At 46.9% G+C, this 72,089-nt stretch overlaps 1 protein-coding gene across 1 annotated transcript; it reads right to left on the bottom strand.

Moving 5' to 3' along the window:
- Positions 1-35,170: 35,170 nt before the first annotated feature.
- On the bottom strand, positions 35,171-51,240 carry LOC123188987 (probable UDP-N-acetylglucosamine--peptide N-acetylglucosaminyltransferase SEC). The gene is made up of 28 exons (XM_044601301.1): positions 50,876-51,240; positions 48,934-49,079; positions 48,672-48,770; positions 48,524-48,574; positions 44,882-44,998; positions 44,750-44,806; positions 44,552-44,671; positions 42,486-42,548; positions 42,322-42,400; positions 39,633-39,742; positions 39,487-39,540; positions 39,347-39,414; positions 39,163-39,265; positions 38,732-38,934; positions 38,527-38,623; positions 38,146-38,217; positions 37,961-38,037; positions 37,748-37,864; positions 37,588-37,672; positions 37,346-37,513; positions 36,963-37,073; positions 36,774-36,860; positions 36,571-36,698; positions 36,380-36,462; positions 36,164-36,269; positions 35,901-36,047; positions 35,692-35,812; positions 35,171-35,604 (listed from the first exon to the last, which is right to left on the bottom strand). Exons 1-28 carry the CDS (start codon positions 51,051-51,053, stop codon positions 35,491-35,493), a joined length of 2,961 nt encoding a protein of 986 aa, XP_044457236.1. The 5' UTR covers positions 51,054-51,240; the 3' UTR covers positions 35,171-35,490.
- Positions 51,241-72,089: the final 20,849 nt, after the last annotated feature.

Below are 72,089 nucleotides of genomic sequence, written 5' to 3'. Positions count from 1 at the left end.
TAAGGCATTCTCTATGCAAAGCAGACATATAAAAGTAAACTACTTGTTACTTACCCGAATCCGGAGCTCTCCAGGGGCATTCGCAGATCTTCCCCGCAGCGTATCCGATGCCGCCGCATTCTACCGAGCCGAGGAAGGCAGCTCGACGGAGAAGGTGTTCTGGTCTCAGTACGCTGAGGCCGGACACCCTGTGCCCTTGAGCGACCAGCTGAAGCAGCTGGTCGAGCTCCACAAGGCGGCCGAACAGGCCCTGAAGGGCTTCATAGTTCGGCTGTGGCCTGGAGAGGCCCTGCCTGGGAGCTACTTCGGACTGGTGCGGCGGCTGGTGGAGGCTTGTCCAAGGCTCGAGGTCATCAAGCGCTCCGTCTGCATCGAAGGTGCCCGTAGGGCCCTTGCCCGTGCAAAGGTGCACTGGGGTAAGCTGGACGGTGAGAAGCTTGTGAGGGACGGGCCGCCGCCGGGGAAGGAGCATCGCAAGCCCGAGAACTATTACAAGGATGTTCTGGCTGGTGCCCGCCTTATGGCGGATGAATGTACCAAGGATGTAATTTTTGAATGAACTCGCTCGTGTTATCCTGTGCGCTGAAAACTTGTTCATATGCGCTAAGCAATGCTTGTTGAATTTAAAATATTACTTTCTGTGCGGCCGTTTATCAAAAAATTGAGAGATGGCCAGTCGTCGGCTTCTGCCCCCATGCCACTAGTGCTGGGGTGTTCGGGATAAACCTGAGCGCTCTTTTTCCCATGATTGGGTCCGTCGAGGGAGGCGCTCAGCACAACGAACAAGGCAATCGGACTATAATGCTTGAACACTCTCACTTAGCCATAGAACTCTATAATTTTAAATTTCGGCGAAGCCCCTAGTATTCGGAAGACCGAGTTCGGGGCGCTATCCACGCCTTGGCCGGACAAAGCCGGTTCCTCGCTCGAAGCGGCATAAGTCTTTAAGGACTCGAAAAACCTCTCGAACAGCGACCGGTCTCTCGCCTCATCATGACAGTCAGTTTTAGCTTTCTCTACTGAGGTGCTCAGCCCAGCTCAACTGGGGCACAATCGCAGTAGTTCTCCTAGTGCTACCTTAGCCGATATAGCGGAACGTAAGGCACCAAAACATAGGAGCCGGGCAAACCCAACTATTGACCCAAATCATGATTCGGAGCCGATGCATATAGTGCTATAAGTTCGGGGTGCCGCACTTGTGAAAGTGTACGGACTTCTCACGCCATATTGATGGGTACTGAAGCCCCTGGCGTATTTTGCCGTACCACAGTGTACGGATGCAACATGTTATTAATAAACATATATATAAAAGAGGATAATGCAAAAAATAGACAAAAAGCTATGCATTGTTTATAGAAAGGCTGCTATGAAAGCGGAACGATACAAATAGTGCGATAAGCAAAAGAAATTGGACTATTTAACATGTCCTGGCCAGGGGCAGGCCGCGGAATTGTATTAAAAAACAGGTATACTGCTCGCAATAGAGACCACCTGGGAGTTCCATAATGCGGCGTGGCTTGTCTGCTTTCCTGGATCTTGCATCGTTTGTGCGGCAGTTGAATTGCCGAACGGGTCATCCGAAGTATGGAGTCCTGAGAGTAAGAGAAAAAAAAAAAGGAATCCGGCAGCCCCTGGTGCGGTTTAAGCCGTATTTCGGGCGTGCCGTGATAGTGCCCCTTCCCCTGTGCCCATGGTATTTCAAGAGCGTAGTTATGTACGCGAAGCACTGGTTTCGCTATATCGCGAGGGCTAGGGTTGGGGCCGCATTGCTACGCTAGCTCAGAACGTGCCAGGCGGTCTTGTTGTAGGGTACTCCGGGCGCGCTTGACAGTGTCCGGCTTTTTGAAGGCCGAACTGGAGAACTGCCTAGAGAGGCTGCTTTGTACTTCTGCTGCGAGCGCTGCCGTGTGCTCCTCCGTTCGGAGGGAGCGTTCAGTGTTCCCATTGACCGTGATTACTCCTCTAGGGCCTGGCATCTTGAGCTTGAGGTATGCATAGTGCGGTACCGCGTTGAATTTTGCGAATGCGGTTCGCCCGAGCAGTGCGTGATAGCCACTACGGAACGGGACTATGTCGAAGATTAACTCCTCGCTTCGGAAGTTATCCGGAGATCCGAAGACCACTTCCAGTGTGACTGAGCCTGTACAGTTGGCTTCTACACCTGGTATGACGCCTTTAAAGGTCGTTTTGGTGGGCTTGATCCTCGAGGGATCTATGCCCATTTTTCGCACTGTATCCTGGTAAAGCAGGTTCAGGCTGCTGCCGCCGTCCATGAGGACTCTTGTGAGATGAAATCCGTCAATGATTGGGTCTAGAACCAATGCGGCGAAGCCGCCGTGACGGATGCTAGTGGGGTGGTCCCTTCGATCAAAGGTGATCGGGCAGGAGGACCATGGGTTGAACTTTGGGGCGACTGGCTCCATCGCATATACGTCCCGTAACACACGCTTCCGCTCCCTCTTGGGGATGTGGGTTGCGTATATCATGTTCACCGTCCGCACTTGCGGGGGAAATCCCTTCTGTCCACTGTTGTTCGGCGGCCTGGGCTCCTCCTCGTTGTCGCTATACATCCCCTTGTCTTTGTTTTCGGCTCTTAACTTGCCTGCCTGCTTGAACACCCAACAATCCCTGTTGGTGTGATTGGCTGGCTTTTCGGGGGTGCCATGTATCTGGCACAAGCGGTCGAGTATTCGGTCCAAACTGGACGGGCCCTGAGTATTTCTTTTGAATGGCTTTTTCCGTTGACCGGATTTGTAGCCTCGGAATCCGGCATTAACTGCCGTATCCTCGTTGTTGTCGCTGTTAACGCGGCGCTTTTGTTTGTTCCGACGCGACCTGTCACTTTTGTCCTTGGTATTCGAATTACCAGGGTTCTTGGTTAAGTTGTTGCTGCGAGCTAGCCAGCTGTCTTCTCCCGCGCAAAAGCGGGTCATGAGTGTCGTGAGGGCTGCCATAGATTTCGGCTTTTCCTATCCCAGGTGCCGGGCAAGCCACTCATCACGGATATTATGCTTGAAGGCCGCTAAGGCCTCTGCGTCCGGACAGTCGACTATCTGGTTTTCTTTGTTAGGAACCGTGTCCAGAATTGCCTGGCCGATTCCTCTGGCTGCTGAATTATGTGGCTTAGGTCATCGGCGTCCGGTGGTCGCACATAAGTGCCCTGGAAGTTGTCAAGGAATGCGGCTTCCAGGTCCTCCCAAGAACCGATTGAGTCTGCTGGCAAGCTGTTAAGCCAATGCCGGGCCGGTCCCTTAAGTTTGAGTGGGAGGTATTTGATGGCGTGTAGATCATCACCGCGGGCCATGTGGATATGAAGGAGATAATCCTCGATCCATACCGCAGGATCTGTTGTGCCATCGTACGATTCGATGTTTACGGCTTTGAAGCCCTCAGGGATTTTATGATCCATTACTTCATCTGTGAAGCATAGTGGGTGTGCGGCGCCTCTGTATTGGGCTATATCACGACGCAGCTCGAAGGAGCTTTGTCTGTTGAGTTCGGCCCGGCCGGATTTATTGCATCCGGAGTGACGATCACCGTCACGTGCCGTGGGGCGCCTGCGCGATCCATAGATCGATCTTGTTTGCCTTGCCTTGTCCTCCAGTATGTCGCGCAGGTCGGGCGCATTTTCCCGTGCCTTAGTATGCTTAACGCGGCGTCGGGGCATGACTTGAGTGGAGGTCCAAGAGGCCTCTCTGTCGCGGCCATGAGGTGGCCGGTCGGCCGTGTCATGCGCTGGTGATGTAGGTGCTTCCTCCTCTAGTCGGGGTAGCAGCCTGCGCTTTGGGTAACTCTTGGAGGGGCGTTCGAGTTCATACTCTTCGGCCGCAAGGACTTCAGTCCATCTGTCAGCTAGCAAATCCTGATCAGCTCTAAGTTGTTGCTGCTTTTTCTTGAGGCTGCTTGTCGTGGCCATAAGCCTGCGTTTAAAATGCTCTTGTTCGGCGAGATCCTCTGGCACAACGAACTCGTCGTCATCAAGGCTTGCCTCGTCTTTAGAGGGAGGCATATAATTATCGTCCTCAACCTCTTGGTCCGCCGCCCTCTCGTGAGGGCTGGCTTCTCTGTCCTCCTGTGCTGAATCTTGCTGGAGGGGGTGTTCTTCGGCGCTATCCGGAGTAGTATTATCTCCCGTGCCGGAATCACCATTTTTTGCTTTGGTGGGATTTAGAGCGGCGCTGCTGACGCCGACGCTTGGGCTGTTTCTTAGAGTTATCGTCCCCCGCTGTTCCATCGCCATCTCCATCCTTTGGAGTGTCCACCATATATATGTCATATGACGAGGTGGCCTTCCAGCGCCCTACAGGTGCTGGTTCTTGTTCGTCTCCTGCATCGTCGTCCATGCCGTCGATGTCTTCGGAGTCGAAGTCAAGCATGTCGGTTAAGTCGTCGACAGTGGCTACGAAGTGGGTGGTGGGTGGGTTTTGAATTTCTTCATCGTCCGTATCCCAACCTTGCTAACCGTAGTCCGGCCAGGGCTCTCCTGATAAAGAGAGACTTTAGAGAATTCAGGATGTCGCCGAAGGGCGAGTGCTGAAAGATGTCTGCGGCAGTGAACTCCATTATCGGCGCCCAATCAGATTCGATAGGTAGGGGCACGGGGGCTCGAAGTTCGAAGAGGAATCCGGCTCCTCGGAGTCACGGGCCATGCGGGGTGCGGGGCTGGAGTTCGGCTCGATCGCCTCTGAGATCACAGCCCCTGAGGCAGCGTCCAACCGCTGATCCTCGATCGGCGCAGTAGGCTCCGAATCAATGGTCGGAACCGATGCGTGTGCGGCCTCCAAGCGCTGTTCGGCGGCAGAGCTATATCATGCCCATCGAGACAGTGCGGCGCGCTTGGCTGTGGCTCGAATCCGTCAAAGATCAAGTCCCGGCGGATGTCAGCCGTGTAGTTTAGGCTTCCAAACCTGACCTGATGGCCAGGGGCGTAGCTTTCGACCTACTCAAGGTGGCCAAGCGAATTGGCCCGCAGTGCGAAGCCGCCGGAGACGAAGATCTGTCTGGGGAGAAAAGTCTCACCCTGGACTGCATCGTTGTTGATGATCGAAGGAGCCATCGGGCCTAAAGGCGACGACACAGAGGAACTCTCAATGAAAGCACCAATGTCGGTGTCAAAACCGGCGGATCTCGGGTAGGGGGTCCCGAACTGTGCGTCTAGGCCAGATGGTAACAGGAGGCAAGGAACACGATGTTTTACCTAGGTTCGGGCCCTCTTGATGGAGGTAAAACCCTACATCTTGCTTGATTAATATTGATGATATGGGTAGTACAAGAGTAGATCTACCACGAGATCAAGGAGGCTAAACCCTAGAAGCTAGCCTATGGTATGATTGTTGTATGATGAAGTTGTCCTACGGACTAAAACCCTCCAGTTTATATAGACACCGGAGAGGGTTAGGGTTACACAAAGTCAGTTACAATGGTAGGAGATCTTGAATATCCGCATCGCCGAGCTTGCCTTCCACGCCAAGGAAAGTCCCATCCGGACACGGGACGAAGTCTTCAATCTTGTATCTTCATAGTCCTGGAGTCCGGCTGAAGGTATAGTCCGGCTACCTGAACACCCCCTAAGCCAGGACTCCCTCAGATGGTTTTACTCATAGAATGTCTCATCCGAGTGTGCCCTCAGAACGAGATATGTGCAGCTCCTATCGGGATTTGTCGGCACATTCAGGCGGTTTTGCTGGTTTAGTTTTGCCATTGTCGAGATGTCTTGTAACCGGGATTCCGAGTCTGATCAGGTTGTCTTGGGAGAAGGAATATCCTTCGTTGACCATGAGAGCATGTGATGGGCTAAGTTGGGACTCCCCTGCAGGGATTTGAACTTTCGAAAGTCGTGCCCGTGGTTATGGGCAGATGGGAATTTTTAATGTCCGGTTGTAGATAACCAGAAACTTAAACTTAATTAAAATGAATCAACAGCGTGTGTAGCCGTGATGGTCTCTTTTCGGCGGAGTCCGGGAAGAGAACACGATCTCGTGTTATGCTTGAACGTAGGTTGTTCTAGGATCACTTCTTGATCATATTTTCTCGACCGTGCCTTGCCTTCTCTTCTCGCTCTCATTTGCGTATGTTAGCCACCATGTATATGCTAGTGCTTGCTGCAGCTCCACCTCATACCTTTTACCCTACCTATAAGCTTAAATAGTCTTGATCGCGAGGGTGTGAGATTGCTGCGTCCCCGTGACTCACAGATTACATCAAAACCAGATGCAGGGACCGATGATACCGTTCCAGGAGATGCGACTGAGCTCAAGTGGGAGTTCGATGAGGACTCGAGACGATACTACGTTTCCTTTCCAGACGATCAGTAGTGGTGCCCAATTGGGGCGATTGAGGACATTATGCATATGGGGTTGTCTTTATTTTGGTTCCGTAGTCGGACCTTGATTGTATCTAGATGATTGTAATGCTATATTTATGCTATTTGTGTGACGTGGCGATTGTAAGCCAACTATGTACCTCTTTCCTTATTCAGTACATGGGATGTGCAAAGATTACCCCTCTTGCGACATTGCCTACAATGCGGTTATGCCTCTAAGTCATGCCCCGACACGTGGGAGATATAGCCGCATCGTGGGTGTTACAAGTTGGTAATCAGAGCCTTCCCCGACTTAGGAGCCCCCTGATTGATCGAATCGTTGGTGTTTTTTAGTCTAGAAAAATGTTTTGAGTCTTTTAGGATTATATATATCAGAGAGTAGGATTCTTTTTACTCCTCAGTCCCTTCATCGCTCTGGTGAGGCATCCTGACGTAGAGTTTTGACTCTTCTCTTCTCAAATTTCACTAAAAAACATTTAGGATCACGCGGGTATCTTGGAATCGTTCCGATGGTTTTGTGACGAGAACATTGTTCTTGGTGCCTCCTGACATTTAGGGGTTGTGGCAGTGTCCCGGGGAGTTGAGCTCCGAGGTGTTGTCGTCACAATTTTATCATTGCAATTCTGGAATACCTGAGTTTCGCCGACATCGAAAATCTCTTTTATGCAGTTGTTGGTGAGATAACCTAGACGCCACCCAGTACTGGGGCGGGAGTTCGGGAGTATTGCCATAACTCATATAACGGATGCTTTTCGAAGGTTGAAGTAAATGATTTCCGAAGGTTTCTTGGTTATGTGTTGAAGGATGTATCAGCTGGATGTAGGATTTGCTAGCTTTGGGTGAGATATTATGCTTCCCCTATATGCCCAACACCTGATAGCATAACCGGAAAGGTTGAGGAGTTTCATAGGTGGGAATTCATGTAGCTCTAGTATTTCTTCCGCGGATATTTGGTTTGTGATTGGGTAATCCTTACCAAGTATTTGTTCATGTCCGTACCTTGTTGCTTTATTCATCTACCTCTATCTAAGTGGCTTCTCAATTTATGGAAGTGTGACCATTTAATTTGGAATGCATTCGTTCATTCTTGTTCGAATGTTAAGACTATATGTTGCAATTTCAATCCATTTGATTCAGCTTGAATATATGTGTGTCAAGATGCTAACGGATGTCACCCTCTTCAGGATGGCTCCTCCAACGCGTCAGAATCCTGAACCGCCGCCACCACCCCACCTCCGGAGGCATGGCAAGCTGTGATGGCCGCTACCAACGCCAACACGCAGATGCTTATGCAACTCTTGCAAGAGCGCAACCAAGGAAATCAAGGCCATGGCAATAATCAGAATCAGTTTGCTACACTCAACCAGTTCCTCGCAAACCAGCCAAAGACCTTCAGTAACTATGTCGAGGCAACAGACGCTGATGATTGGCTCATGGATATCTGCAAGCATTTCTAGTGCAGCAACGTCAGGCCTGAGGACTTTGTCAAGTTTGCTTCGTTCCAACTCAAAGACCAAGCTACAGAGTGGTATCAGCAATACAAAGATTCCAAAGGAGGTCGTGTGATTACCTGGGATGAATTCCGCCAAGACTTCAAAGCTCACCACATTCCTCAGAGTGTTGTTGAGAGCAAGCGTGAGGAGTTCCGCAATCTGAAGCAAGGCAGCTTGTCTGTTTACCAGTATAACATCATGTTCCAAAAGCTCGCTCGTTTCGCTAAGCAAGACGTCCCTGACGAGAAGAGCATGATTTATCAGTTCAGAGGTGGCCTCAGTGAAGATCTACAACTAGCTCTCGTGCTTTTTGAGCCGAAGAAGTACGATGAGTTCTACAACATGGCACTGAAACAAGAGACTACTCATCTCAAGTGCGATGCTTCCAAGAAGCGAGTCAGGGATGCAACTCCTTCTTCCTCAACTCAAGTGACAACTAAGCAACAAAAGTATTGGTTGCCTTCTCCTCCGTTCCGTCAGCCTTATCAGCAGAAGAGCAAAGGTGGCAATGGATCTTCCCACCCACCCAACCCAGGCTTTCAGAACAAGACTTTGTCTCATGCTCCAAGATCAAGTGCTCCGTATCACCGTCCGCTTTCAGAGGTCACGTGCAACAAGTGTCAGCAGAAGGGTCACTATGCCAACAAATGCTTCAATCAGAGGCATCTTCCTCCTCCTCCTGTGAGATCTGCTAGCACCATAGTGGTCAAGCATAATCCCAAGTTTGCAAAGGTCAACTTGATGAATGCAACTCAGGCAGAGGACTCGTCAGATGTGATCATGGGTAACCTTCCTGTTAATGATATTCATGAAAGGGTTCTTTTTGATATTGGTGCATCGCATTCTTTCTTGTCATTCCCTTTTGCATCGAAGCACAATGTTGATACAGAGGTTTTGCCCAAAGTCATGCAAGTTGTTTCTCCCGGAAAGCTTATGACTTCTAGTTTGGTTGCTCCCGATGTCTCTATCACGTTGGGCGACTATAAGTTTCTGTCCTCTCCAGTGGTCCTTGGTAACTCGGATATTGATCTTATTCTCGGAATGGACTGGCTTTCTAAGCACAAGGCTCACCTTGATTGTGCTGCCAGGCAGATTCAATTGACACATTCATCTGAGGATGTAATCATTTTTTGCCGCTCGTGATGATACAATTCGACTGTTTTCTCTCAATGAGAAGGGCGAGTTGGATGCCATATCTCAGATTCCAGTCGTTTGTGAATATCAAGACATCTTTCCAGAAGTGCTTCCAAGAATGCCTCCACACCGGCCAGTTGAATTCGTCATCGATCTTGAGCCTGGCACGAAACCTGTTTGCAAACGTCCTTACAAGCTTGGACCTGAAGAGTTAAAGGAGCTGAAGAAACAACTCGATATTCAAGAGCGTATGGGTCTCATCCGACCAAGTTCTTCTCCATGGGGTTGTGGTGTTCTTTTCGTCAAGAAGAAGGATGGAACGGACCGACTTTGTGTCGACTACCGTACATTGAACAAGAAGACCATAAAGAACAAGTACCCACTTCCCAACATCAATGAGCTTTTCGAACAACTCAAAGGTGCTCAAGTATTCTCCAAGCTTGACCTCCATATGGGCTATCATCAGATTCGCATTCGTGAAGAAGATATCCCCAAGACAGCATTCAGAACAAGCTATGGTTCATATGAATACACTATCATGTCTTTCGGCCTTGTCAATGCTCCTCCAACATTCTCTCGCATGATGAACTTCATCTTCAACGCCTACACAAATGACTTCGTCTTGGTCTACCACGATGACATTTTGGTCTTTTCCAAGAACAAGGAGGATCATGCCAAGCACTTGAGATTAGTGCTGGATAAACTCAGAGAACATCAGTTCTATGCAAAGTTTTCAAAGTGCGAGTTTTGGCTCGATGAGGTTCTCTACCTTGGGCATATCATCTCCGCCAAGGGCATAGCTGTCAATTCTGAGAAGGTGTCTGCAATTGTGAATTGGGAACCACCGCGGAACATGAAGCAACTCCGCAGCTTCCTTGGGCTCGCAAGCTATTGTCGAAGGTTCGTTGAGAACTTCTCTAAGATCGCGAAGCCTCTTTCCAACCTCCTCCAGAAGCATGTGAAGTATGTCCGGTCGCCTGAATGTGACATCGCTTTCAACACCCTCAAAGAGAAGTTAGTCACTGCTCCATTTCTGACTCCTCCTGATGAATCCAAACCGTTCGAGGTTTTCTGTGATGCTTCCCTTCAAGGTCTCGATGCAGTGTGGATGCAAGAGAAGAAATTCGTGGCCTATACCTCTCGCCAGTTGAAGCCCAATGAAAAGAACTACCCCACTCATGACCTCGAGTTGGCGGCAGTTGTCCATGCTCTTTTAACATGGAGACATCTCTTGTTGGGAAGGAAAGTGGACATATTCACTTATCATAAGAGCCTCAAGTACATCTTCACTCATCCCAACCTCAACCTCAGGCAGACTCATTGGGTTGAAATGATTCAAGAGTATAATCCGAGTATTGGATATACTCCAGGCAAGGCCAATGTCATTGCTGACGCTTTGAGCAGAAAGGCTTACTGCAACAGTTTGATTATCAAGCCATACCAACCGGAGCTTTGTGAAGCTTTCCGCAAGCTTAATCTCCAAGTTGTTCCTCAAGGATTCCTCGCCAACCTCCAAGTCTCTCCTACTTTGGAAGATCAGATTCGTGAGGCTCAACTTCTTGATGCTATGATGAAGAAGGTGAAGATTGGGATTGCCAAGAGTCAACCCAAGTACAAGTGCTATCGTCTCGATGACAAGGATACTCTATTCTTCGAGGATCGCATTGTTGTTCCTAAAGGTGACCTTCATAAAGTCATTATGAACGAGGCTCACAATTCACTCATCTCTATTCACCCTGGAAGTACAAAGATGTACCACGACCTCAAGCAGTCGTATTGGTGGACTCGAATGAAGCGCGAGATTGCTTAGTTCGTGAATGAATGTGATGTCTGCAGAAGAGTGAAAGCAGAACACCAACGACCAGCTGGTCTCCTCAACCTCTTGCCATTCCAGAATGGAAGTTTGACCATATTGAGATGGACTTCGTGACTGGATTTCCCAAGTCCAAGCGTGGCAATGATGCTATCTTTGTTGTCATCGACAAGCTCACTAAAGTGGCTCATTTTCTTCCTATCAAATAATCTATCACAGCAGCTCAGTTGGCAGAGCTATATACCTCCAGGATTGTCTCTCTACACGGCATTCCATAGTTGATATCTTCAGATTGTGGAAGCATCTTCACCTCTAAGTTCTGGGATTCCTTCTAGAAGGCCATGGGCACCAACATTCGTTTCAGCACATCTTTTCATCCTCAAACTAGTGGCCAAGTCGAGCGAGTCAATCAAATTCTTGAAGATACGCTCAGGGCTTGTGTCATTTCTTTCGGTATGAAGTGGGAAGATTGTCTTCCATATGCTGAGTTCTCCTACAATAACAGCTTCCAAGCGAGTTCGGGCAAGGCCCCATTCGAGATTCTCTATGGCAGAAAGTGTCGTACTCCTCTTAACTGGTCAAATACTGGTGAATGCCAACTTCTTGGAAATGACTTGATCACAGAGGCTGAAGAAATGTGCAAAGTCATTCGTGAAAATCTCAAAGCCGCGCAATCGCGCCAGAAGAGTTACTATGATAGCAAGCATCGTGACTTGGCTTTCGAGATCGAAGACCATGTCTACCTCCGCGTCTCTCCAATGAAAGGTACTCGTCGCTTCGGTATCAAAGGGAAGCTTGCCCCTAGATACGTGGGACCTTTCAAGATCATTGGCAAAAGAGGCAATCTCGCTTATCAACTTGAGCTTCCATCCAACTTTGCAAACATGCACGACGTGTTTCACGTGTCTCAACTTTGCAATTGTTTCAAGACTCCTGACCGCACCATCAACTTTGAAGAGATTGATCTCCAAGAAGACCTGTCTTATCATGAGCATCCCGTTGCTATTCTTGAAGAAACTGAACGCAAGACTCGCAACAAGTCTATCAAATTCCTGAAAGTGCAGTGGTCACATCATTCCGACCATAAAGCCACCTGGGAACGCGAGGACCACCTCCGTTCCGATTATCCGGAGTTTTTCCAGTCCTAGATCTCAGGACGAGATCCTTTCGTAGTGGTGGAGTGTTGTAACGCCCCATATGTAACATGCCGTATTTGTATTCCAACTCTTGCCATTTTCAGCACTAAGTTATGATATTTCCTCGTTGTTGGGTTTTGTCTCCGTGTAGCTTTTGTATTTGTCATGCATCTCATATCATGTCATCATGTGCATCGCATTTGCATACGTGTTTGTCTCATGCATCCGAGCATTTTGCTCGTTGTCCGTTTTGCATTCCGGCGCTCCTATGTCCTCCGGTGTCCCCTTTTACCTCTTTTTGCGTGCGGGTGTTAAACGTTTTCGGATTGGACCAAGACTTGCCAAGCGGCCTTGGTTTACTACCGGTAGACCGCCTGTCAAGTTTCGTGCCATTTGGACTTCGTTTGATACTCCAATGGTTAACCGAGGAACCGTAAAGGCCTCGTGTGTGTTGCAGCCCAACACCTCTCCAAAGTGGCCCAAAACCCACCTAAACCCCCTCCATCATCTCGGTCCTTCGATCACGACCGTGTGGCCGAAAATCGTGCTCAATTTGGAGCCTCCTAGCTCTTCCTATGTATAAATAGGCATCTCCCCCGAAATTTCGGATCAAAACCTAGATCCCTCCCCCCTCCGCGCGGCCGGACGTGTCCGCCCGCCGCCGGACGAAAAATCCCGCCCCTGCCGCCACGTGGCATCACGCCATTCGCCGCCTCGCACCCCACATCGCCGCGCGCCGCCGGCCCGCCGAGGACCGGATCCGGCCCCCGCGGCCCATCTCCGCCGCCGCCCGCAACCCGAGTCGGCCCCGCGCCCTGGGCGCCGCGCCCCACCGCCTCGCTCCACGCCGACGACCCCGCGGCCCATCTCCGTCACCGGCGGACCCCGCCGCCCTCGCGTGCCTCCCCGCGTCGCGCCCGACCCGCGCCCCTCTGACCTCCGGCCGGTCGACCTCCTCCTCTCCGGCGAGCCCCCGCAATGCTCCGGCCACCGCAGCTTCAACTCCGACGGACCTTGTTTTGCGTGCATGATCCAGATCTGGACGAAACCCTAACGGTTGACTTTTGTCCCAGTTTCAGTAATTTTTAGCATATTTCATCATGCCATGTCTTTGCATCCGTGGCTCCGTTTTGGGCGTGTAGCATATCAAATTGTTCGTCTCGATGAGTACTTCATTTCATTCCATTGCACCATGTTCATTTGAGTTCATCTTGATGCCCTAAATGTTGTTGCAAGAGTGATATGTAATGTTAGTTTTAGATTCTTATCAGAATTTGGACATTTGTCATTTTTGCCATGTTTAATGTGTCCCTCCTATGAACTTGAGCCCTACATGTGTTTTGAAGTATTCCATGCCATATTTACAGGGGTGTGTGCCATGTATTTTTGTGATCTTTGTGGTGACTAGCACAAGCATGCAAAGTAGCTCTCGTGATGTTGCTGATTTCAGGGACTTAGAATTCTTCTAAGTCTTTTCCTTGATAATATTTTTATGCCATGTATTCTTGTTGCTACAGAGTGATCCATGCCTCTTTTGAGCATGTTCAGTAAGGGTGATTTTGAGATATTGTTATGCTCTATCCATCCACGTCTTTGTTTGCAATTATGGAGTGCTCTAGGATGACTCAATCTTGCTCTACTTTTGCTATAAAATGTTCCTGGCAGATTGTTTACATGTTATTCAATTTTACCGAGGTTGTTATAGTTTATCCTTGCATGATATGAGAGTGTTCTTGCCATGGTTAGCTTATTTATCATGCCTACTTGATGGGTGTATGCTTAGTTTGTCATGCAATGCCTTGTGGTGAGTGCATCGAGCTCGCAAACATGCCTACGTGAATCTGTTTTACCATGTTCCAGTTTTCTGCTAAGTCTGAATCTGTTAACGAAACTTACTATGTTCACATGGTTGCCATTGTATTTTCTGATCCCTTTTGGCTTATGGTCAGTAAGGGACTTTTGTTGTATGCTTTGAGTAGCTTCATTCCATGCCTTGCTTTACCATGATATGTTCCTGTAGTGACAATTCCACGACAGATGTCCTAGAGCAAGGACTTAGTCGTAGGGCCATCGCACTAGGAAGCTTAAAGGGGTTAATCGGGACAAAGGACATGAGAGAGTTTTATACTAGTTCGGCCCCTTACGATGAAGGTAAAAGCCTACGTCTAGTTGGGTTTCGTATTGCTGGGGTTTCGATCACCAAGAGGCTTAACTCGCCGGCTTGGTTATCGACTTGTTGTTTCTTACCCTAAACCGCCACCGGGTCGTCCCCTTATATACACGGGTTGACGCAAGGTGGCCTACAGAGTCCCGGCCGGCTCATAATCGTGTCCGGCTTAGTGACTTTCTTTATATGTCTTTCTGTACAAGTATTTCCTTACATGTGGCGTTTTACAATATCGGGCCTTAAGCCGGCCCCTGACCTTTGGGCCTTCTATAAGACTTAATAAACTACAAACTTGGATGTTTACTGAACTTCTTGCATAACCCGCCATTGAAGCTGACCCGGCCCCTCCTGGGCGGGTCTCAGCTGATAGTAATATCCCCAACATTAGGCCCCAGGTTGACTCTGAACTTTGTTCTTTGTCAATCTTCAACACTTAGTCAGAATCCATCCTCTGTCTAAAAACTTCTGTAACCCACCATGACGTCATCTTTTGAAAACACAAAAAACCTTCATGACGTCATCTTACAATGGATCCTTAATTTTTTAATGCCTTCCGAGAATTGAGGCTTCTGTTCAGTTGGACAATTATTACTAGGTCTCCTTGATTTTCGCGCCCGCCTGTTCGCATCTGCCCTTATAAATAGGCACGCGGCTGGTCCTTCCCATTCTCCTTTCTTCCTCATCTTCTTCCTCTTGCAACCTCCGTCACTGCTCGAGCTCCACCGCCGCCGCGACTCTCATCGTCGTCATCAAGCTTGGCCACTGCATCACCCTGAGTTCATCCAGAGAACGCGGCGACTTTTCCCGGTAGGCCTGCTTCCTGTAAGCTTTCCTCTCTCTCCTGTACCTAGATCCGTTTCTAGGTTTCACGAGTTCTTTAGTGTTCTTCATCTGTTCATCAAGGGCCATCTTGTAGATCTTCTCCGCAACTTATTTTGATCCAGAAAAGAGATATAACTCGCGCGGTAGCTGTTTGGCATTCGTTTTTTATATCAGTAGATCCCATTGACCTGTATAGATGCTTCATTATAGTCGACGAACTCCTCTGTACTATGTTTTTTAGGTCTAGAATATTTCCATTTTTGAAACAGCTCTTTGATCCAAAATGATAATAAGAACTTGGTGAAACTTGTTTATGCCAACACTTAACTGAATTCTGCCTTCTGAGAAAATCTGTAGTCATGGCGGCTTACCAGTCTGGCTTTCTTTTCCTTATATACCTTTAGCCCTTAGTTAAACCACCATTACTTGCTTTATAATTGACCATAGACTGAACCTCCATATTGTTATTTATTTTTCAGTTCGTTACTCATCATGCCGTCGAAGTCACCGACCATCTGTAACTGGGTCCCTTCTTCCGTAACTGAGGAACGGTTAAAAGAATTCTTCATCGTTGGGTTTCTGCCTTCAAAGAATGTCATGTCTTATCGTGGTCCTGACCTGGAGGAAGAACGTCCCAATCCGAAAGATGGAGAAGTGATTATCTTTACTGACCACATGAACCGGGGATTTTCACCACCCGGTTCAAAATTCTTCAGAGAGGTCCTTCATTTTTTTCAAACTCCATCCTCAAGACCTTGGACCCAACTCTATTTCCAATATTTGTAACTTCCAAGTGCTCTGTGAGGCGTATCTTCAGCAATAGCCCACTGTAGAATTGTTTAGAGAGTACTTTTATCTGAATCGACAGAATGAATGCACCAATGGTTCTAGCTTAGAACTTGGAGGCATTTCAATTCAGCGCCGTCAGGGTGCTGTTTTTCCCCTCATCGTCTTACCGAGCCACCCAAAAGATTGGAACCAAACTTGTTTTTATTGTCAGGATACTTCTCCAGCAAACGAGAAGCCTTTGCCGGGTTATTGCCCTAACCGTCTTGACTCCAAGTTCACCCTTCCGGATAAGCTTACCGTCGCTGAACGTAGGAAGCTTCTTCCCTCCATTAGAAGAATGAATGGCTTATTGGGTAATGGTCTAACCGGAGTAGATCTAACCTGTTGCTGGATCTCATGGCGGGTTATCTCATTAAGTCGTCGATCTCAATTGATGTATGAATATGACGGTAGCCCGGACCACCCTCTTCGTCACAGCCAAGTTGAACTCACCGAAGAAGACATTGTTTCGATGTCGACCCTTTTAAGCTTCCTAGTGCGATGGCCCTACAACTAAGTCCTTGCTCTAGGACATCTGCCGTGACAATTTCACGACAATTGGCACCCACCATGGGGCCAGCGCACGGTGGATTTGAGTTCTTGAAGGGCAACTCCGAAGGGCTCAAGGGATACGCTATGGGCCGGATGACCAAGAGTCGTCACGGCAAGATCTACATCGACGATGAAGACTGGGGCCCCGAGGCCGGCTCAATCGAGTACGGGTACCGGGTCCCCTTCGGCGGAATCCACGTCTTCATCAGCCGGATTGGCGAGTCAGGCCCTGAGCCAGATGTCCACATCGACCTCATCGAAACGGCTCAGCATGCCGGGTCCGCCCGTGTTCAATCTGTCGTGAAGCATGCCTTCGTAGGTTGCATCCATGACGGTGAATACTCTGAAGGATCGATGGAAGGCGGGGAGACGGCCATCTGCTCTGATACTGCATCTTCAACGGGTGAGACAGACTCATTGTACCTACTGCAAGACGACATGCTCGGGGGTTGTTCTGATGGCAGCAGTATTCCGGACCCCCTTGAGCCGCCAAATTGGGCCGGAGTCTTCATGGCAGGGACGCAGCCCGGGCAGAACTCCACCGCAGCGACAGCAGCCGCCACCGGGTCGGCAGCTGCCGGGTCAGGAGACCCCGCGCGCCCCCCGGCTTAGGTTCTCATGGACCTCATGGATAAACTGACGACTCTGTTAACCGCTGTGGTAGAGCCGGCGGATAAAGCCCAGCATGACGCAGAAGTGGCACACGTGCGGGAGGAGATGGTGCAAGCTAAGGAAAATTTGGCTGCGGAGGAAACTTGGATGGCAGCAGAACGAGCAGCCTTGGATGCTCGTGCTCACCAGCTTCAAGCAGAAACCTCCCGGCTCTCCGTGGATCTTAATGCGTCAAATGAAGTCATGAGGAGGAGGCGTTAGAAAACTCAGTCACGTCTGCCTCTAACACTGGATCCGAGGAATTTGTTCCATACACCCGGAGCTAGAGGGAGCAACCCGCCGGAGGTAAACCGGGTCGGGACGCCCGGAGCACCAGTTCAGCCACGCACCATGGAGTCGCCGCGCATGAATAAAGCTCCTTCCCGTTATATATCAACACACACGGGTCACTTCTCCAACCCCATGGAGAACCTCATTGCGGCGTCAGCTCATTTGGCAGCTCTCCCAATGGAAGGCGACTCGCCAGCAGCAATTGAAACCCGGAGGGTAAGAGAACTGCTTCAGACAGCTTTGGCCCAGCAAGAGGCATACTCCTACAGTCGAGACAGGATTCATTCAACTCCTTGCCCAAGCCGGAGCCCAAGTTACCGTAGGCACATGGAATCTGCAGAGATGTCAAGTAACGTTCAATGCCACAACCGGCCATATAGGCATGAGCCGGTGCGGGCTGGAGCCCTCAACTTGGCGGATCAGGAGAGAATTCGTCAAGAGGCGGAACGGGCGGCTCAGATAGCAGCGGAGCAGGCGGCTCACCAGACTTTTTCGGCTTACCCAGCGACTTCGGTGGAGGCAGGTGTAGTTATGAGAACCGGAGGCGTACCTTTCCTGGTCCCAGCCATACGCAATGAACGGTTGCCCAAGGATTTCAAGGGGCCTCGTAAGGTACCGAACTACACGGCTGACTTGCAGCTAGGGGCTTGGATTGAGAGTTATGAGATGGCTATGGAGTTGTTGGAGGTTAGTGATGTTGCGATGGCCAAGTACTTTACCATGATGTTGGATGGAACGGCTCGGACCTGGCTGAAAGGATTGCCACCCAATTCCATCGGCTCATGGGCAGAGTTAAAGGCACGGTTCATCCAGAACTTTAAAGACACGTGTAAGCAGCCAATGTCAATTGTGGACCTGACCAATTGCAAGCAAGAGGATGGAGAATCTACGACTCATTGGGTGCGCTGGGTCAAGGAAATAATACATTCGTCTGATAAAATGGACGCCGGTTCAGCAGTTTTGATGTGAGAAGAATTGCCGTTTTGAGCCCCTGAAGCAGAAGTTGGGGCGGCTTAAACGAGACTGTAATGACATGGGAACATTGATGGCGGCTCTTCTCAAGTATGCCGATTCTGATACCACCAAAGACCCGACATCTGATGAGGAAAAAACAACAAAGGGAAAGAAGAATGGCAATGGCAAGGGTCACCAGCATAACCCGGCAAATCAAGGAGGTAATAAGCGTAAGGCTGATGAGTTTGTTGCTAATACTAATGCACAGGGCGGTAATCAGTGGCGCAAGGGCAGACAGCCCCCTCGATCGGGCGGGTCAGGTCCCACCCTTGAGCAGCTGTTGAATGAACCTTGTCCTAGACACGGCACCAGGGAGAAGCCAACTACCCACTTGTGGAAGGATTGTACGATCATGAAGGCATTTAAAAATTCAAACGCGTTTGATGGGGGTCATGGTCCGGGTGGCGGCTCAGGCGGCTTTCAGGGCCCGGGTGCCGGTTCAAATGGAGGAGGTTTTCATGGTCATCCTGGTCACCATGAGGGATATAATCAGCAACACAACCAAGGGAATCAACAGCAGCAACAATCCGGCTATCAGAGCAACCCGAAGCAGTTGAGTAGCGGACAGTATCATGTCTTTACTACCGGTTTATGTAAGAGAGACCAAAAAATCCACAAGAGGGCCGTCAATGCCGTTGAACCGGCAATACCACGTTATCTACGTTGGTCGGAGTAGCCTATTGTGTGGAGCAGAGAGGATCACCCGCCCCGGGTTGATAATCCGGGTCACTTGGCTTTGGTAGTGGCACCTCAGGTTGGTGGGTACAAGTTTACTAAGGTACTCATGGATGGAGGCAGCAACATCAACATCCTTTACTATGAGACGTTCCGACGGATGGGATTGACGGATAAAAATCTTAAACAATCCAACACTGTTTTTCATGGTGTAGTACCCGGTAAGTCGGCATACCCTGTTGGTAAGATCGAGCTGGAGGTAGCCTTTGGGGATGAGTATGACTCCAGGGCAGAAAAATTAACCTTTGAAGTGGTTAAGATCAAAAGCCCATATCATGCTCTGTTTGGGCGACCAGCTTATGCCAAGTTCATGGCTCGGCCGTGTTACGTGTATTTATAGCTCAAGATGCCGGGTCACAAGGGCACCATTACAGTCCATGGGAGCCGGAAGATTGCCTTGGAATGTGAAGAGGGGGATGTTGCCTATGCTGAATCCATTTATGCGACAAAGGAGTTGAAATTCTATAAGGATCATGTTGACCCGGCGGACATGACGTCATTAAAGAAACCAACCACAGAGCATGAGCCGGAGTTGAAGTTCAAGTCAGCTGATGACACTAAGATGGTTTACTTTGTGCCTGGAGACTCATCCAAACAGTTCATCGTCAGCGCAAACTTGGATCCGAAATAGGAAAGCGCGCTCATCAAGTTCATCCATGAGAACCGGGACATCTTTGCATGGAAACCTTCAGACATGCCGGGTGTCCCGAGGGAACTCGCTAAGCACACTCTTAATATCGATCCAAAGTTCAAGCCTGTCAGACAGTTTCTTCGGTGGTTCAATGAAGAAAGGCGTAAGGCCATTGGAGAAGAGGTGCCCGGCTCTTGGCGGCCGAGTTCATTGTGGAGGTCTTTCACCCAGAATGGTTAGCTAACCCGGTGCTTGTGCTCAAAAAGAATGGCACCTGGCGTATGTGTGTGGATTACACAGATTTAAACAAGGCTTGTCCGGCTGATCCTTTTGCTCTTCCCCGTATTGATCAGATTATTGATGCTACGGCAGGTTGTGCACATTTGAGTTTTTTAGATGCTTACTCTGGGTATCATCAGATTAACATGGCAGTCAAGGATCAAGAGAAAACAGCGTTCATAACACCTTTTGGGGCTTTCTGCTATGTGTGTATGCCTTTTGGGCTCAAGACTGCTCAGGCGACTTACCAACGGTGTGTGCAGAATTGTCTTCATGATCAAATTGGGCGCAATGTTCATGCCTATGTGGATGATATAGTAGTGAAATCCAGGAAAGAGGAAACCTTGGTCACAGACTTAAAAGAGACTTTTGATAATCTTCGGGTGTACAAGATGATGCTTAACCCGGCCAAATGTGTTTTTGGAGTGCCAGCCGGCAAGCTTTTGGGTTTTCTGGTGTCTAACCGACGCATTGAAGCTAACCCGGAGAAGATCAAAGCAATTACATCCCTGGCCAAACCAACCTGCGTCAATGATGTTCAACGACTGGCGGGTCGTGTGGCTCTTTGAGCCGGTTCATAAGCCGGTTAGGGGAAAAGGCTATGCCTCTGTATCAGTTGATGAAGAAAACAGATGTGTTTGTTTGGAGTGATGCTGCGAACGCCGCTTTTGAAGATCTGAAGGCACAACTAGCTGAGCCGCCGGTCCTAGCTGCTCCAATTGAGAAAGAGCCGCTATTGTTATATGTAGCTGCCAACTCACGGACTGTTAGCGTGGCTATGGTGGTAGAGCGCAAGGAGGCTGGCAAAGAGCATCCGGTTCAACGGCCGGTTTATTATGTCAGTGAGGTGTTAATTGAGTCTAAGCAACGATATCCACATTGGCAGAAGCTTGTTTATGGGGTGTTCATGGCAAGCCGGAAGCTTAAGCATTACTTTCAGGGACATCCAATCACTGTGGTTAGCTCTGCTCCTTTGGGAGACATTATTCAAAACAGAGAAGCTACAGGGCGAGTTGCCAAGTGGGCAATTGAGATTGGGTCTCATGGGCTGAAGTATGTTCCACGCACTGCAATTAAGTCTCAATCCCTGGTTGACTTCATCAATGACTGGACAGAGATGCAGATGCCAGAAGAAAAGCCGGACAGCACATATTGGACTATTCATTTTGATGGGTCCAGGCAATTGGAGGGCTCGGGGGCTGGAGTTGTATTAACTTTCCCATGAGGTGATAAATTTTGTTATGTGTTACGATTGATGTTTCCATGCACTAACAACGCAACAGAGTATGAAGCATTGCTCCATGGTCTTCGAGTGGCAAAGGAGATGAGCTTGAGCCGGGTCAGATGTCTTGGTGATTCGGATCTAGTGGTTCAGCAGGTGTCTGGCAAGTGGGATTCCAAAGACCCTCTCACGGCGGCTTATCATCGAGAGGTCGATGCTGTTGCAGGATATTTTAAAGGCTATCAGATGGAACACATTGACCGTCTAAAGAACGAAGCAGCTGATGCTTTGAGCCGCTGGGGTCTCAACGTAAGCCGGTACCACCCAACACCTTTTTAGATGTTTTGCATAACCCCTTTGTCAAATTGCCCATAGAAGAAGATTTAGCTGTTCCTGACCCGGAGGCGCTGTTGGTGGCGGCTCTTCATGTCATCCCAGATTGGACGGTGCCGTTCTTGGCTTACATGACCCGGGGAGAATTGCCAGCGGATGAGACCCTGGCTTGACAGATAACCCGGCGGTCTAAGTCCATGACGATTTCATATGGAGAGTTATTTCATCGCAGTGTTTCTGGAGCGTTTCAACGGTGTGTTTCCCCCGAAGAAGGTCAAGAAATCCTTCGTGAGATCCATGAAGGTGATTGTGGTCATCACGCCGGGTCAAAATCTTTGGTGGCCAAGGCGTTTCGTCACGGTTTTTACTGGCTGACGGCTCACGCTGATGCGGAGGATCTAGTTAGTAGATGTGATGGATGTTAGAAATTCGCACGACGGGCGCATGTGCCGGCTCAAGAGCTCCGGATGATTCCAATCACTTGGTCGTTTGCAGTCTAGGGGCTTGACATGGTGGGACCTTTCAAAAGGTCTAAGGACAAGAAGACACATCTCCTGGTGGCTATTGATAAGTTCACTAAATGGGTTGAGGCAGAGCCTATGAGTAAGTGTGATGCAGCCACGGCGGTTCAGTTCATGAAGAAAATAATCTTCCATTTCGGTTTTCCATACGGTATTATTATGGACAATGGCACCAATCTATCCCAAGGGGCTATGGAAGAGTTTTGTCAGCGAGAGCACATCCGGCTTGATGTTTCTTCTGTAGCTCATCCTCAATCCAATGGTCAAGCTGAGAGAGCCAATCAGGAAATTCTGAAAGGGCTAAAACCCCGGCTTATGGTTCCTTTACAACGAACGCCGGGTTGTTGGGTAGAGGAGTTGCCTTCAGTGTTATGGAGCATCAATACTACACCCAACAGGTCTACGGGTTACACACCCTTCTTCATGGTTTATGGGGCAGAAGCGGTATTGCCCAGTGACATCCGTCATGACTCGCCCCGTGTGGCGGCTTATATTGAAGCTAACAATGAAAAAGCTAGACAGGATGTGCTTGACTTGTTGGATGAAGAAAGAGACTTAGCAGCAGCACGATCAGCAATCTATCAACAGGACCTGCATCGTTATCACAGCCACCGGGTTAAGACTAGGACTTTTCAGGAAGGCGACTTGGTGCTCCGGCTCATCCAAGATCTTTCAGATGCACACAAGTTATCCTCACCTTGGGAAGGACCCTTTGTGGTCAGTAAAAATTTAAACAATGGGTCTTACTACCTCATTGACGTTCGAGAGCATGCAGACTCACGTAAGTTGGAAGAGGAGACCCGTCGGCCGTGGAACATTGCTCAACTTTGGCCATACTATACCTGAGCCACCGGCTCTCATCCTGTACATACGTTCATCCTGTATATACGATGATAAGCAATAAAGTAAGACCGTCGGTCCCTTTTCTTTTCAAAGATTATGCATCTTTATTACTTTTTCACAAATGACTATTAAGGAGCTGATCATATTTGAATCAAGTTTAACCTTTTTTAGTCCGGCTTATGATCATATTTGAATCTAGCTATAAATATCATGGTCACTTGGGGGCTTCCTGTTCAAACATAGGTCGTATTCGAACCAAAGAGAACATAGTTGTCATAACCCTTTTGATCGACTCAAGGCCAAACTCACTCGGGGGCTTCTTGATCGTATCCGAATCATAGCTTAACCCCTTTTGAGCCGACTTGGATCATATTCGAATCAGGGTCGTTAAAAACCTCTCAATGTCATTTGGGGGCTTCCTGTTCAAACATAGGTCGTATTTGAACCAAAGAGAACATAGTTGTCTGTACCCTCTTGATCGGCACAACGCCAAAGCCACTGGGGGTTATATGGTCGTATTCGAACCTTAGCTTAACCCCTTTGGTCTGGTTTACTGATCGTATTCGAATCAGAAACCCCCAATCTTTTAACTACAGAGATACAATTATGTTTGTTATCTGTTGCTTGCCTTTGAGTGTTTGTTGCTTCAATATTACAAATGAGATGACCTGATTCTCTTCGTCGGCTCAATTATCGGACAACATAGCTGCCCGGGTTATCCAAGCCGGTGGTCTAAGGATCCGAAGGTACAAGCTACTGAGATATGATGATTATTGAATGTTCAAGGAGTCTCAACTTTTATATTGAATTCTCAAATTCATCACCCGGTTTATTTAAACCGGCGATCTAAGGATCACCAAGGACAAGGTATGGTTTTTACTTACACGCGCTTATTGGCTGCGTTAACTTCAGAGTTGGTATTAAACCTTATCCTTTATTTATATTTGTCTCTATTTTTTGAGGTGGAAATATGGGCTGTAAAAGAGGTGTTTAAACCCAGTTGTTTCTAAACCGCCTTGCCATGCCTTTCCTTTTTCCTTGTGTTCACAGGAACAGAGTTTAAACATTGCAGAGACAAGTGTTAAACAAGGCATAAGAAAAGCATTAAAACATTGACACCCGGAAGCACAGATTCACATAGAAGCGTTTTATGCGCGATGGCATAAGCAAACATGCGGTGTTTTTCAGCTAAAGCTATTACAAGGCTTTCTAAAGCCCATGAAGATGATCATTGTCCTTCCCTCACTGGCTCAACATCTTGAATCTGCTGGAAGTTCGGTTTTGACCAGTCATTGCCGTTCATGGCGACAAATTCAGCTTCATCATCAATCAGGCCGACCGGATCAACCTCCGGGGCAAATGTGTCTTCTCTCATCGGTGGGATCAAGTCGGTTACTTTATAGGAAGGAGGGGCCATCTTCTTATTTTCACTGTCAAAACCCGGTTGATACTTGTCCACATTGGTGTCATCTCCAAGGCTAGTCGCCTGAGGCCGGACTTCACGGACGCAGGCTATAAAGTCATCCTAATCAAAAGGAGACCCGTCCTCCTTCACAGTAGGATAACCCCTTGCCACGTCTGTCGGGTCTAGATCTGGTACCCAAGCCTTGGAGCGGCTTAGGGCAGTCAAAGCTCTGGCTCGCGCGCAAGAGCGTTTCACCTCTTGGAATCTGGCAGGGAGAATGGACAGCCTCTTCAGGACGTTACTGATCCGGTTAGACCCTTGATTAGTAGGAGAGATGGCTGCCAGAGCTCGTTGTGCGCCGATATACAATTGTGCAGTTAAAGTGTATACGGCTTTCATATTAATCAACGGGTCTTGGTCTAGATTCTTACTTCGCGGACCTACACGCATTTTTCACAGAGTCAGTTAACGGATCATATTCCGGCTTGACAGGAAACACATATGAAAGATCAAATCAGGAAGCTTACCAAAGATAGCAGCGACCATCTGAGACACCCGGCCTTTTAAACTGTTCAGTTTGGTTGAAATTTCCTTCAGAGTTGTTTCGGCTGTCTCAGCTCGCCGGGTCAGAAGTATCTTCTCATCTGCCCACGTTTTCTCTTTGACAGCAAAGTCAGTCTTCAACTTCTCCATTTTAGAAAAACTTATTTGTAGTTGGGAGGTGGAAGATTTAATTTCTGATTCCTGGTTCGCTAGCCGGGTCTTTGTATCAGTCAGTTGGGAGTTCAGTTCAGACAATGCATTCTATGAACACATTCAGATAAATCAAGACTTGGCCTCAAATTCCAGTATCCAATTTCAAAGATTCAAGTCTCAAATACTTTATGAATAAACCACTTGACACTTGGGGGCTAATGTATGTCAAATCAAATTTTTATGACTCTACCAACATATTTGAGGTCCCAAGTCCTTTACAAAGTAACAGCACTTGGCACTTGGGGGCTAATGCACGCAGTTCAGCAAGTTTTTCAAGTTTAAACCAGAATATTAAGTATTTTACAGATGGCGTTCAATTCTGAAGTGTCGATTCATTAATGATTAAATAAACCAGTCCTTGGGGACTACAGGTAAAGTCTTGTTCTACTAATATCAAGCAAAGATTCAGAGGTAAAAGTATCAGTCTATATTGTAAGTCTATAGGTTATTCTGTTTCTCTCATAATCTACAGACTTGGGGGCTGAAGGAATGTTGATAAACCGGAAATTACATACCTCATACTTCAATTGAAGCTGCTTGACCATCTCAATCTCAGAATCACGACTGGAGTGTACATGACTGAGATAGCCGGATAAGATATCACTGGCATTAAGACGGTCATAATTGGCAACATCAAGACGAACCTTCCGCCTCTCCAAAGCTTCTTGCTTAGCGGTGCACCGTGCCAAAACCGTCGGGTTCCTCGGCTCAACATAGCGGCTCCCAGTAATTTGAACATCTTGAACACGGGGAGAAGATGGGCCGGTTGAGCTTGATGGACCAGCTGCAGAAGAGTTAATAGTGTTCTTGACAAGGGATGGCTCTGGAGGATTTGCTTCATGAACAATAGGCGGGTCTTCTGGGGTGACAGTCAATGGAGAAGGTGGCCTAGCCGGCTCAGATGCCAGTACTAGCGGATCTTCCATTGGTTTTGTTGCCTTCGCTTTTTTGGACTTAGCTTGACCACTGAAGAAAAATATTTCAGAATAATCAGCATTAAGATAACAATTGATCAAACTCGGAAGAAAAGAGGGTTTTTAATTACCCAGGAGCAGTCTTGAAAGCCGGAAATTGTGTTTGTGATGAGTCGCCTGAAGAACGAGACACCTCCTGAAAAGGTAAATGAAAGGAGTTAAAGAAAATACAAGGAGCAGGATTCATCAAAACGGGTTAAAGACAGTAATAATTAAACCTCGTTCGGGCGTTTCCGAGGAGTCTGTTGAAGGACAACAGTCGGTTCATCCTCAATTCCAACTTCACGGCGGCTTTCATGTTGCTATTTTTTCAAATGAAAGTTAGGATCCAAGTGAGCTAAAGGGTTAGAAAACCTTACTTTACGGATCACTCGACGAACTTTGTGTCTTGGTAAGGGCTCTGAGTCGGAGGAAATAATAGTTACCTCTACTTCCTCAGCCTAACTGGCCCCAGTGTCATCCTGGTAAGGATCAGTGTCAATAAGAGTGTTAAAAAATTGGCCAAGGGAGTCAAGGGCTACCTCCGAGTCAGACGAGTCATCAAGCTTCATTAAATCTTCAGCAGTGGTTTTCTTCTTCTTCTTCTTCTTGGATTTCCGGGTTGTTTTATTGGTGTTCATGGCGGCGAGTTTCGCCTTCTTGGCAGCTTCGTGATCATATTTCACCTTCCAGAAGTCAGAATTGGCCTGTAAAGACAAGAAGAAAGAACAGTATTAAGTACTAATAGCCGGGCAAAACACAAAGAAAAAAAAGAGATCAGAATGTAGTTACTTCTCACATCGGATTAATCTTGCAGAAGGGACTTAACCCAACAATACTGCAATCTTCGTACTTCCCATTTACCAAAAGGGTCGACATCGAAACAATGTCTTCTTCGGTGAGTTCAACTGGGCTGTGACGAAGAGGGTGGTCCGGGCTACCGTCATATTCATACATCAGTTGAGATCGACGACTTAATGGGATAACCCGCCATGAGATCCAGCAATGGGTCAGATCTACTCCGGTTAGACCATTACCCAGTAAGCCGTTCATTCTTCTAATGGAGGGAATAAGCTTCCTACGTTCAGCGACAGTAAGCTTATCCGGAAGGGTGAACTTGGAGTCAAGACGGTTAGGGCGATAACCCGACAAAGGCTTCTCGTTTGCTGGAGAAGTATCCTGACAATAAAACTAAGTTTGGTTCCAATCTTTTGGGTGGCTCGGTAAGACGATGAGAGGAAAAACAGCACCCTAACGGCGCTGAATTGAAATGCCTCCAAGTTCTAAGCTAGAACCGTTGGTGCATTCATTCTGTCGATTCAGATAAAAGTACTCTCTAAACAATTCTACAGTGGGCTCTTGCTAAAGATACGCCTCACAGAGCACTTGGAAGTTATAAATATTGGAAATAGAGTTGGGTCCAAGGTCTTGAAGATGGAGTTTGAAAAAATGAAGGACCTCTCTGAAGAATTTTGAACCGGGTGGTGAAAATCCCCGGTTCATGTGGTCAGTAAAGATAATCACTTCTCCATCTTTCGGATTGGGACGTTCTTCCTCTGGGTCAGGAGCACGATAAGACATGACATTCTTTGAAGGCAGAAACCCAACGATGAAGAATTCTTTTAACTGTTCCTCAGCTGCGGAAGAAGGGACCCAGTTACAGACGGTCGATGACTTCGATGGCATGATGAGTAACGAACTGAAAAATAAATAACAATATGGTGGTTCAGTCTATGGTCAATTATAAAGCAAGTAATGGCGGCTTAACTAAGGGCTAATGGTATATAAGGAAAAGAAAGCCGGAGTGGTAAGCCGCCATGACTACAGATTTTCTCAGAAGGCAGAATTCAATTAAGTGTTGGCATAAACAAGTTTCACCAAGTTCTTATTATCATTTTGGATCAAAGGGCTGTTTCAAAAAGGGAAATATTCTAGACCTAAAAAACATAGTACAGAGGAGTTCGTCGACTATAACGAAGCATCTGTACATGTAAAAGGGATCTACTGATATCAAAAACGAATGCCAAACAGCTACCGCGCGAGTTATATCTCTTTTCTGGATCAAAATAAGTTGCGGAGAAGATCTACAAGATGGCCCGTGATGAACAGATGAAGAACACTAAAGAACTCGTGAAACCTAGAAACGGATCTAGGTACGGGAGAGAGAGGAAAGCTTACAGGAAGCAGGCCTACCACGAAAAGTCGCCGCGTTCTCTGGATGAACTCAGGGTGATCCAGTGGCCAAGCTTGATGACGACGATGAGAGTCACGGCGGTGGCGGAGCTCGAGCAGCGACGGAGGTTGCGAGAGGAAGAAGATGAGGAAGAAAGGAGAATGGGAAGGACCAGCCGCGTGCCTATTTATAAGGGCAGATGCGAACAGGCGGGCGTGAAAATCAAGGAGACCCAGTAATACTTGTCCAACTGAACAGAAGCCTCGATTCTCGGAAGGCATTAAAAATGAAAGATCCGTTGTAAGATGACGTCATGAAGGTTTTTTGTGTTTTCAAAAGATGACGTCACGGTGGGTTACAGAAGTTTTTAGACAGAGGATGGATTCTGACTAAGTGTTGAAGATTGACAAAGAACAAAGTTCAGAGTCAACCTGGGGCCTAATGTTGGGGATATTACTATCAGCTGAGACCCGTCCAGGAGGGGCCGGGTCAGCTTCAATGGCGGGTTACGCAAGAAGTTCAGTAAACATCCAAGTTTGTAGTTTATTAAGTCTTATAGAAGGCCCAAAGGTCAGGGGCCGGCTTAAGGCCCGATATTGTAAAATGCCACATGTAAGGAAATACTTGTACAGAAAGACATATAAAGAAAGTCACCGAGCCGGACACGATTATGAGCCAGCCGGGACTCTGTAGGCCACCAGGCGTCAACCCGTGTATATAAGGGGACGACCCGGTGGCGGTTTAGGGTAAGAAACAACAAGTCGATAACCAAGCCGGCGAGTTAAGCCTCTTGGTGATCGAAACCCCAGCAATACCAAACCCAACTAGACGTAGGCTTTTACCTTCATCGTAAGGGGCCGAACTAGTATAAAACTCTCTCGTGTCCTTTGTCCTGATTAACCCCTTTAAGCTTCCTAGTGTGATGGCCCTACGACTAAGTCCTTGCTCTAGGACATATGCCGTGACAATTCCACGACATGTAGCATGTTGATATCTTGCTCTAAACATTGCTTCCTGATGTTAAATTCCTGGCATGTTGTTATTTTCACTAAGTCTGTAGCCTGATATCTTTTGCACTTTTGCCATGCTTGTTTGAACCTGCTATTGAGTGAATTAGTCGTAACTCAGTGTTCATCTTTTGTCAAGCATCTTGAGTGGATCACTGCCATGTGCTTTGCTGTTATGTTAGAGTGCAGTAGCTTGTTGTTCTTGATGCATTTAGATGGCCTCGTGCTGTTAATCTCAGCTTTGTGCCATTATTGTTTTGCTTGCCATTTGCAAACCGTGCATCCGATTCCAGTGATCTTTATATCGATTTCGACCGAAATCAGCTCATCTTTCCAGTGGCACTCTTGGTTTTCCAAGTTGAGGCCAGGTTCAATCTTTCCTTTCCGAAACATGCATATGCATTGCATATCACATCCCGTATATCATGCCATGTTTTGCATCATGTTGCTTGCGCATTGCACCGTGATTGATTGCGGTTCCCTTTGTTTGTGTTCTTGCTTTGGGTAGAGCCGGGAGACGAGTACGTGATTGAGGAACCCGTTGAGAACCTTTACGAGGATCAAGCTTACGTCAACTCGGAGAACTTTGCAGGCAAGATGACCATACCCTCGAAATCACTTCTATCTTTGCTTGCTAGATGCTCGCTCTATTGCTATGCCTATGCTACGATACCTACCACATGCTTTATCATGCCTCCCATATTGCCATGTCAAACCTTTAACCCACCTTGTCCTAGCAAACCGTTGTTTGGCTATGTTAACGCTTTGCTCAGCCCCTCTTATAGCGTTGCTAGTTGCAGGTGAAGATTGGAGTTTGTCCTTGTTGGAACATGTTTATTTGTTGGGATACCATTAGTATATCTTGTCTACTTTAATGCATCTATATACTTGGTAAAGGGTGGAAGGCTCGGCCTTATGCCTGGTGTTTTGTTCCACTCTTGCCGCCCTAGTTTTCGTCATACCGGTGTTATGTTCCTTGATTTTGCGTTCCTTACACGGTTGGGTTATAATGGGAACCCCTTGGCAGTTCACCTTGAATAAAACTCCTCCAGCAAAGCCTAACCTTGGTTTTACCATTCGCCACCTAGCCCCTTTTCCCTTGGGTCTGCGGACTCAAGGGTCATCTTTATTTTAAACCCCCCTGGGACAGTGCTCCTCTGAGTGTTGGTCCGAACCGAGTAGACTGCGGGGCCACCTCGGGGCAACTTGAGGGTTGGTTTTACTCACAGGATGTCTCATCCGAGTGTGCCCTGAGAACGAGATATGTGCAGCTCCTATCGGGATTTGTCGGCACATTCGGGCGGTTTTGCTGGTTTAGTTTTACCATTGTCGAGATGTCTTGTAACCGGGATTTCGAGTCTGATCGGGTTGTCTTGGGAGAAGGAATATCCTTCGTTGACCATGAGAGCTTGTGATGGGCTAAGTTGGGACTCCCCTGCAGGGATTTGAACTTTCGAAAGTCGTGCCCGCGGTTATGGGAAGATGGGAATTTGTTAATGTCTGGTTGTAGATAACCAGAAACTTAAGCTTAATTAAAATGAATCAATAGTGTGTGTAGCCGTGATGGTCTCTTTTCGGCGGTGTCCGGGAAGAGAACACGGTCTCGTGGTATGCTTGAATGTAGGTTGTTCTAGGATCACTTCTTGATTATAGTTTCTCGACCGTGCCTTGCCTTCTCTTCTCGCTCTCATTTGCGTATGTTAGCCACCATATATATGCTAGTGCTTGGTGCAGCTCCACATCATACCTTTTACCCTACCTATAAGCTTAAATAGTCTTGATCGCGAGGGTGTGAGATTGCTGAGTCCCCGTGACTCACAGATTACTTGAAAACCAGATGCAGGGACCGATGATACCGTTCCACGAGATGCGACTGAGCTCAAATGGGAGTTCGATGAGGACTCGGGACGATACTACATTTCCTTTCCAGACGATCAGTAGTGGTGCCCAGTTGGGGCGATCGGGGACATTATGCATTTGGGGTTGTCTTTTTGGTTCCGTAGTCGGACCTTGATTGTATCTGGATGATTGTAATGCTATATTTATGCTATTTGTGTGACGTGGCGATTGTAAGCCAACTATGTATCTCTTTCCTTATTCAGTACATGGGATGTGTAAAGATTACCCCTCTTGTGACATTGCCTACAATGCGGTTATGCCTCTAAGTCGTGCCCCGACACATGGGAGATATAGCCGCATCGTGGGTGTTACACCGGCACTGGGCTCTGGGTTAATAGGTTAGTCCCAAAATAATATAAAAGTGCATAATAAAGCCCATAAACATCCAAAACAGATAATATAATAGCATGGAACAATCAAAAATTATAGATACGTTGGAGACGTATCAGAGCATTACTTGTATCATGCTGGCGAGGCCGGTATTTTTGTCTACCATGCTCTTGATGCGCTTCTCCAGCATCGTTACCTCATCAGACGACGCCCAGTCTAGGCCCTTGTTGAGCCAGGATGTCAGCCGCATTGGGGGCCCGGACTTGAACTCCGTGGGAGCAGCCCATGTGGAGTCACGGGGCTCTGTGACATAGAACCACCCCTACTATCATCCCTTCACGATCTCCACGAAGGTGCCCTTGGGCCAAGTGACATTGGGCAGTTTTCTCACCGGTCCACGAAGGATGAAGGGGAAACCCGGTCCACGAAGAAAATGAGGGATGAACACTACCCTCTCGCCGGGCTTTGGAGTGGGGATGATCTGCTTTTTGGCTGGAAGCCGGTGGGCGATTTCCTTGGCCAGATACCCCGCTTCCCGGAGTTCCTTGATGTTTTTCTCTGTGACGGAGGAGGCCATCCACTTGCCCTGCGCTCTGGATCCGGACATGACTGGAGTACTTTCTGGGAACGGAGTGGATCGAAGCTGGAGCGCTGGAGCTTGAGGGCGGATGGACTGAGGAAGGGGAAGGCGTGGGGTAAAAAGGGGGAATCTTATCTCCTTATAAAGGCAGTAAATACCATGCGTCCCCCACGAGCCTTAAAGCTCGCCTATTTTCAAGGGGTCGTGCGAAATGGCACGGTTGGTTTTCCCATACCCGTATTGATGAGAATCCCGTAATAAGGGGGCACGATCTCTACTTTGACAAGACGTATCGTCGGTGGTTGTGTCTCGAAACGCGAAACAGAAAGCCGAAAAATGGTTTGAAATAATAGAATGGCCGGACGTAACGTCTCACCAGTGAAATCTTCGGAGGACAAAACTTATTTGTATTCTAATTCAGAGGTATGACTGTTGTACAGAGCCGGATATAGTATTGACGATCAACTGCTTTGAAGAATTCGGAGGAGGAACCCGCCTTGCAATGCCGAAGACGATCTGCGCGCCGGACACATCGTCATTGAAGACTGGTTCAGGGGCTACTGAGGGAGTCTTGGATTATGGGGTCCTCGGGTGTCCAGGCTACATGATGTGGGCCGGACAGATGGGCCGTGAAGATACAAGATAGAAGGCCTTCCATCGTGTCCGGATGGGACTCTCCTTGGCGTGAAAGGCAAGCTTAGCGTGCGGATATGAATATTCCTTTCCCTGTAAACCGACTCTGTACAACCCTAGCCCCCTCCGTGTCTATATAAACTGGAGAGTTTAGTCCGTAGAGACAATCATAATCATACAGGCTAGAATATTAGGGTTTAGCCATTACGATCTCATGGTAGATCAACTCTTGTAACCCTTATACTCATCAAAGTCAATCAAGCAGGACGTACGGTATTACCTCCATCAAGAGGGCCCGAACCTGGGTAAACATCGTGTCTCTTGTCTCCTGTTACCATCGATCCTTAGACGCACAGTTCGGGACCCCCTACCCGAGATCTGCCGGTTTTGACACCGACACCCGACACCTCCACAACGACGTTGTTGCGTCGTCAGGTGGTGCCCGTCACCTGTGCCGACTCTGGAGCGGTGTGCGACTCTGCCTCCGCGGCCCCCTCCGCAAGGGCTGCGCCGGCCTTCCGCACCCTCTGCCTCGCACGGAGGGCACGCCGCTCCATGTTAGCGGATGTGCCATGATGCATGTCGGCGTTAACCTCCGACTCGGAGCACCTGGGATTGACACGATGCCGAAGGGGTTGTGCGTCCGCCACGACGTTGGAGCACTAGATGGACCGCACCGCCTCTGACGAGGCAGCAGGCAAGCGCCTCCCATCACCATGCTCGATGGATCCAAGCACCATTTGCGCAGACACAGTGGATTCCCACCGGATCAAGTCCGACCGCTGTCGGGCGGACTCCTCCCGGGAGCAATAGAGAGCAATGTTGACGGCCGTCTCCTCCCCGGGATCGCATGGGACGAGGTCCTAGTCCACGTATCGGGAGAGATCTGACTCGAATCTGCTGCCGCCATGCTGGGGAGGCCGGAAGGGAGCTTGGGGACGGAGTGGGGTGGAGTGGAGTGCTAGGGTCTGGTTCGGGTGCGGTTAGGGATGAGTATATGTGGGGTCATGGTGGGCCGTCCTAGTCCACATATCGGTAGAGATCTGACCCGGATCCGTTGTCGCCATGCCGGGGAAGGCTGGAGATCGCCGAAAGAGGGCTTGGGGACGGAGTGGGTGGAGTTGAGTGGATAGGGTTTGATCCGAGATGCGGTTAGGGATGAATATATGTGGGGTCGTTGTGAGACGGTGTGGCCCACAATCGACATGGTAGACGCACCTGGGCGCGTCCGGGGCTCCCATTGTTAAGGAGTATTAGTATTGGTCTAAGAGTCATTATTAGTCTATGTTTTGTTTCCTTGCACCTCAAGTCATGTGATATATATATATATATATATATATATATATATATATATATATATATATGCCCCTTGAACCTTCAATAGTTAAATTGCTTTTCTAAACATGGTACTAGAGCCTAGGTTTAGGGGGTGTCAATCAGCCCGGTCGTATGAGACCGATACGAGGGTCCGTCTTTGTTGGTTTTGGTTGACCGATCGATGACCAGGCCGTCTAACCGAGCGTACCAGCGTAGGGGGGTGGCTGGGGTGCATGTGGCTTGAAGCTTTTCGAAATAAAAATGGCACACCAAGTAGCCGGCTTGGTAAGTTACCAACAAGAAATAAAAATGGCACACCCAGATGCATGTGATCCCTCTATCAGTAGCGATCGTGCAGTGTACACTGGTCCCTGAAATTTAGTAGCACGCAACTGTGGGTGGTGCCGGAGACTATCTTAAGTTAGGGGTTACTTGCAAGCCACCCCTCTAACCAAGAGAACAAGGCCAAACAGTCTGCACCACCGCCAGCCCGTGATCTCGGCTGAACGATAAATCCAAGAGCAAATGTAGGCACCCACCCCCATGTGGCATCCCCATCCGCATGTGTCCGACCTGTTTCTAAGGATGTGTGTCAGTCACGGGCGACCCAACCCAAATGCATGCACTCTTCGTTTGTGGAAGGGGAACGGGGACCCTTCTTTTTAGTTAGACTGTGATGTACTTTTCCAGATGGGAACAAAGCGAAGAGTGCATCGCTTGGGAATGGGGACCCTAAGCCTTCCACTATGTAGGCCAAAAATGATGTCATATTTATTTTTGATTCATTTGGCATCGGTGCTCTCCATTGCTCAGCTGGTGCCTTAAGAAAAATTATGGAAACCGGAGCAACTAGATGCTCCGATGCCAAATTCAGTGAGGCAATAGAAAATCCATATCTTGCATGCAGACTAGATGAAATGGGTTCTGTGTGAGAGGAAGACTAGTACTTCGATCAATTATTCTGTTAGATGTGGGCCAGTCTTTCACCGGTGCCAAATTGTCTATGTTGTGCAAGGGGTGCCAAAAGCTTTTCATCTGACATTGATGTATATGTGGCATACTTGTCAGAATTTTGTCAGAATTTTGGCACCAGATACATAGTGGAGGGCCTAACAGCAGCAGACCCCTCAAGATCAACTTCAGGAGCGGCAACTCTCGAGCCAGCCAAAGATTGCCCATAGCTTGACAGCCCCAATGCCATTTTTACGCCTACAAAAATACAACCCGTTCCCACCTCCCACATACCAATGGATGGGCTTTTTGGTAACTGGGGTTTACCAACTGGACCGCATCAGAGCCACACCCATCGCGGCAAACAGATGCCATATTATATTTCAAATAAGTATTGGATATTGTATCTTTGCGGCCAAGTTTCAACATTACGATAGCAGCACAAAGCTGGGGTTGAATGGTACAACAATCAGGAACCAACAAAACTATAATCTTCTGTTGGCACACATAAATAGGCTAATCCGATCTCATCACAGGACTAAACCTCCTACATTCTTCTCTCTTGGGTACATAAGTCGGGACTCCACACGCAAAGGTCTACTATATGGTACAGGACAGTAGGGCGCAGCCAAACGAGTTACATGATTGTGCTACGCTACAACTCTGCTTTTTATCTACACAGCCGGGATTTCATGCTCCTCATCTGTCATATGGGAACTCACTGTCGTCTTCTTTTACCTTAAACGGCTCCGGATGACGCCCAGAGCAATAAATGTTCCACATCTTGAAGTACGCCCTATCAAGGTTCCGAACCTGAAATGGTTGGCAAGCACAGAGCTCGTCAGAATCTACTAACTGCCTACAAATGACATGCCAGGGAGTATCACACATAAATCTTACCCATCGAGCAGTGTCAAATAAAGGACAGGTTAAACGAACTTCTTTAAGCTTATTGGTCAGTGCCTGGAGTTTTGCCGGGTTTGTCGCCAGTTCAACTGCTCGGTCTTCGTACTCCTTAGTGCTACAATCAGAAAAAGGAAGGGTAAATGTGCATGCACCATGCCGTCCCACGCAGCTTACAAATAAACCAGCTTCTAATCAATACTTACCTGCTAACAATCATCTCATCCCCAAGCCCAGTCGCTAAACAAAGGGAGCCAGCTACTCTGGTTGCCATTTTCTCTAGAGGAAGTGTTATCATTGGCAAGCCAGCCCATAGAATGTCAGTACCAGTTGTGTGTGCATTGCAAAGGGGCCTGTGATGTGGGAAGTTCACAAAGACAGACCCAAAATATAGGCCAAGTATCAGTATTAAGTATGAACCGATATGCTTATCACACAGAACAAGTGAAAAAGCTGGTTAAGTGCATACGTGTCAAGGAAGAGGTCTGCTAGTTCACTTCTTCGGATATGCTCATGTTTCATCGCAACATCTGTGAAAATGATCTGATCAGGGCTCACTCCCCTTGCAGCAGCATCTGCATAGAAATAGCATTCCAGTATTGTATGTGTTAAATTCTGTTGCCTCATGTCATTCTTCTTTCGAGATGAAAAGTTCAGGCAACAGAGAAATATTCAATCTACTTACGTGCTTTTACTCTCATTTCACCAGTGGCTGGAAACCTTAAGAGCCATAGCACACTGTTTGGAACACGCTTGACAATATTACACCTTCAAAAGACAGTGCACAAACATTAACATCATCTCTACAAAAATTACGTAATGTATCTATGTATGCTTTTGACAAACTGCAGAGAAGTACAGGTAATAGAACGTTACCATGTATCAAATATTTCTGGGTCCATCTTGTAGAGCTGATTAAAGCATGCAAAGATGAATTTATCCTTGGGTAACCCATAATCTGATCTTTTATGCGGGCATACCGGACTTAAGACATCACAATTTTTCTGGTATAGTACCCATAGTTAGAAACACCATGAATGAATGAGAGCAGAAAGAACATAGAGCAAAATGAAATGAACCTGCTTGTAGTCATTGACGAAATAGCAATGTGGGAGATGAACAAGCTTTTCAGAGTATATATGTGCATAGCGAGTTGGAGAAACAAACTGCAAATATTGTTAAACGAAGAAAAATTCAATTAATTGCACATAAAGCTAAGAAAATATTGCGAATCAAAAATCACAGAATGTTGTTTAAAAAACTCAGACCTCATCTGTGACCAAGTAGTCTATGTAAGAAGCACCTGTCGTCCCTGGGAACCCCATGTACGAAACTTGAATAGGTGCTGGTTGCATCGCGAAAATTTCATTCCTCGCACCCTGTTTAACTTGAAAGCATGAGGCAGACTGATAACATTTTTCGAGAGATGCTGAACTGCATTTTTTTTAAAGAACACTTCATTGTACAGTATATTACAAAATATTTAGTGATACCACCTAACAACTTTGAGAATAGCATATGCCTGCTCAATGTGAATAAAAGCAAATGCAAAACATGAAGAGAAAATCAGAGTAATAGCATGAGGTTGTCCTGGACAGAAGTTAATACAAGGAGACAGATAAGGGGTTACGGGAAGACGTGAAAGTATTACCTTTGTGTAGCCATTAAGATTGATTAAAACTTGTATTTTGTCTTCATTTATCATTTTTGCTATCACATCAGATGTCATGGCAGACACATCAATGAAATGCTCTGCCTCAGCCTGGATACGCTGTCTCCATTCAGTGCCATCATTTTGACTCAACGCATAGCAAAAAACCTGCCATCACAATTGATAAGTTGTTGATACAATAAATCAACAAGGTGTAAAGGGAAAAAGCAAAGGTGATTTACCTCAACATTGTCACGGTCATGCATACCAAATACTGAACCCATGAGATGGGAAAGCGGGTGATTACCAAAATCACTACTAACATATCTGCAAAATTCAAATGCCAATTACTCCGTTGTTGCTGGAGCCCAACAATATTGATAGCAGCGCATTTAGACGTACCCAACCCTGAGTCGGCCATGTTTACCCTCTGCCTTCACTGGTAAAGGGGGTGGGTGGACAAATGGTGGCAAACCAAAGCGAGAAGCAATTAATGAACACTGGACCGCATATTTGCGGCTGCCAAGGAAAAAAAATAGTGTAAATAATGAAGCAGAAAATATCACTGATGATGCAAATAATAGTGCAGTAAGAGCCAAAAGGATATATATATACCTAATTTCCAAGGCAAGCAAAGGATCAATAGGATAAGCAATAGCATGAAATGGCTGCACGCTTGGCAGAAGTGACATCTATTGAGACAATAACCAAAGCTTCGTCATGACTCTTGACATTTTCATTGTTCAACATTACCTATCTCTACCATACTTTAGGAAATAAAATTTATCACAAAGGGGCACCTTTATCTGCCGTCTGATTATCTCTTCAACTTCACGGAACATAGTATCTCTGTTTTCCCAGTCACAAACACTCTGCAGTGAAACAAACAAGGGTGGCATTTTTTAAATTACTGCTTTCCTGGGCATAGCTGCATTTGAATGCGACTAGAACTTAGCATTAGCTTGCTTTCTGGGGACATCAAACATGAAATATCCAAGCTAACATACAAAAAATCAATAACTTTTTACATGAAAAAAATTATACAGCAAGTAGTACAGATATAAATTAGCTCTCATGGTCTTCAGGGTTACACGTGGAGAACGTCTCAAGTTGTACAGGTAATAGTATGCTTCTGTGTTTTGATTGAAAAAAATTGGACAATCATGTGAACTGGATCGAACCTGTAGAGTATGAAGAAGGTTGCACGTTACTTCTGGAAAATCAGGACGCAGACAAAGAGCTTGTTTATAGCTAGCTATAGCTGCTTCTTGATGTCCACTACAGCGGAAAGATCACATTTCATAAATTAAAATTCAACTAGAAACATAAGATCACTATAATAACTGGATGTATCACCAAACCGCAATACTAATTACTAAGTAGTACCTATCTTTATAAGCTGAGGCTAAGTTCGCATGGGCTTCCGCCATATTTGGCCTGATTGTCACAGCCTGTATGTAATCCTGAATTGCCTCGGCTACTCTTCCAAACTCCTTAAATGTGTTTCCTCTATTAACAAGTGCATCAGCTGCAGTAGGATCTATACGAAGAACTTCGGTGTAACATGCAATAGCATCAGCATAGCTTCCCTGATGCACACAAAGATGAACAATATCACGAAAAAGGATAAACACAACGATATCTCAGAGAAAGTCTCAGACAGCAAAAGCAGTAAGCACAATTCTCTAAAATATTACTCCCTCCGTCCCGAATTACTTGTCGCAGAAATGGATGTATCTAGACGATACATCCATTTCTGCGACAAGTAATTCGGGACAGAGGGAGTATATACAAAACAAAATCTTTCAAGCTAGTACCTGTTGCTTGTATATGACTGCTAAATTGTTGAGTGGCGAAGACAACCCAGATGTAACGGCAATTGCTGCTTTGTAGAATGAAGCGGCAGTACTTATCATGTTCCTGCAAAAAAGGAAAAGTTTATAAGTAGAAGGACCTCAATGTGGTAAGGTATCAAACATTAAAAAGGTAGGAGAATCTTACCACTCCATATAGATGTTTCCTAGGTTAGTAAGAGCCTGTGGATGGTTTGCCTGTAATACAAGGCACGACTGCACCAAAAAAGTGAATACATTAGAACCGGAATAAAATATGGAAATTCACAGTAATGAAGTAGAACATACTTGGAAGCAATTAATTGCCTCTTCTACTCTCCCAGCATCTTTAAGTGCATTGCCCTACGGAACATAGAAAATGTTAGCCAAGTGAAGTAACCAACAAAACTATTGTCCACAGTCAGTAATGAACAATGAGCACTTCCAGAACTTACCATGTTATTGTATGCTTCCACAAACCGAGAATCACACAGTATAGCCTGATTGTAACAATGAATTGCCATATCAAGCTGGCGTTGCTCATAGTAGATAGTGGCAAGATTACCTGCATGAAAATGTCCCCCCGTCCTTTGCATTACGAGGTATACTAAGGGTCTACTTTGAAGGTAAAGAAATGACCACTCTCTTGTGAGCTTGTACATATCTCATCCATGATGAACATCTAAATAAATGGACTCGAGAGGGCAAATGTCACTGAATTAGTATTTACACTCCACAAAATTGCAAAATACCAAGGAGTAATGGTAGGTTTAGTCAATATCTGTTGTAACACGAGAGGGAATGGATTCAGTCTTGGTTTTGGTCAATCTTGTTGGTTCCCTCAGGACCACCACACACATATATATACCACAACATTAGGGTTACATAAGCAGTACTGGGCCTGGGCCACCATGGGCCTCCCATATGTACCAACACTCCCCCTCAAGATGATCATGGGTGAACACCCATGACCATCTTGCAACAACTACATAACTCAAACTACGACGACTCTAATGAACATAAAACTTAACCAACTACGATACATGAGAGCCATTGCCCTCTCCATCATCTTCTCACCACCTCCAACTTGTGATGGCCAACTGAGCACCATGCACCTCCTCAACAACCCCGGCTGCCTCACCACACAGGTTCCGTAGAACCATCCACACTCGCCTCAATGCCCTCAGCCCGTCTTCTCCACAGGCACGACGGCCTCTTCGGCCACTGACCTCTTCCGTCTTCTCCACAGGCACGACGGCCTCTCCGGGCAACTCCTGCCCCAGCCATCTTTGCCTCAGGCACGACGGCCTCTCCCCTGGTCAGGCCTCAACCATTCTCACCTCAGGCACGACAGCCTCTCTCCCGGACACTTCCTCATCACCAACCACACTCAAGCCACAACCTCATCATCTCCATCATCACCACATCTCCCTCTCCCCCCCTAAAAGAAAATCCATCTGGCTGCCATCAGTAGCAGCATCTCTCTCCTTGGTCCTTGCAGCGGACCAAGCAATCTCTCCCCCTCTGCTCCTTGCAGCAAGCACGGAGCAGCAACAACACCACAGCCAGCGCAGCATCTCATCCTTCTCCCCCATCTCATCCTTCTCCCGCTCAGCAGCACCAGCAGCTGCGACCAACTCCTCTTCCAAACAGCAGCAGCAACTAGCACACAGGAGCCACAAGCAGCTGCCCTTCTCTTTCTCCTCTGCCTCCTCTCCGTCTCATGCAGCAGCAGCACACAACCTTCCTTCTTACTCTTTTGTCAGCAGCAACAGCAGAACACAGCAGCCGCCAGGACCACAGCGCCCAGCAGGAGCTCCTCTCCTCTGCAGCCGTGCACCTCCTCTTCCTCACGCGCCGCTGCACCTGGCCGCACCCACAGCAGCTGCAGATGCAGCCACAACAGCAGCAGCAACAGAGTCAGCCTCCTTCTCCTCTTCCTCCTTGGCTGCTCCTCCTCTGTTGCCTTCTTGCCGCGCACAGCCTCACCTCCTCCTCTGCACCAGCAGTTCAACTCCTCTTTTTTTTTTACTTCCAGCAGCAGGCAGCACCAGGATAGCAGCAGCACTTGGCGCGCGCGCAGGTGCACCTCAGCTCCTCTTCTTCCTTTTCTTTCCCTCTTCTGCCCGCAAGCAGCCTCTCCACGCCTCACTTGCCACGCGCGCAGCCGCTTGCCAGCGCCACGCCGCCTGTCCCGCGACCCACAGCTGTGGCCAGCGCGCGCGCCGCGCATCCCAGCGCCTTCTCGCAGCGCCGCCCAGAGCACGAGCACGAGTTCGAACTCCAAGCCCCAGATCCGCACCTCCCGGCCTTTTGCACGCGCCCACCGTGCCGAGCTCGCCAGATCCAGCCCGCACGCACGCTCCTCGCGCCCGCGCCTTGCTCACGCGTGCAGCTCGCCGCCGCCACCCGCGCACAGCTCCCAGCCAGCCGCCGCCGCGAATCCGCGCCGAGAGCAGCTCCTGGACACCGCGCCCAGATGCCGCCTCCACTTCTGCCGGCCACCGCCGACCGCGCAGCTCCGCCCGGATCCGCCTCCTTCCTTCACGTCCCCGCCGCCTCCTTCCCCAGCAGCCGTGGGCTTTGCCCACAGCCACCTCAGGAGACGGCGAGGGGAGCGGCTACAACCTAGCTCTTATACCATGTTGTAACACGAGAGGGAATGGATTCAGTCTTGGTTTTGGTCAATCTTGTTGGTTCCCTCAGGACCACCACACACATATATATACCACAACATTAGGGTTACATAAGCAGTACTGGGCCTGGGCCACCATGGGCCTCCCATATGTACCAACAATATCCAACAGGTACCATGCCAATTTTTAGCCAAACCCAATGGAATACAATTGTTTGGTAGTTGATCAATATTTAGTTTGCCTGGTCCTATTCTAGCTGCTTTTTGATGTTTACTGTAATCATCGGTATTGTATTGGCACACTAACAATTGTTCACAGGATTCCTCTTTTGATTCCTCCATGCAAGTGATGAATAATGACAAGAATTCTTGCAAATATAATTCTAAGACTAACAGTCGTTCAGTCTATGACCAAGAAAATGGCTTGCCAACAATGAGCATTGTGGTTGTTGGACACAAACCAAACCTACCATACATCCTCACACATAAAATAAAGCAATTGTGCGTACCGTAAGCCATGGCGTAGTCAGGGCGTGCCTGCAAAGCACGCTGATAACAAGCAACTGCCTCCTGGAGCATTCCCATAGCCTGGACACACCGAAACATTTGCTCCATAACCAATCATTCACAACGTCCAAGGCCATAAGCTACTGCCATAGTTCGTAAGACTTACCTTGTACACATTCCCTTGATTAAGATGTGCATCAGCAAAAGATGGCTTAAGTTTAACAGCTTCCTGCAATATTTCAAGACGAAAAAAGAGCATTGGTACCACTCAAATCATGGCCATCAGCATGCCAGTCAGGAGGGTTAAAGCAAATCAACCATCTATCTGTGAGAATATAACAAGCAAGCACTATATGGAGCTACAGTACATATATAAAACAATTGCTATGTGATCACCCTTTGCCACGATTATTTTATCGCCTTTGGTTAGGCATTTATGAACAAGGAAATACTTCTCCCAAAAATTCACATGTACTTAATTGCCAATTTACTCCACCTATGTACAGTTTCAAGTTCAAATTCACTATATGATAGAGTAACAAGAATGAGAAAATCCGACAAGTGATAATGAAAATGAAAAGAAAAAACATATAGACAAATGCGAACATTCATTAAAAATGTCATTTTTATTTTCTAATACATTTTGAACTCCACGTCAAAATTTAAAGAGCTTGTACAAAAGAGGAAGATACTGATTTTAATTTTGTGTCCATACAAGGAGTTGATTGCATGAAAATACCGTAAAACATGATTGAATAGCATATAAGTGTGACATGGATACATCACAAAATTAGTATACAAGTTCCTTGACACATACTAGGGGCTGAAATGCCATCAAAATAGCCTCGATAAACATAACATACAGTAATTATTTCAACCAATATATACACAAATATAACATTTTGGGAATTTTCAATTTCCACCGCACTTCTTGAAATGCTAATTTATACCTCGATGCATTTATTGATAAGGTAACTCAATGTAATATTACAAATGATAAACTATATGCAGCGTCAAAGCATAGTTTAGGCAATGAACCTAATACACAAATTTAATGCGAACAATCTACAGACCGTCCAGAGTCATGAGCAAACCTAAAGTTGACCAGCATGGGTTTTAGGATTCTAGCACGGATTGGAATTTTAACTGGAATCAATGGGACCATGTTTCTTCAAAGCAATATATATCTATTTTTTCTTTATATATATATGTGTGTGTGTGTGTGTGTAACATAAGATATTCGCATTGTTTTCTGAAAATGATCATCGCCTGTATGCCACAACAGTGCTCCGTAAATGGCATCTCAAAGAACTTTACAGAGAATATCAAGGAAGCACGTAAAAGGATTTAAAAAAATTACAGTCCTAACCATAATCATGCCCCAAAATAAGTCAAGAACAAGAAAAGTATAGTAAGCATTAGTTCTTTCATTTCACCTTCTCACGGAAGTTCTCTTTTTTAGCAAGGCACTAAACATCTCAGTGGCACTTGGGTGTTAAGCTTCATGCACTAGCCAACGCAACAAAAGGTCCAAACTGATGGAAAGGGCTAGGCGCCTAGGCAATCCATATATACACTTCAACAACCCCTCACACGTGTGATGCGGGAAGTCAACACGTGAATAGACTAAGAGCACTGATACCATGTTATGCTTCATGCACTAGCCAATGCAACCAAAAGTTCAAATTGATGGAGAGGGCTAGGTAATCCACATGTACACTTCAACATTGGGAACTTCATGAAAGCTAAATATTAGCTTTGCTGTAAAAGAACGGCAAGCCCTTCAACCGGAACTAACAAGAGAGAAGCCCATTTGTGTTGCTACTCACAGTACCAAATGTCAGTACCAACCTACATATTTCTTTTCACAATTTTAAGAAGTTAGGTTCAGCCTATTATGTCACCACTCAATAACGCATCAACGACAACCTCTTGTGTACAACCACACACATAGAGCAATGTCAGTAGATGATACACTCCTCTTCCCCACTCCTGGGTTAAATAAGTAATGCTCTACATAACAGTTTCCTTTTTGTAGTAATGAACTAGTTGTAGCATAGTAACTCATAGAACACTTCAATCCACTAACACTCAGCTTTATTGACAAGGTACCAATATACATCTATTCGGTTCACATACATTGAACAGTATATAGAATTCAGGTAGAAGCTTTTGAATACACAGCAGATATTTCTCAATTCTACCAAAAGCTTGCACCATTGTGGCATTTACCTTGTAATACTGCATAGCCTTATTGAGGTCCCCAACCTCCATAAACAGGCCGGCTAGATTTGACCATGCAATTGCAAAGTGTGGATCTATTCGTATTGCTTCAAGGTAGCAAGCATATGCCTGAAGATGCAATAAGATGACGTAATAAGGATCATTCAACGGTACCACTTGTTATCGAAGCCAACACAACTTGCTTACCTCTTGCACAAGACCCTGGGCTTTCATTAGATTCCCCAGATTACTATGTGCATCAACCTAAATTATGGAATAACAAATGTCAACTCACAGAATGAACAAGCAGAATTACTGGAAACGTGTGAATACACATACCAAACGTGGGTTCAGGAGAAGCGCTTGTTTACAGCATTGTGCTGCTTCATTCAGTCTACCTTTGCGTGTATATGCACTTGCAAGGTTTGACCATGCATCACAAAAATTTGGGCGTAGCTACAAGAGAAAAGAAGTTGGAGGTCAGACCATTTCATCTTACAATCTTGCAGTTGATTATTTATGTTAGAAACTTTCATGAGTTAAAAAGAACTGAAAGGGAAAAGAACAAGGGTGTAATGCATGCACTTGCCACATGAGGCATACTAGTGTGCTGGAGGGCCAATTAGCACCACTAATGGTCATGAAAAATCTGAGAAAAATTGGCAATATTGTCACAACATCATTAACCACGCCGCACAATTTCAAATCAAAATTCGATCCATGCATTGGTCGTTTCTCAATGTGTGGATCAAATCCTATATACCTAAGAGATCCATCCCCACTAACCTATTTATCTTAGCATGCAACTACTCCACCTCAGCAATGCAGCCACGTCATGTGTTTCCTCCTACCCATTTATTCCTGATGCCACATCATCTTCAGTTACTCAGACTACCCACAGTGGGAGTAACATAGGTAGTAACATCACACATATCTAGATAAAATAGATGATGTGGCAAGCAATAAATGAAGAAAGAGAGGAAAGTGGTAACATAGCTAGTTACTAGTAGTATGAGTAGCATCACACATATCAAGGCAAGATGAGTCTATAGCCTAATAAATGAAGTGTTGCATGTTACCACACATATGTTACTCCCCACTATAGAGCTAGTAACATAGACCAGTAACATATGCATGTTACTAGTCTATGTTACTACCCATTGTGGCTAGTCTTAGATCGGGCGTTCCAAAAAAAATTAGTGTCCCAATTTATTCCAGCCATAATTGCAATGATTTCTAACCGAGGGGCACCATATTCTTGGAACCCATCGAATCCCCTTCCTTACCAACACTAGGCCATGGTCAGGATCTCCCTCTTACACCTTTAGGGTTCGCACTGGCTAGAGTCATCGATGATGCCCTCCCGGCGGCGCGCTCGCCATCGGACATGTCAATGGTGCTCAGACCCCCCCCCCCCCCCCCCGGTACCCATCCTCTCCAATCTGATCCTTCCGAGTCCGCCAGCCCTTGCTGCACCCCTCCTCGCCCATCTGATTCTTCCGTGTCTCCCCACCCTTGCGCCCCATCTCGCTGTACCCCTCTTCCCCCAGCAGGTCCTTCCGAGTCTGCCGCAGCTGCGCCCTACACAAATGCGTGCACAAGCTAGCTCCATCTGCTACCTGGAATCTCACGCCTCTCTCTCTCATCTTTTTTTTGTTCCCCGGTCTCATGTTGTTTTTCTTCACTCATCTGTCCTATTTTGATCCTCTACATGAGCAGTAGTCACGGTACAGGACCGCCGCCATGACTCCTGATTGTCCACCGCCTACTCCACACAATGTCTGCTGATTCTGCTGCAGCACATCAAGTTGTTTTATGGGGAAGAAAATGCCTACAGATCTGGCGCTTAAATCCGGTGATTCCTTTGTATGTTTCCAGCACAAATTGTCACCGTTTTGGTTGCAATCAAGGATGCTTAATTAGATTATGTAGCCTATGTAGGTTGAGCAAGTCACCTTTCCGAGAAAGTCAGAAATATAAAGCTGGGACTTCGTTGAAGTTGTGTACACAAGCGGTCTGTATTGTAGTACTCCCTCCGTCCCATAATATAAGAGCATTTTTTAGTATATTTCAATATATTATGATTCTGACGCCCTCCAGGTCATTTTTTATCCCTTATCTGATTAACATATTTATGCAGATAAATTGTTATTTGGTAATATTTTTCTATTAGCACATCAGGTTGCATTGTCCACTTTCCATTGTGACCAACAAAGTACTTCGATCATGCAATAAAATACTTGGATCATGTACAAATTTGGCATCGAAACTGATTGTATTGAGTAAGCTGATTTCAGGGTTATACGGAAGCTACCTTCTTCGGTTTCTCTTGCTTCAGTAACGACTAACGAGAGGTAAAAAAACTCATGCCACTACAAACATTTCCTCTTTTATTTATTTAGATAGATTGTTGTTTGCTAATATTTTTCTATTAGCACATCAGGTTGTATTGGCCTCTTTCCATTGCCATCAACAAAGTACTTTTGATCATCCAATAAAATATTAAGATCATGTACAAATTTGGCCACAAATCTGATAGTCCCGAGTAAGGCGATTTCAGAATTAGATGCAAGCCATGTTCTCCAGTTTTCACTTGCTTCATTAACAAAGGTAAAAAAACATGCCACTACAAACCATTTTTTCCTTTATTTTCTATCTATTTATTCTTCTTTACGCGCACCTTTCTTAAAAGTTCTTTGTGACACTACCATTCTGCCGCAAAGCGCGGGGTATTATCTAGTTTCTCAATGTGTAGATCGAATTTAGATTTGAAATTGTGTGTCGAGGTAGATGCATGTAGCGTCAATATTGACAAATTTCCTCAGAATTTTTTCATGGCCATTAGAGTGCTCATTGGGCCTCTAGTACACCCTAAACCCCTTGGTGCACGCAACACACCCCCATAAAGAGTAATCAGATCCGAAAGAATATATGATGAACCATGTAAAGATAGCATGCACTCAACATGATAGACATGGACATTTACCATAAGAATAACGATTGTGGCCCTGATGGACAATTAGATTTGAAATTGTGTGGCGAGGTAGATGCATGTAGCGTCAATATTGACAAATTTCCTCAGAATTTTTTCATGGCCATTAGAGTGCTCATTGGGCCTCTACACCCTGAACCCCTTGGTGCACATAACACACCCCCATAAAGAGTACTCAGATCCGAAAGAATATATGATGAACCATGTAAAGATAGCATGCACTCAACATGATAGACATGGACATTTAGCATAAGAATAACGATTATGGCCCTGATGGACATTTAGGTCCATGGAACAAATATACCACAACAACAAAGCCAATGTTTTTGTTAAAACATGGCCGGTCCTGAGCGTGGGTAAAGGAGGGTTGTGTGATAGACTTGACGAGCCAACGTAAAAAACACATTGCATAATGGAAATATGTGCAGAAGAAGTGGAAACAAATCACGAATACGTTGGCACATGAGATCGAGTAAAAAATATAACTTTAATCAAAAGGATATTATTCACTCTGCATTGCCTCTCAGGGCCATAAGAGTAAGGTAAAACACAGATTCCGCAGACTTTAAATCGAATGGTCTCTAGTCTCTACAGCTAAATACTAACCAAATCGTACAGTTTAAAGATATAATCTTATTCTTTCTTCCTCCATGTTAAGCCATGTACAATTCCAGCAACAATGCTTATGCCGTATTCATAGTAGTAATCCCTAAAACCAAAGACAAACAACACTTCCACAGAAACAAGAGTGTGACTTGAGGTGATCCACCTAAAATTCATTTCGCTAACTAAAATCTGCAGTCTTAGGAGGTCACTTGGCTACTTGAACCATCAAGACACATTTGGTGATCCGCAGTGGTTAGGGCCAATACAACAATATAACAGGGGCACTGGTCACATTCAAATATTAAGCTAGTTCCTTTTAGGCCAAAAAGACTGGAAAGAATCATAAAAGATGTTAAAGTCGGGAAAATATAGCACAAACACACCTGAATAGCAGTTAAATAGAAACGAATTGCAAGATCAATGTCGCCCTTCTCCTACATGACAAAATAAAACGCATTGCACCATTAACTTCTGGGACCCTCAAAAAGCATTTCCATTTCTGAAAAGATTTTTCTTAATTGCTCAACGAACCTTCCAGGCATTTGCCATGTTGCCATAACACTCTGCAAATTGTGGGTCAATGGCAAGAGCCTCTTCATTCTTTGCGATGCAAAGATCATAATCACGAAGCTAGAGGAAACCAAGCTTTCAGTGATAAATTTGGAAGAAAGTACTCCCTCCGTTCCAAAATAGATGACTCAACTTTGTACTAACTTTAGTACAAAGTTGAGTCATCTATTTTGGAACAGAGGGAGTAAGAAAGAACATGCCCAAGCATCACAATAGTAATAACCTGGAAATAAATAGCCCCGAGGAGAAGTAGATTATCAGTTCGACGTGGATTCTTCTCGTAAACAGCATTTCCATGCTCCAGTGCCTGACTATATTTTCCTGATTTGTAGCTCTGATGTGCAAGAATCAGGTGGTCCTCTTCATTAACTAAATCATTTGAAGAAGCAGGATGGCAATTAGAATATGAACAAAAAGTAAAATTTAGAAGGTACAAAAGATCAATTCCAACATGAGTATCCATTTGAATATCTACACCAGCTAATCCCACACGATGCAACAGGTACACTCCAATAACTCCATAGTTCTAATAAGGTGCATCAGATCGCCTCCACCATGAGGTGTGGAGAGGCCAAGAATACAGCTTTTCACATGACTTATAATTGCAAGTCTTGCACAAACAACAAAAATCATGTGGAGACCACCTTTGCCTTCAAAACACCGTTCAAAATTATGCATACACTTTCCGACAACCCGCTAACAATCCTACAAGTGGTAGAGGTGAGGAGTAAAAAAATTGTTAGGAAAACACAACAAATTCGCTGTGACTGAATGTAGTATATACCACAGCCAACGCCAAAAGGCATTCCAAAACAATCTTGTTCATTTCCTGGCCCTGAAGGATTTGAACACATAGGTGCGTCGCAAATTCCAAATTATTACCAGTATGACTAAATCTGTCAAGATATCAAGGGTGTAGACAAACAAAACTGTTCTAATCTGACCAGGTTATTCACAAAAGTATCCTAAGTGTCAGGTAAACTACCACATTAATAAGAGATGTGATGCTGATTCACGTACCAATACTAACAGACAACATGGTAACGCAAAAGACAATGGTTTGGGAAATAATCCATCCATGAATCTAACCAGTATATTATCAAAAGCTCAAATATCTGCAGTAAGTTAGCCGGCTTGAGCTCCATTTGGACTAGTACGCAGATAGTTATGTGAAATGTATGTGTTTAATACCAGACAATTAGGGGCAGATACACAATATAGCCACTGGTTTCCTATGAGTGAATACTTTCCGCCCAAGACATGGAAATGTTCTAATTATAAAGGGGCGACTCCGATCGGCTGAAGCAAGTGAGCCCAGAACTTCATAATAGCCTAGACTGCACATCACCACTCAACCAGTGGACTCCACATGCCCTCAACTAATCTAGCTCTCGTCTCAACCCACATGCCCACAGCCAACATGTACAAGCAAGGCAGGCCAAACAAATTATGTGCACATGTCCCTGCTGCATCGACATGGACTGTACCGACCATAAGCGCTGAAAGAGTACTCTTTTGCAATGGATGAATTATTTTTCTACTCCTGGCAAAATGATTGAAACATTTAGACTTGAACTGAATACAAAGTTTTAGATACTTAGATTGTATTCAATAGAAGATTGAAATTCAATTACTCCTACCACAGATCAAAGTGCACTTGGTTCTAGTACAATTAGTTCAGCTGTATACGATCTGATTTGACAGAACATTCAGGTTTAATCTAGAGGCCTGCCTGAGAAGGAAATTGAGTAGTCCACTTGTATCCATTTTATGAACTTGACATGCCCAAAAATGTTTCCGTGGACCTGCTTTGTTAAATCCTAAAAGAGCCCGAGGAAACCAGTAGTACAAGACTAGAATTCCTAGTACGGTTATTGAGTTACTAGCTCACGTGTTCCTGGAAATCCGAACAACAACACCAGCCACGCAGACCATTCTGGGTAATAAAAAATGAAGCAGTTCTCCCGATTTTCCACTTAATTTCAAGCCCCGTAAACTCAAAACAAACACAAACAACACACCCCAGAGTACAGTTTTCCACAAGCTAAACTGAGTTAAGATCCTTCAGGCCCTAGCAGAAGGAGGAAAAGGGTGGCAAATCGGTGATCACAACCTAAAAAAGAGATCAACGAGTAGCGAAATCGGGGATCAGCAGAGGTGCTCACCCCCGACGAGCTGCTTGGCCCTCGCATCCAAGGACACGGGGGGCAGCAGGAAAGCCGCCGCTGGCGCTGGCCCCTCGGGAGCCGGCCCCGCGCCGCCGCTGACCCCGAGCCATACGTCGTCCCCGCCGCGCACCACCGGCGCCGCCAGGTGGCGCGCGTCGCTACGCAGCGAGAGCATCGCGCGGAAACCCTAGATCCGGAGGCCTAGACCAACGCGGGCCCGAAATCTCGCGCGGGCGCGAGAGGTTTTGGGGCGGAGGGGGGAGTGCTGTGATGGACGACGGCGCCTCTCCACTTGCAGAGATTGGGGAATTCTTGGGAGAGATTTCCCGGAAGAGGTGGAGATTTTTATTTGCTCTGTTGCACCGTTTTCCGCCGCGGCAAATGGAGTGAGCCAAGTGGGTGCACGCCATGTGTCCTTGGTGTGGACTGTGGACGTGTTTGGTAGTCAATTTTGGTAACACTGTGGAAGGAAGGAACTTGCGAGCCCCACGTGGAAAGAATGGGTCTGTTTGGTTCCCGCATACATTATTTGACCTACATCACACGAAGTTTAAAGCATCTCCTAGTCTGAGCCAACTGCTACATCCGAATCGGCAGTTTCTGAAGAGCCAGACTGGGCCGAAGCAAGGGAGGGGGAAGTGGCGCTGAGCTCGTGCGACCACGGAGATGGCGAGAGCTCACGCGCGTCTCCGAAAAATCGGCAAGAGGATTTTGGCTCACCTTCCGCCGATTTGGTCGCCCCATTTAGCCTCCCCCTCTCACCGCCCAAGATCCCGCCACCCTCCCCCCCCCCCGCCACCCCCCCCCCCCCCTCGAGCTTTCCCGCCGACGCACATCAGCCGACGAGCAAGTAAGTGGCGCTCCTTCACCGGCGGGCGGTCCACGCCGGCGGTGACTCCTGTCCTCGACTTCTTCGACTGTTCCCGCGTCCCCCTCGGGCTGCAGCCATGGCCTTTGTGAGTTCAATCACCCTCTTCTCTGTGTTCGTTGTAACTAGATCTGAAAGCATGTGGTCGTAGGGTTTGATGTGCAAACATGTGGTAGGGTTTGATCTGTGAGCATATGGTAGATTGTGATGTTGTGGTAGCTTTTTGATGGTGGATTTGTAGCATGCTAGAGTAGTATGATAGTGATGAACACGATAGATTCATAGCTAGTTGGCTAGTTGTGATGTATGCTCCTTCTTTCATAGATCATTCGGTATTGTGTGTGTTATGCTTATTGTCAATGTGTGCTACGATTATGGCACATGACCACGCAAACCCAAGATCTTAGTCAGGCCCATGTGTAGTAAGGAAATATGTCTACCAAATGGGGTGAATGGGAGTTTTTAAGATTTCTTCGAAAATATCAAAACTCTCCGAACCCAGCAGCAAAGCGAATGAAAACAGTGTACAGTGAGCGAATACAAACTAAAGAACGAGAACTAAAAGCATGCATCGAGACAAATCACATGATTGAAACAGTTCGAATGTAAAGAGGAGTAGCAGAGGTAACCAGTGATGCTCGATGGCAATAAGGAATTTGGTAGACCAGTTCCCCCTTCTGCACAAGGATTACGTCTGGTTAGAGGGGTTGTGATTTAATACAGAAGATAAACTCTCTTCGCCCTATTCTCCTTGACAATTAGCTCGTCAACCAATGTCGGTCACTCGTGGCAGACACTTGAGGCGGCCTCCGACCCTTTATAGACTTCTTCTTCGAGAACCACAATTACTCTTAGTCTTTGAAGAAATTGAAGCATAACCGTCTAGAGAGTTTGCAGCTCTCAAGAGTAATAGGCGGAGCGTACTGGACTTAGATTTGAGTGATGCTGAACCACTATCTATTTTTTCGGCTCTAGGGGTTTTCTCTCAGTGGATTTTAAACTCAAATCGCTCTGGAGAGGGGGTTGCTCAACAATCTACTCACAATCAAACGGAGCAGCCACCGGATAACGCCGGTCAGGGGTGGCTATTTATAGCCGCAGCCTTCCCTGGTGGGAAATTACCATTTTGGACACGCAGTCCAGCCAATGGCCAATCGACATGTTTACAACGGTCAGATTTCAAGAGCAACGGTATCATTACTTGAGGAACAAGTAATGCTAATGTGACGCCCCCGATTCAATCGCACACTAATCATACACGCAAACGTGTACAATCAAGATCAGGGACTCACGGGAAGATATCTACAAATAAAACAAGTCATACAAGCATCATATTACAAGGAAGGGGCCTCGAGGTCTCGAATACAAGAGCTCGATCATAGACGAGTCAGCGGAAGCAACAATATCTGAGTACAGACATAAGTTAAACAAGTTTGCCTTAAGAAGGCTAGCACAAACTGAGATACAAATCGACAGAGGCGCAGGCCTCCTGCCTGGGATCCTCCTAAACTACTCCTGGTCGTCGTCAGCGGGCTGCACGTAGTAGTAGGCACCTCCCGAGTAGTAGTAGTCATCATCGATGGTGGCGTCTGGCTCCTGGGCTCCAACGTCTGGTCGCAGCAATCGAGTATAGAAAGGGGAAAAGAGGGAGCAAAGCAACCGTGAGTACTCATCCAAAGTACTCGCAAGCAAGGAGCTACACTACATATGTATGCATTGGTATCAAATGGAATAAGGATATCCTATGTGGACTGAACTGCAGAAAGCCGGAATAAGAGGGGGATAGCTAGTCCTTTCGAAGACTACGCTTCTGGTAACCTTCATCTTGCAGCAGCAGGAGAGAGTAGATGGTAAGTTCACCAAGTAGCATCGTATAGCATAATCCTAACCGATGATCCTCCCCTCGTCGCCCTGTGAGAGAGCGACCACCGGTTGTATCTAGCACTTGGAAGGGTGCGTTTTATTAAGTATCCGATTCTAGTTGTCATAAGGTCAAGGTACAACTCCAAGTCGTCCTGTTACCGAAGATCACGGCTATTCGAATAGATTAACTTCCCTGCAGGGGTGCACCACATAACCCAACACGCTCGATCCCATTTGGCCGGACACACTTCCCTGGGTCATGCCCGGCTTCGGAAGATCAACACATCGCAGCCCTACCTAGGCACAACAGAGAGGTCAGCATGCCGGTCTAAATCCTATGGCGCAGGGGTCTGGGCCCATCGCCCTTTGCACACCTGCACGTTGCGAACGCGGTCGGAAGCAGACCTAGCCTAGCAGGCGTTCCAGTCCAATCCGGCACGCGCCGCTCAGTCGCTGACGCCACGAAGGCTTCGGCTGATACCACGACGTCGAGTGCCCATAACTATCCCCGCGTAGATGGTTAGTGCGTATAGGCCAGTAGCCAGACTCAGATCAAATACCAAGATCTCATTAAATGTGTTATCTTGAAATAACTGCGAACGCCGACCAGGGCCAGGCCCACCTCTCTCCTAGGTGGTCTCAACCTGCCCTGTCGCTTCGCCACAAAGTTTCACTCAGAGGGCCGTCGGGACAAACGTCCTTTCGGACCCAATCCGTGAATCACTCGCGGGTACTCCTACGAGCCGACCCGTCTTTAGTTACCACAAGTATCATATATTATGTACATAAGTATATACCCGTGATCAACTCCCAAGTGATCACGGCCCGATAGTATAGCATGGCAGACGGACAAGAATGTAGGGCCACTGATGGTAAACTAGCATCCTATACTAAGCATTTAGGATTGCAGGTAAGGTATCAACAGTTGTAGCAACAATGATAGGCTATGCATCAGGATAGGATTAAAGAAAAGCAGTAACATGCTACACTACTCTAATGCAAGTAGTATAGAGAGTAGAGTAGGCGATATCTGGTGATCAAGGGGGGAGGGGCTTGCCTGGTTGCTCTGGCAAGAGAGAGGGGTCGTCAACACCATAGTCGAACTAGGGTCGCCGGCAGTCTCGGGGTCTACCGGAAAAGAGTAACGGAAAGGGAATACAATAAATAATAGAGCAATCAAAGTATCACAAAGCATAACGAGACAATACGTGGTGCTAGAGGTGACCTAACGCGGTATGAGATGATACCGGTGAAGGGGGAAACATCCGGGAAATTATCCTTGGTGTTTCGCGTTTTCGGACAGATGAATCGGAGGGGGAAAGTTACGTGTTCGCTATGCTAGGGATGCATGGCGGACGAACGGGCTGCATATTCGGATTCGTCTCGTCGTTCCGATCAATTTTCATATACAAAGTATTTTCATCTGAGCTACGGATTATTTTATATTAATTTTTAAAGTTTTTAAATCATTTTCTAGAATTAACATAATTAATTTAATACTAAAATACATTTCTGACGTCAGCATGACATCAGCACGACGTCAGCAGTCAACCAGTCAATTGACTGGGTCAAACCGACGCATGGGTCCTACTGTCATTGACTAAGACTAATTAAACAGATTAATTAGTTTCATTAGTAATTAGGTCAACCTAACAAAGATTAATTAAGTTAATTAATTCGTTAATGAATTAATCAATTAATTAATATTTAAATTGTTTTTACTTATTTATTTATCTATTATTATTTTTATTAAATATCTTTTTTCATTCTGGGGCGTGGGACCGGCATGTCATTGGCCCAAAGGGCCAAAGGCGGGTGCGGGCATCGGGTGCTAGGCGTCGGGCCATGTTTAGCGGGCGCGGCCACCCGACAAAGCGCCCGAGGGGGCGGCGAGGCCGTGGCGATGCGGACGATCGCCAGAGGGGGACGCCGGTGCTGTGGAGCAGCAGCAGAGCCACCGCGGGGCGGAAGCGGGGCGACAACGTGAGGAGCCGAGGATGCAACAGCAGGTGGGGTAAGTAGCGGTGGCGGAGGCGGGGAGCGAGGCTGGCAACGAGCAGGCCCGCAGGCGTCAGAGAAGCAACAGCAGGGGGTGGACGCGGTCAGGGGCGGCGACGCGCCGTGGAGCGAGGCGGAGAGCGTGGGCACACACAGCGCGTGCGGTGGGGCGTGGGCATGCGCCGACGAGCCGGGGCGTGGCCAAGCGCGGATGCGCGCGCGCGCAACAATGGCGAAGGCGTCCGGCGCCAGGAGCAGGTGCAGGCGGGTAGCGGAATCGGGCGTGCGGGCGTGTCACGCGCGCGATGAACGGCGCCGAGCAAGGAGGAAACGGGGGAAGGAGGAGGAGGGCGGAGGCCGTGGCCTCACAGGGGCGTGTAGGGACGAGGCTGCGGAGTCGGGGAGGGAGTCGAAGACGACATCAATGGGGAGGTAGTCCGGTGAGGAGGTCCATCGAGGAGGAGGGCGGCCAGGCGCTCCGGCCGATGGGGATCCGGGGGCAACGGGGTCAGCGCGATGCGAGGTGTCGTCGAGCGGGGAGGTGAGGTGAGGGGCGCCGGAGCCAGATCCAAAACGGGGGGGGGGACGAGAGAGAGACGTGGGGGCGAGTGGGGTTGACCGGTTAGGGTTCGGTCGTGGGCAGGGGGAAATATCCGGGAAAATATCGTCGGTGTTTCGCGTTTTCGGACAGATGAATCGGAGGGGGAAAGTTACGTGTTCGCTATGCTAGGGATGTGTGGCGGACGAACAGGCTGCATATTCGGATTCGTCTCGTCGTTCCGATCAATTTTCATATACAAAGTATTTTCATCTGAGCTACGGATTATTTTATATTAATTTTTAAAGTTTTTAAATCATTTTCTAGAATTAACAGAATTAATTTAATACTAAAATACATTTCTGACGTCAGCATGATGTCAACACGACATCAGCAGTCAACCAGTCAGTTGACTGGGTCAAACCGACGCGTGGGTCCTACTGTCATTGACAAAGACTAATTAAACAGATTAATTAGTTTCATTAGTAATTAGGTCAACCTAACAAAGATTAATTAAGTTAATTAATTCGTTGATCAATTAATTAATTAATTAATATTTAAATTGTTTTTACTTATTTATTTATCTATTATTATTTTTATTAAATATCTTTTTTTCGTTCTGGGGCGTGGGCCCGGCATGTCATTGGCCCAGAGGGCCAAAGGCGGGTGCGGGCATCGGGTGCTAGGCGCCGGGCCACGTTTAGCGGGCGCGACCGCCCGACAAGGCGCCCGAGGGGGCGGCGAGGCCGTGGCGATGCGGGCGATCGCTAGAGGGGGACGCCGGTGCTGTGGAGCAGCAGTAGAGCCACCGCGGGGCGGAAGCGGGGCAACGACGTGAGGAGCCGAGGATGCAACAGCAGGTGGGGCAAGTAGCGGTGGCGGAGGCGGGGAGCGAGGCTGGCGACGAGCAGGCCCGCGAGCAACAGCAGGGGGTGGACGTGGTCAGGGGCGGTGACGCGCCGTGGAGCGGGGCGGAGAGCGTGGGCACACGCAGCGCGTGCGGTGGGGCGTGGGCATGCGCCGGCGAGCCGGGGCGTGGCCAAGCGCGGATGCGCGCGCGCAGCAACGGCGAATGCGTCCGGCGCCAGGAGCAGGTGCAGGCGGGTAGCGAAATCGGGCGCGCGGGCGTGTCGCACGCGCGGTGAACGGCGCTAAGCAAGAAGGAAACGGAGGAAGGAGGAGGAGGGCGGAGGTCGTGGCCTCACAGGGGCGTGTAGGGATGAGGCTGCGGAGTCGGGGAGGGAGTCGAAGACGACGCCGATGGGGAGGTAGTCCGGTGGGGAGGTCCGTCGAGGAGGAGGGCGGCGAGGCGTTCCGGCCGACGGGGATCCGGGGGCGACGGGGTCGGCGCGATGCGAGGCGTCGTCGAGCGGGGAGGTGAGGTGAGGGGCGCCGGAGCCAGATCCAAAACGGGGGGGAACAAGAGAGAGACGTGGGGGCGAGTGGGGTTGACCGGTTAGGGTTCGGTCGTGGGCAGGGGGAAATATCCGGGAAAATATCCTCGGTGTTTCGCGTTTTCGGACAAATGAATCGGAGGGGGAAAGTTACGTGTTCGCTATGCTAGGGATGCATGGCAGACGAACGGGCTGCATATTCGGATTCGTCTCGTCGTTCCGATCAATTTTCATATACAAAGTATTTTCATCTGAGCTACGAATTATTTTATATTAATTTTTAAAGTTTTTAAATCATTTTCTAGAATTAACAGAATTAATTTAATACTAAAATACATTTCTGATGTCAGCATGACGTCAGCACGACGTCAGCAGTCAACCAGTTAGTTGACTGGGTCAAACCGACGCATGGGTCCTACTGTCATTGACTAAGACTAATTAAACAGATTAATTAGTTTCATTAGTAATTAGGTCAACCTAACAAAGATTAATTAAGTTAATTAATTCGTTGATTAATTAATATTTAAATTGTTTTTACTTATTTATTTATCTATTATTATTTTTATTAAATATCTTTTTTCGTTCTGGGGCGTGGGCCCGGCATGTCATTGGCCCAGAGGGCCAAAGGCGGGTGCGGGCATCGGGTGCTAGGCGCCGGGCCACGTTTAGCGGGCGCGGCCGCCCGACAAGGCGCCCGAGGGGGCGGCGAGGCCGTGGCGATGCGGGCGATCGCCAGAGGGGGATGCCGGTGCTATGGAGAAGCAGCAGAGCCACCGCGTGGCGGAAGCGGGGCGACGACGTGAGGAGTCGAGGATGCAACAGCAGGTGGGGCAAGTTGCGGTGGCGGAGGCGGGGAGCGAGGCTGGCGACGAGCAGGCCCGCGGGCGTCAGAGAAGCAACAGCAGGGGGTGGACGCGGTCAGGGGCGGCGACGCGCCGTGGAGCGGGGCGGAGAGCGTGGGCACACGCAGCGCGGGCGGTGGGGCGTGGGCATGCGCCGGCGAGCCGGGGCGTGGCCAAGCGCGGATGCGCGCGCGCGCAGCAACGGCGAAGGCGTCCGGCACCAGGAGCAGGTGCAGGCGGGTAGCAGAATCGGGCGCGCGGGCGTGTCGCGCGCGTGGTGAACGGCGCCGAGCAAGAAGGAAACGGGGGAAGGAGGAGGAAGGCGGAGGTTGTGGCCTCACAGGGGCGTGTAGGGATGAGGCTGCAGAGTCGGGGAGGGAGTCGAAGACGACGCCGATGGGGAGGTTGTCCGGTGGGGAGGTCCGTCGAGGAGGAGGGCGGCGAGTCGTTCTGGCCGACGGGGATCCGGGGGCGACGGGGTCGGCGCGATGCGAGGCGTCGTCGAGCGGGGAGGTGAGGTGAGGGGCGCCGGAGCCAGATCCAAAACGGGGAGGAACGAGAGAGAGACGTGGGGGCGAGTGGGGTTGACCGGTTAGGGTTCGGTCGTGGGCAGGGGGCCATATAGGCCTGCTTAGCTGGGCCGGCTAGCACAGCGGTCTGCTGGGCCGTGGCCCAGTTGGGCCAAGTGGGTTTTCCTCCTTTTTACTTTTCTGTTAATTTTCTTTTTTTATCTATTTCTTTTCTGTTTTCACTTTAGTTACAATTTATTCTTTGTTTAGTAAAATATGACAATAGCTCCAACTTAGTGTTTCAAAACAACCCACTACCCTAAAAGTTTTACCTCAAAATAAAATAGTTTATGATTTTTTTTTAAATATCAAAGGCACTTATTCAATCATTTTAACTACCGTTTTAATCATTTTAGAGTATTAAAACATTTTATAAAAGTGGAATTTCCTCACCTCAATTAACTTTGCATTACTTGGCACAACCCGGACATTTTAGTTTTAAAGTTTGAGAACTTTTGTTGTTTGCCTTTAATTCAATTTTGAATTTGAATCATTTTTGAACTAACCCGAGATTTGCAACTATAATCGAGGTGACATGGCATCATTAGAAGAGGATCACTGTAGCTTAATTACCCGCGCGTCACAATTCTCCTCCACTACAAGAAATCTCATCCCGAGACTTAAGAGGGGAAGTGCGGGGAAAGGATTAGGTTACGAAATTCTAACGGGTCTTGTTGGTCTTGGTTACTCTTCTCAAAGAGGTTGATCCATTAAGTTGATCTTCTCCAGGTCATCATGATGAAGTCGGCATCCTTTCTCCGGGAACTCCCGTACTTACGAATAGGTAAGGGGCGGGTCGATAACAATAGGATGCCTATGAGGGGAACAATCTGGGGGTTAACCCATGAATGAGCACAAGATTTTCTCTCGAGTTGAACATATAAAATACATCGAGAGTGAGGTACGAAGGTACAATAAGAGGTTCCAAGCAGATAGATAGTTGCTCGAAGTCTCAAGCAGAGTGAGAAAGTGGTTTTAGAGCGGCGAGAGTAAGTATAGCGTCTGATACCAGAATAGAGCACTAGGAAGGTGGCCCGTAATTTAATATGAAGCCAAGCATGGGGAATAACCATTAGAAACAGGATTGTACAGGTGAGTCAGGTTTCGATCCTGTGGAACTGTGGGTTATGGGCCCACCATGTGGGTTAGAAGTAGGAAGGGCGATGACGTCTTGCATGATCGTGTAAGCAAGGCATGTCAGAGGATAGCCTATCAGTTATGTTGACTGCATCGTTGGTACCAAGGGCGAGGGACAAAGAGAACCATTTTCCTGCTCGTTGAATGAGGCGGACCAATAGGCAAGTTCTCGTCCATCGGTGGCTACCGGAATGTCATCAACAATAGTACAGGGTCTTGCTGACAGAATTGTACATCAAGACATTTACATAAGCAGGAGAATATTACTGCTTAGATCATATAGATCACAAGAAAGGTTAAACCAAACAATGGAAAGGAAAATGTGTTAAAACACATATTTCAGGGGTATACCTTCACAAGGACAAGCAGAGCATGATATCCATGACATGATAGATAGTAGAAAACTCTTTAGGTTAGGGGAAGAATTTTCATGACATTACCCATACAGCGGTGTTTGGATAATCAAGCAGGAAACATTTAGCATTGGGCTTCAAACGTTTTTGTTGAAATCGGAGTACCATAGACATGCTTCGAGATAGCATTGACATGGCCGTCAAGCAAAGATTACACTTCGGATACACGAAGGATCCATCAGGAAGAACTTGTAGAATAAGCCTTACAAATTCCTCATGGAAGAATGGATAATCTTGCTAAAAGGAAGAACTATAACAATAGGCCCTCCAGCCAGGTGTGCTAGGCATGGCATCACCTTACCGGGTCATATAAAGACCAACGTTATAACTCTTGGAAAATGAGTCCCAACCATCATATCTGACCGGGATCCATATTTGATTGGTGTCAGGATACTTCAGACTCAGGATGCCTGAGAAGAAAAGGTGCAACACGATTTGACGAGATGACATTGTGAGATTCTCAGAAATGATCTATGGAAGTGAGCTCCGAAACAAGAGTTCTTTAGTAAACCAAGGAGAGGATGAGGAGGTGGCTGATAGGCTCAGCAACAAATCATCGAGATTTCCAAAGGATTGATTTCCACAATTATGTGAACAAGGAAATATCATTTGTCGGATCAAATGATATAATGATGTATGCTCGAGGGAAACATACACAACTGAACAATGATAGAAGGGTGCACCCAGGAATCTGGACTAGGTAGCACGATCAATGTTCGAATGATGATTCAATAAGCAATAGACTTAGAATGAAACTGTAGACCAATAACTTCAAAGCAATAGGGTTGCTAGAAGTTTAGAATTTACACATCACAGACCATTTGCCGGTATTCCTGTTAGAAACAACACGGAGACCAAGAAATGAACGCAAAAGGCGAGAGATATTACTATATCAAGAATTCTCAAGAGGTGGTAAAATTACCACGACATTCTTGACATAAAAGGTGGTAATATTCCAAGGTAAAGAAGAACAAATGCTGGATAGCAAGGATCTGAAGATATAACACAAAACACGAATAAGATTGTGTTGAACGGAAGGCAATAAGGTGGTCGAGGATAACACAAACCATTGAGGGGCGAGGATGGTATTTCTCATCAAGGATTTGATATATAACTTGGAAGAGCTCAGGATGTTGATGATGACCACGACACATTTGTCGAGAGATTTCATGAAGATGTAATCGGTTGGCGATGACATCAAGTCAAATGATGATGCAGCAAAAGTCAAATAATACTTGAAGAAGAACTCATAAGAAGTTATGCAGTTCCGTGATAATCTCGAGATACCAGAGGGGGTAATACTCGATGACAGATCAAAGTAGAGGTTGGACTGGGGTATTGCTCTACAGAAGACAAGCGCTTAAACTTGCACGCGAAATGGTATTTAAAGGGGAACATGGTCGGAACCACGATTGCAAAAGGCCAGATCCCAGATATAAGATGAACTTATACCAAAGGAATAATTTAACTTAAGAGAAGCTTTAACGATAAGATCTACATCGTGTCCATGGGCATGAACATAAAGTTCAAGGTCGACTCCCACTTCTCCAATACATAACCTTTCATTCACTTCTCACTTTTGAAGAAGTTGTAGTGTTGAAATTTCATCTGGCAAAATACCAGAAGTGTATGACTCGTGAAAACTTTTGAGTTCACACAGTTTAGAGAAGGCATATGTTCAACCCATAGGGGCTTCTTAGAAACATATACCACAAGTTTCAAGGGTAAATATCACAAGCTCGAAAGTAGAGCAAGGTTGAGAAAGTACATGATACAATTTACCAAAGGCATTATGTATCTGAGGGAAGGCTCACAAGGTTATTGAATATGAAGGACGCTGCCGGATAAAATCCATTAAAGGATCTGCCGGTCCATAACAGAGCTGACGTGAGCATCGGCACACAACCAGAGGAAGTAATAATGCAAAGGCATTGGATTATGGAAACAACTGACTAATCTAGAGCTCAAATGCAAAGGAATTATGATGTTCAAATCAAGGGATCAGAAGCGATGTTCTGATTAGGGATGGATAAGTTGAATAGCCTTAGGGGTACAATCGACGACAATTGGATCTGTTGAGAACCAGCTCATGTTTAAAATGACGTCTGAGCCAGAAAGATAATTTAAAAGGATCAACTGATGATTGCGCGCATTCGCACTCATGTTGAATCAAAGGGATCAAAATGACGTGCCTGAGGATACTAACGAATATTGCCAGACATATGGAAAGCATCCATCATGCAAGCAGACAAGTATTGCAGAGCAATAAGCTACTATGGATTTTTGGAGGATCGAATAGTATTTCGATGACCATTGTGAAACACATGAACAATTGGGGGATAAGCGGATACTCGATAAGTGCGAGAATTATCCGTAGGGGTATTCAGGTGACAAAGAACAATAAGGCAGTAAGCCCAAAGGATTATCGAAACAACGACGAGTATTATGGGGTATCTTGTAATAACAAGACCAACTGGGAATAAAAGTAAGAACGACAAGTGTAAGTATTTATCCATAGGGATTTTTCGGTGGTAGGGAATTGCAAAAGCAACAGGCACAAGGTCTCGAGAAAATATCGGAGAGTATTGTCAGAATCTTCTGTTGAAGCAGTCGACCATCCGTAATGAAAGGGTTCTCCGGCAGGAAGTGGTAACGAGAACCTAGAGTTAGATTTTAGCAAAATCATTTAACCCGAATAGAAGAGAGATCAGAGTCCCAGGGTAAGGATCGAGGAGTAAAAGATCCTAATACCACCCAGATGGTGACGTGGGCCCGTAAGGCACACAGCCATGTTAGTAAAAGTTTTTTTGTAATGTCTAGACTCAACTTCGGCCAAGGAGCGTGGAAGGGGGATTCCTACAGGCAGTCGGCTCTGATACCAACTTGTGATGCCCCCGATTCAATCGTACACTAATCATACACGCAAACGTGTACGATCAAGATCAGAGACTCACGGGAAGATATCACAACACAACTCTACAAATAAAATAAGTCATACAAGCATCATATTACAAGCCAGGGGCCTCGAGGGCTCGAATACAAGAGCTCGATCATAGACGAGTCAGCGGAAGCAACAATATCTGAGTACAGACATAAGATAAACAAGTTTGCCTTAAGAAGGCTAGCACAAACTGAGATACAAATCGACAGAGGCGCAGGCCTCCTGCCTGGGATCCTCCTAAACTACTCCTGGTCGTCGTCAGCGGGCTGCACGTAATAGTAGGCACCTCTCGAGTAGTAGTAGTCGTCATCGACGGTGGCATCTGGCTCTTGGGCTCCAACGTATGGTCGCAACAATTGAGTATAGAAAGGGGGAAAAGAGGGAGCAAAGCAACCATGAGTACTCAACCAAAGTACTCGCAAGCAAGGAGCTACACTACATATGTATGCATTGGTATCAAATGGAATAAGGATATCCTATGTGGACTGAATTGCAGAAAGCCGGAATAAGAGGGGGATAGCTAGTCCTTTCGAATACTACGCTTCTGGTAACCTCCATCTTGCAGCAGGAGGAGAGAGTAGATGGTAAGTTCACCAAGTAGCATTGTATAGCATAATCCTAACCGATGATCCTCCCCTCGCCGCCCTATGAGAGAGCGACCACCGGTTGTATCTGGCACTTGGAAGGGTGTGTTTTATTAAGTATCCGGTTCTAGTTGTCACAAGGTCAAGGTACAACTCCAAGTCGTCCTGTTACTGAAGATCACGGCTATTCGAATAGATTAACTTCCCTGCAGGGGTGCACCACATAACCCAACACGCTCGATCCCATTTGGCCGGACACACTTTCCTGGGTCATGCGTAGCCTCGGAAGATCAACACATCGCAACCCTACCTAGGCACAACAGAGAGGTCAGCACGCCGGTCTAAATCCTATGGCGCAGGGGTCTGGGCCCATCGCCCTTTGCACACCTGCACGTTGTGAACACGGCCGAAAGCAGACCTAGCCTAGCAGGCGTTCCAGTCCAATTCGGCGCGCGCCGCTCAGTCACTGATGTCACGAAGGCTTTGGCTGATACCACCACATCGAGTGCCCATAATTGTCCCCGCGTAGATGGTTAGTGCGTATAGGCCAGTAGCCAGACTCAGATCAAATACCAAGATCTCGTTAAATGTGTTATCTTGAAATAACTGCAAACGCCGACCAGGGCCAGGCCCACCTCTCTCCTAGGTGGTCTCAACCTACCCTGTCGCTTCGCCACAAAGTTTCACTCAGAGGGCCGTCGGAACAAACGTCCTTTCGGACCCAATCCGTGAATCACTCACGTATCATATATTATGTATATAAGTATATACCCGTGATCAACTCCCGAGTGATCACGGCCCGATAGTATAGCATGGCAGACGGACAAGAATGTAGGGCCACTGATGGTAAACTAGCATCCTATACTAAGCATTTAGGATTGCAGGTAAGGTATCAACAGTTGTAGCAACAATGACAGGCTATGCATCAGGATAGGATTAACGGAAAGCAGTAACATGCTACACTACTCTAATGCAAGCAATATAGAGAGTAGAGTAGGCGATATCTGGTGATCAAGGGGGGGGGGGCTTGCCTGGTTGCTCTGGCAAGAGAGAGGGGTCGTCAACACCATAGTCGAACTAGGGTCGCCGACAGACTCGGGGTCTACCGGAAAAGAGTAATGGAGGGGAATACAATAAATAATAGAGCAATCAAAGTATCACAAAGCATAACGAGACAATATGCGGTGCTAGAGGTGACCTAAAGCGGTATGAGATGATACCGGTGAAGGGGGAAACATCCGGGAAAATATCCTCGGTGTTTCGCGTTTTCGGACAGATGAATCAGAGGGGGAAAGTTACGTGTTAGCTATGCTAGGGATGCGTGGCAGACGAACGGGCTGCGTATTCGGATTCGTCTCGTCGTTCTGATCAATTTTCATATACAAAGTATTTTCATCTGAGCTACAAATTATTTTATATTAATTTTTAAAGTTTTTAAATCATTTTCTAGAATTAACAGAATTAATTTAATACTAAAATACATTTCTGACGTCAGCATGACATCATCACAATGTCAGCAGTCAACCAGTCAGTTGACTGGGTCAAACCGACGCGTGGGTCCTACTGTCATTGACTAAGACTAATTAAACAGATTAATTAGTTTCATTAGTAATTAGGTCAACCTAACAAAGATTAATTAAGTTAATTAATTCGTTGATTAATTAATTAATTAATTAATATTTAAATTGTTTTTACTTATTTATTTATCTATTATTATTTTTATTAAATATCTTTTTTTCGTTCTACGGCGTGGGTCCGGCATGTCATTGGCCCAGAGGGCCAAAGGCGGGTGCGGGCATCGGGTGCTAGGCGCCGGGCCACGTTTAGCGGGCGCGACCGCCCAACAAGGCGCCCGAGGGGGCGGCGAGGCCGTGGCGATGCGGGCAATCGCCAGAGGAGGATACCGGTGCTGTGGAGCAGCAGCAGAGCCACCGCGGGACGGAAGCGAGGCGACGACGTGGGGAGCCGAGGATGCAACAACAGGTGGGGCAAGTAGCGGTGGCGGAGGCGGGGAGCGAGGCCGGTGACGAGCAGGCGCGTGGGCGTCAGAGAAGCAACAGCAGGGGTGGGACGCGGTCAGGGGCGGCAACGCACGGTGGAGCGGGGCGGAGAGCATGGGCACACGCAGCGCATGCGGTGGGGCGTGGGCATGCGCCGGCAAGCCGGGGCGTGGCCAAGCGCGGATGCGCGCGCACGCAGCAATGGCAAAGGCGTCCGGTGCCAGGAGCTGGTGAAGGCGGGTAGCGGAATCGGCGCGCGGGCGTGTCACGCACGCGGTGAACGGCGCCGAGCAATGAGGAAACGGGGGAAGGAGGAGGAGGGCGGAGGCCGTGGCCTCACAGGGGCGTGTAGGGACGAGGCTGCGGAGTCGGGGAGGGAGTCGAAGACGACGTCAATGGGGAGGTAGTCCGGCGGGGAGGTCCGTCGAGGAGGAGGGCGGCGAGGCGTTCCGGCCGACGGGGATCCGGGGGCGACGGGGTCGGCGCCATGTGAGGCATCGTCAAGCGGGGAGGTGAGGGGCGCCGGAGCCAGATCCAAAACGGGGGGAACGAGAGAGAGAGACGTGGGGGTGAGTGGGGTTGACCGGTTAGGGTTCGGTCGTGGGCAGGGGACCATATAGGCCTGCTTAGCTGGGCCGGCTAGCACATCGATCTGCTGGGCCATGGCCCAGTTGGGCCAAGTGGGTTTTCCTCTTTTTTACTTTTCTGTTAATTTTCTTTTTTTATCTATTTCTTTTCTGTTTTCACTTTAGTTACAATTTATTCTTTGTTTAGTAAAATATGACAATAGCTCCAACTTAGTGTTTCAAAACAACCCACTACCCTAAAAGTTTTACCTCAAAATAAAATAGTTTATGATTTTTTTAAAAAAATATCAAAGGCACTTATTCAATCGTTTTAACTACCGTTTTAATCATTTTAGAGTATTAAAACATTTTATAAAAGTGGGATTTCCTCACCTCAATTAACTTTGCATTACTTGGCACAACCCGGACATTTTAGTTTTAAAGTTTGAAAACTTTTGTTGTTTGCCTTTAATTCAATTTTCAATTTGAATACTTTTTGAACTAACCCGAGATCAGCAACCATAATCGAGGTGATGTGGCATCATTAGCAGAGGATCACTGTAGCTTAATTACCCGAGCGTCACAATTCTCCTCCACTACAAGAAATCTCGTCCCGATATTTAAGAGGGGAAGTGCGGGGAAGGGATTAGGTTACGGAATTCTAACGGGTCTTGTTGGTCTTGGTTACTCTTCTCAAAGAGGTCGATCCATTAAGTTGATCTTCTCCAGGTCATCATGATGAAGTCGGCATCCTTTCTCCGGGAACTCCATCGTACTTACGAATAGGTAAGGGGAAGGTCGATAACAATAGGATGCCTATGAGGGGAACAATCTGGGGGTTAACCCATGAATGAGCATAAGATTTTCTCTCGAGTTGAACATATAAAATACATCAAGAGTGAGGTACGAAGGTACAATAAGAGGTTCCAAGCAGATAGATAGTTGCTCGAAGTCTGAAGCAGAGTGAGAAAGGGGTTTTAGAGCGGCGAGAGTAAGTATAGCGTCTGATACCACAATAGATCACTAGGAAGGTGGCCCGTAATTTAATATGAAGCCAAGCATGGGGAATAACCATTAGAAACATGATTGTACAGGTGAGTCAGGTTTCGATCCTGTGGAACTGTGGGTTAGAAGTAGGAAGGGCGATGACGTCTTGCATGATCATGTAAGCAAGGCATGTCAGAGGATAGCCTATCAGTTATGTTGACTGCATTGTTGGTACCAAGGGCGAGGGACAAAGAGAACCATTTTCCTGCTCGTTGAACAAGGCGGACCAATAGGCAAGTTCTCGTCCATCGGTGGCTACCGGAATGTCATCAACAATAGTACAGGGTCTTGCTGACAGAATTGTACATCAAGACATTTACATAAGCAGGAGAATATTACTGCTTAGATCATATAGATCACAAGAAAGGTTAAACCAAACAATGGAAAGGAAAATGTGTTAAAACACATATTTCAGGGGTATATCCTTCACAAGGACAAGCAGAGCATGATATCCATGACATGATAGATAGTAGAAAACTCTTTAGGTTAGGGGAAGAATTTTCATGACATTACCCATACAGCGGTGTTTGGATAATCAAGTAGGAAACATTTAGCATTGGGCTTCAAACGTTTTTGTTGAAAATCGGAGTACCATAGACATGCTTCGAGATAGCATTGACATGGCCGTCAAGCAAAGATTACACTTCGGATACACGAAGGATCCATCAGGAACAACTTGTAGAATAAGCCTTACAAATTCCTCATGGAAGAATGGATAATCTTGCTAAAAGGAAGAACTATAACAATAGGCCCTCCAGCCAGGTGTGCTAGGCATGGCATCACCTTACCGGGTCATATAAAGACCAACGTTATAACTCTTGGAAAATGAGTTCCAACCATCATATCTGACCCGGATCCATATCTGATTGGTGTCAGGATACTTCAGACTCAGGATGCCTGAGAAGAAAAGGTGCAACGGGATTTGACGAGATGACATTGTGAGATTCTCAGAAATGATCTATGGAAGTGAGCTCCGGAACAAGAGTTCTTCAGTAAACCAAGGAGAGGATGAGGAGGTGGCTGATAGGCTCAGCAACAAATCATCGAGATTTCTAAAGGATTGATTTCCAAAATTATGTGAACAAGGAAATATCATTTGTCGGATCAAACGATATAATGATGTATGCTCGAGGGAAACATACACAACTGAACAATGATAGAAGGGTGCACCCAGGAATCTGGACTAGGTAGCACGATCAATGTTCGAATGATGATTCAATAAGCAATAGACTTATAATGAAACTGTAGACCAATAACTTCAATGCAATAGGGTTGCTAGAAGTTTAGAATTTACACATCACAGACCATTTGCCGGTATTCCTGTTAGAAACAACACGAAGACCAAGAAATGAATGCAAAAGGCGAGAGATATTACTATATCAAGAATTCTCAAGAGGTGGTAAAATTACCACGACATTCTTGACATAAAAGGTGGTAATATTCCAAGGTAAAGAAGAACAAATGCTGGATAGCAAGGATCTGAAGATATAACACAAAACACGAATAAGTTTGTGTTGAATGGAAGGCAATAAGGTGGTCGAGGATAACACAAACCATTGAGGGGCGAGGATGGTATTTCTCATCAAGAATTCGATATATAACTTGGAAGAGCTCAGGATGTTGATGATGACCACGACACATTTGTCGAGAGATTTCATGAAGATGTAATCGGTTGGCGATGACATCAAGTCAAATGATGATGCAGCAAAAGTGAAATAATACTTGAAGAAGAACTCATAAGAAGTTATGCAGTTCTGTGATAATCTCGAGATACCAGAGGGGGTAATACTCGATGACAGATCAAAGTAGAGGTTGGACTGGGGTATTGCTCTACAGAAGACAAGCGCTTAAACTTGCACGCGAAATGGTATTTAAAGGGGAACATGGTCGGAACCACGATTGCAAAAGGCCAGATCCCAGATATAAGATGAACTTATACCAAAGGAATAATTTAACTTAAGAGAAGCTTTAACGATAAGATCTACATCGTGTCCATGGGCATGAACATAAAGTTCAAGGTCGACTCCCACTTCTCCAATACATAACCTTTCATTCACTTCTCACTTTTGAAGAAGTTGTAGTGTTGAAATTTCATCTGGCAAAATACCAGAAGTGTATGACTCGTGAAAACTTTTGAGTTCACACAGTTTAGAGAAGGCATATGTTCAACCCATAGGGGCTTCTTAGAAACATATACCACAAGTTTCAAGGGTAAATATCACAAGCTCGAAAGTAGAGCAAGGTTGAGAAAGTACATGATACAATTTACCAAAGGCATTATGTATCTGAGGGAAGGCTCACAAGGTTATTGAATATGAAGGACGCTGCCGGATAAAATCCATTAAAGGATCTGCCGGTCCATAACAGAGCTGACGTGAGCATCGGCACACAACCAGAGGAAGTAACAATGCAAAGGCATTGGATTATGGAAACAACTGACTAATCTAGAGCTCAAATGCAAAGGAATTATGATTTTCAAATCAAGGGATCAGAAGCGATGTTCTGATTAGGGATGGATAAGTTGAATAGCCTTAGGGGTACAATCGACGACAATTGGATCTGTTGAGAACCAGCTCATGTTTAAAATGACATCTGAGCCGGAAAGATAATTTAAAAGGATCAACTGATGATTGCGCGCATTCGCACTCATGTTGAATCAAAGGGATCAAAATGATGTGCCTGAGGATACTAACGAATATTGCTAGACATATGGAAAGCATCCATCATGCAAGCAGACAAGTATTGCAGAGCAATAAGCTACTATGGATTTTTGGAGGATCGAATAGTATTTCGATGACCATTGTGAAACACATGAACAATTGGGGGATGAGCGGATACTCGATAAGTGCGAGAATTATCCGTAGGGGTATTCAGGTGACAAAGAACAATAAGGCAGTAAGCCCAAAGGATTATCGAAACAACGACGAGTATTATGGGGTATCTTGTAATAACAAGACCAACTGGGAATAAAAGTAAGAACGACAAGTGTAAGTATTTATCCATAGGGATTTTTCGGTGGTAGGGAATTGCAAAAGCAACAGGCACAAGGTCTCGAGAAAATATCGGAGAGTATTGTCAGAATCTTCTGTTGAAGCAGTCGACCATCCGTAATGAAAGGGTTCTCCGGCAGGAAGTGGTAACGAGAACCTAGAGTTAGATTTTAGCAAAATCATTTAACCCGAATAGAAGAGAGATCAGAGTCTCAGGGTAAGGATCGAGGAGTAAAAGATCCTAATACCACCCAGATGGTGACGTGGGCCCGTAAGGCACACAGCCATGTTAGTAAAAGTTTTTTTTGTAATGTCTAGACTCAACTTCGGCCAAGGAGCGTGGAAGGGGGATTCCTACAGGCAGTCGGCTCTGATACCAACTTGTGACGCCCCCGATTCAATCGTACACTAATCATACACGCAAACGTGTACGATCAAGATCAGAGACTCACGGGAAGATATCACAACACAACTCTACAAATAAAATAAGTCATACAAGCATCATATTACAAGCCAGGGGCCTCGAGGGCTCGAATACAAGAGCTCGATCATAGACGAGTCAGCAGAAGCAACAATATCTGAGTACAGACATAAGATAAACAAGTTTGCCTTAAGAAGGCTAGCACAAACTGAGATACAAATCGACAGAGGCGCAGGCCTCCTGCCTGGGATCCTCCTAAACTACTCCTGGTCGTCGTCAGCGGGCTGCACGTAGTAGTAGGCACCTCCCGAGTAGTAGTAGTCGTCATCGACGGTGGCGTCTGGCTCCTAGGCTCCAACGTCTGGTCGCAGCAATCGAGTATAGAAAGGGGGGAAAGAGGGAGCAAAGCAACCGTGAGTACTCATCCAAAGTACTCGCAAGCAAGGAGCTACACTACATATGTATGCATTGGTATCAAATGGAATAAGGATATCCTATGTGGACTGAACTGCAGAAAGCCGGAATAAGAGGGGGATAGCTAGTCCTTTCGAAGACTACGCTTCTGGTAACCTCCATCTTGCAGCAGGAGAGAGTAGATGGTAAGTTCACCAAGTAGCATCGTATAGCATAATCCTAACCGATGATCCTCCCCTCGTCGCCCTGTGAGAGAGTGACCACCGGTTGTATCTGGCACTTGGAAGGGTGTGTTTTATTAAGTATCCGGTTCTAGTTTCATAAGGTCAAGGTACAACTCCAAGTCATCCTGTTACCGAAGATCACGGCTATTCGAATAGATTAACTTCCCTGCAGGGGTGCACCACATAACCCAACACGCTCGATCTCATTTGGCCGGACACACTTTCCTGGGTCATGCCCGGCCTCGGAAGATCAACACATCGCAGCCCTACCTAGGCACAACATAGAGGTCAGCACGCCGGTCTAAATCCTATGGCGCAGGGGTCTGGGCCCATCGCCCTTTGCACACCTACACGTTGTGAACGCGGCTGGAAGCAGACCTAGCCTAGCAGGCATTCCAGTCC

The sequence above is a fragment of the Triticum aestivum genome, chromosome 2A (assembly GCF_018294505.1).
Source record: "Triticum aestivum cultivar Chinese Spring chromosome 2A, IWGSC CS RefSeq v2.1, whole genome shotgun sequence".
In the NCBI taxonomy this organism is placed as follows: Eukaryota; Viridiplantae; Streptophyta; class Magnoliopsida; order Poales; family Poaceae; genus Triticum; species Triticum aestivum.
Note: the sequence above shows the minus strand (reverse complement) of the source record. Positions and strands in the feature narration are given on the sequence as shown.

Coding starts and splice junctions, on each gene's coding strand:
- LOC123188987 (XM_044601301.1), bottom strand. CDS start 51,053: ATGCTCTCGCTGCGTAGCGACGCGCGCCACCTGGCGGCGCCGGTGGTG. Junction 48,771..48,933: donor TCGGGGCTATTTATTTCCAG/GTTATTACTATT, acceptor GGTTTCCTCTAG/CTTCGTGATTATGATCTTTG. Junction 37,865..37,960: donor TTGCTTGCCTTGGAAATTAG/GTATATATATAT, acceptor TTTCCTTGGCAG/CCGCAAATATGCGGTCCAGT.